The sequence below is a fragment of the Balaenoptera musculus genome, chromosome 20 (genome assembly GCF_009873245.2).
Source record: "Balaenoptera musculus isolate JJ_BM4_2016_0621 chromosome 20, mBalMus1.pri.v3, whole genome shotgun sequence".
Taxonomy (NCBI): domain Eukaryota; kingdom Metazoa; phylum Chordata; class Mammalia; order Artiodactyla; family Balaenopteridae; genus Balaenoptera; species Balaenoptera musculus.
The window spans coordinates 7,022,761-7,091,293 of record NC_045804.1 but is presented as its reverse complement, the minus strand read 5'-3'; the positions used below and the strand labels follow the sequence as shown (position 1 = coordinate 7,091,293).

The 68,533-nt window shown below is 50.2% G+C and overlaps 4 protein-coding genes and 2 long non-coding RNA genes across 11 annotated transcripts; 2 read left to right on the top strand and 4 right to left on the bottom strand.

The window, feature by feature from the left end:
* The first annotated feature begins 9,329 nt into the window (after window positions 1-9,329).
* Window positions 9,330-21,520, top strand: JPT1 (Jupiter microtubule associated homolog 1). Its single transcript, XM_036836101.1, has 5 exons — window positions 9,330-9,518; window positions 15,568-15,710; window positions 16,383-16,480; window positions 17,405-17,423; window positions 20,487-21,520. Exons 1-5 carry the CDS (start codon window positions 9,463-9,465, stop codon window positions 20,633-20,635), a joined length of 465 nt encoding a protein of 154 aa, XP_036691996.1. The 5' UTR covers window positions 9,330-9,462; the 3' UTR covers window positions 20,636-21,520.
* LOC118886416 lies at window positions 20,767-23,224 on the bottom strand. The gene is made up of 2 exons (XR_005017731.1): window positions 23,089-23,224; window positions 20,767-22,019 (listed from the first exon to the last, which is right to left on the bottom strand). It is a non-coding gene; the product is annotated as an uncharacterized LOC118886416 (long non-coding RNA).
* NT5C (5', 3'-nucleotidase, cytosolic) lies at window positions 23,114-25,650 on the top strand. The gene is made up of 5 exons (XM_036836092.1): window positions 23,114-23,887; window positions 24,244-24,344; window positions 24,425-24,485; window positions 24,709-24,823; window positions 24,943-25,650. Exons 1-5 carry the CDS (start codon window positions 23,690-23,692, stop codon window positions 25,122-25,124), a joined length of 657 nt encoding a protein of 218 aa, XP_036691987.1. The 5' UTR covers window positions 23,114-23,689; the 3' UTR covers window positions 25,125-25,650.
* ARMC7 (armadillo repeat containing 7) lies at window positions 23,894-55,460 on the bottom strand. 6 transcript variants are annotated; one of them, XR_005017730.1, is made up of 6 exons: window positions 54,043-54,156; window positions 39,293-39,624; window positions 38,777-39,041; window positions 38,535-38,678; window positions 26,702-27,342; window positions 23,894-24,203 (listed from the first exon to the last, which is right to left on the bottom strand). XR_005017730.1 is itself a non-coding variant. In XM_036836097.1 (5 exons), the coding sequence occupies exons 3-5, from the start codon at window positions 38,865-38,867 to the stop codon at window positions 26,981-26,983; spliced, it is 597 nt and encodes a 198-aa protein (XP_036691992.1). In that variant the 5' UTR covers window positions 38,868-39,041; window positions 39,293-39,624; window positions 54,043-54,156; the 3' UTR covers window positions 25,768-26,980. The 6 variants fall into 6 exon arrangements, 4 of the variants coding, with proteins under 4 accessions (XP_036691992.1, XP_036691994.1, XP_036691995.1 ...); XR_005017729.1 differs by having other exon boundaries at window positions 23,895-24,200; XM_036836097.1 differs by lacking the exon at window positions 23,894-24,203 and having other exon boundaries at window positions 25,768-27,342.
* Window positions 39,635-54,174, bottom strand: SLC16A5 (solute carrier family 16 member 5). The gene is made up of 5 exons (XM_036836085.1): window positions 54,043-54,174; window positions 50,951-51,209; window positions 48,138-48,281; window positions 44,794-45,603; window positions 39,635-43,552 (listed from the first exon to the last, which is right to left on the bottom strand). The coding sequence occupies exons 2-5, from the start codon at window positions 51,147-51,149 to the stop codon at window positions 43,305-43,307; spliced, it is 1,401 nt and encodes a 466-aa protein (XP_036691980.1). The 5' UTR covers window positions 51,150-51,209; window positions 54,043-54,174; the 3' UTR covers window positions 39,635-43,304.
* Window positions 55,461-62,807: 7,347 nt separating the features above from the next.
* LOC118886417 lies at window positions 62,808-66,195 on the bottom strand. Its single transcript, XR_005017732.1, has 3 exons — window positions 66,054-66,195; window positions 63,453-63,535; window positions 62,808-62,889 (listed from the first exon to the last, which is right to left on the bottom strand). It is a non-coding gene; the product is annotated as an uncharacterized LOC118886417 (long non-coding RNA).
* Window positions 66,196-68,533: the final 2,338 nt, after the last annotated feature.

Below are 68,533 nucleotides of genomic sequence, written 5' to 3'. Positions count from 1 at the left end.
GCTCTGCGGCATGTGGGATCTTCCCAGACCAGGGCTCGAACCCGTGTCCCCTGCATTGGCAGGCAGATTCTCAACCACTGCGCCACCAGGGAAGCCCTAACCCCTGTTTTAAAAATGACAAGGCTGAGGTCTAGAGGGTTATTCATCACATAGTTAGATGGCTATGAAACTGGAACTTAGAGGTTAGGTTTTCTGTTGCCTGTTAATTGAATTTTCCAGTAATGGTTTTCAAGAGACTGAATTCCCACCCTTACTGCCTAACAATGTGGCCTTTTTGGATCAAGTCCCCATGAACTATCATGCCTTGTCATTCACTTAGTTCACTCTACGTCTGTTGCAATATAGTCTTTTTTACATTCCCCATTTCTGTAGTGAATAAGCTTCCCCAGAGACAGCAGGAATTACCTAGGTTTTTGGCTCTGTATATGTGAGTTAATCTTAAATCAACTGAAGTTTTATTTTCCTGTATGTGTAGTGCTGCCAACCTATTTTTACAATTTATATTGTGAAATAGTGTGAGAAGCCTGCCCCCAAGAATTCTTAGAGATCAGGTAAGTACATTTCTCTTGCTCTAGGTACTATTAAGTAGTGGAATTTTGTTGTCCCCAAAATTAAAGTTAGGATTGAAATTCAAGCCAGAGAATCTTATTAAGAAAGGATTCTTGAACTGGGTTCTTGTTTAACCAGAGGGAACTAATGTCATGTCTGAGCTTTCGCCATGTTGGGGGAACTTTTAAATTCTTTTATACTAGAAAAACTTTCGGTAGAATTTTAAAAGCCATAGGGAAATGTGTGGAAAAGGCACTGTTTCATAATATAGTATGTTGTAGCTTATTGATATTTGGGTCAGTGTATAATTAAGATTTACCTTATTCTTAAGTGAACTTTTGATTGTTGCCCTTGCCTATTTCACATAAATTACCACCAAAAAGGCAAATATTTTATGGGAAAGCTTACGGAGAACTTTTTAAAAAACACTTTGAAAATAAGCGGATCGTTGAAAATGCTGGAAGTAATTGTAGCATTTTAATTTTTTTGGCTTGAGAGGGGAGGTTCAAATGATGGGAGTTACACTGCTCTTTTGGTTAACTGTTAGGACAATTTAGCTAAACTCTTTCAGTTTGTGCTTAAATATCCGACATGTTTGTATCTTAAAAGTAGCAAATAGTACCTAAGTGAACCCAATCTGTATAGGGAGATAAATTTTATTCTCAAGCACCTCTCATATTTATCCAAGCTGCTAGAGGCCAAAACAAAAGGTATTAGCAGCTTTCCAGAAATAGGAGTGTCAGGTTATTTGGCTCATTGTTTTCCTTGTTTATGTTCTCATAGAAATTAATTGGATGATCAGGTTACATTCTATCTAAAGGGGATGATGTTGAATGGAACATGGGAAGAAGTAAACATAGTTTGAGGAGAAATTGGAGACTTGAGTCAAAGTGTGTAATTATGTACGAAATTGACACCAGGAGGTCAGTAAGATGATGGAATCCCAGGATTTGAGGGCAGCTTGTTGGAAAGTTTTTCCAAGGTCTTTGTGGGGGCCATAGGGTATTGGAGAGGGCCAGCTGTGCCACTGAGGGTTATTTTTGAGTTAGGGTGCTGCTGCTTTTAAGTATGACTAATAGTGATTCTGGATCATGGTTTTGCATTAGAATCCCCCTGGTGAGCTTTTTAAAGATACCAGTGCCTGGGCCTTAACCCCAGAAATGTATTTTCAGAGCAATATGGAATTGAGAAGCAGCTCTGCGAGGCATTCTCACAACTCTTAAGAGTTAAGCACGTTATGGTGAAGATTAAATGAGATAATATATGTTCTAGCTGCCACATACTGAACTTTTTTTTTTTTTTTAAACCTTTTTTTTTAGAGATTGGAGTTTATTTATTTATTTATGGCTGTGTTGGGTCTTCATTTCTGTGCGAGGGCTTTCTCTAGTTGCGGCGAGCGGGGGCCACTCTTCATCGCGGTGCGCGGGCTTCTCACTATCGCGGCCTCTCTTGCTGCGGAGCACAGGCTCCAAACGCGCAGGCTCAGTAGTTGTGGCTCACGGGCCTAGTTGCCCCGCGGTATGTGGGATCTTCCCAGACCAGGGCTCGAACCCGTGTCCCCTGCATTGGCAGGCAGATTCTCAACCACTGCGCCACCAGGGAAGCCCTGAACTCTTTAAATTTATTTAATTTTAAATAAAACTTATTTTCAGCATGAAGTAAGGTCTCTGCCGTAGGATGCTGAGGCTTCAACTGAATACCATAATCCCTACCAATTGGCCTGCATTTTCTATTCATTTTAAAAACTGAATACAATCTTCGTCTCAGGTTTTTTTTAACTTTTTGGTTTGTTTGTTTTATATTTTTTTGGCCACACTGCACAGCATGTGGGATCTTAGTTCCCTGACCAAGGATCAAACCCATGCTCCTTGCATTAGAAGTGCAGAGTCTTAACCACTGGACCACCAGGGAAGTCCCTCATTAGGTTTTTTTTTTTTTTTTTTTTTTTAATTTTTTATTTATTATTTATTTATTATTTTTATTTTTGGCTGTGTTGGGTCTTCGTTTCTGTGTGAGGGCTTTCTCCAGTTGCGGCGAGTGGGGGCCACTCTTCATCGCGGTGCGCGGGCCTCTCACTATCGCGGCCTCTCTTGTTGCGGAGCACAGGCTCCAGACGCTCAGGCTCAGTAGTTGTGGCTCACGGGCCCAGCCGCTCCGCGGCATGTGGGATCCTCCCAGACCAGGGCTCGAACCCACGTCCCCTGCATCGGCAGGCAGACTCTCAACCACTGCGCCACCAGGGAAGCCCTCATTAGGTTTTTATTAATTAATTAAATTTATTTTTGGCAGCGTTGGATCTTCGTTGCGGCACGCGGGCTTTCTCTAGTTGCGGCGAGCGGGGGCTACTCTTCGTGGCGGTGTGCGGGCTTCTTATTGCGGCGGCTTCTCTTGTTGCAGAGCACGGGCTTTAGGCGCATGGGCTTCGGTAGTTGTAGCGCGTGGGCTTCAGTAGTTGTGGCTTGCAGGCTCTAGAGTGCAGGCTCAGTAGTTGTGGCGCACGGGCTTAATTGCTCGGCGGCATGTGGGATCTTCCTGGACCAGGGCTTGAACCCATGTCCCCTGCATTGGCAGGTGGATTCTTAACCACTGAACCACCAGGGAAGTCCCTAGGTTTTTAAATAAATGCTTAATACTAAATTGTGCTCTAACGAATCTTTTTAAGGAAAAACAAAAAGGAAAGGTCTTTTTTTCCTTTTTAAGGAAAAACAATCCTCAGGATTTTAATGATTCTCCAATACTTTAAGAAGCAAAGGACCCATCCACAAGATGCTTCAACATTTTGATTATCTAGGTGATGATTTGAGGGTTAGTACTGGATGTAGTAAGAAATATATGTGTTTTATAATGAGACTTTGGTGTGTGTAGTGGTTAACTAATGAAAAGAGTGCCTCAGAGTGGAACATAATTAGAACAGAGTATATAAACAGGTTAGGAATTTAATCTATTATTTGGAATGTGGAGTGTTATTTCCCTGTAAGCAGTGACATGTGACTATGTATGAGATCATTTTAGGATTTCCTACACCCTTAGGGCCTTTGTGAAACAGTTTAAAGTCCAAGAATTTTCATGTAATATTTGTTTTCTTTGCACTTGATACTGTAAGACGGATTATGTGGCTAATTTTGCAACAAGTTACAGAATTTGGAATACTAAGAATTTTCCCATTCTTTTCTGGGCATACCCTTTAAAGTTATTTGATGTTTGTAATTTTAAAGATCTTTTTTTTTTAAAAAAAATATTTATTTAAGGTCTTAGTTGCAGCACACAGGATCTTTTTTTTTTTTAATGGGAATTATTTATTTATTTATTTATTTATTTTTCGCTGTGTTGGGTCTTCGTTTCTGTGCGAGGGCTTTCTCTAGTTGCGGCAAGTGGGGGCCACTCTTCATCGCGGTGCGCGGGCCTCTCACTATCGCGGCGTCTCTTCTTGCGGAGCACAGGCTCCAGACGCGCAGGCTCAGTAATTGTGGCTCACAGGCCTAGTTGCTCCGCGGCATGTGGGATCTTCCCAGACAAGGGCTCGAACCCGTGTCCCCTGCATTAGCAGGCGGATTCTCAACCACTGCGCCACCAGGGAAGCCCACACAGGATCTTCATTGCGGCATGCAGGCTCTTTTTTTTAGTTGCGGCACGTGGACTCCTTAGTTGCGGCATGCATGTGGGATCTAGTTCCCTGACCAGGGATCGAACCCCGGCCCCCTGCATTGGGAGCACAGAGTGTTACCCACTGGACCACTAGGGAAGTCCTGATGTTTGTAATTTTAGTAACTATTTTTGCAAAAGAGGCTAAATTCATCTTAGGAGAACAGGACAGTTTTGTTAGATGGTTTTTTTTTGTTTTTTGTTTTAACTTGTTTATTAGAGAAGTAGCTTGGAATTGAGGAAAGAAGACAAATTTAAATCACATAATCTCATTCAGGTCTTAGTCTGAGAGGAGGAGGAAATAATGGGGAAATATGAATCGTGCTCTCCCTCTCTGCAGTTCAGAGTGACTAGAGGGGCATATCAGACCTTAGTACAGTGTATGTGCCACTTTGTTTATCTTAACTTTGGATAAAGAGAAGGCAAGAATATGACAAAGCCATTTTCCATATTTGAGACATCTAGGTTGGTTCATTTGATTTATTTAATGGCAAATGAATTTTTAGAGAAAACAAACTCCTTGCATTGTTTTTCTCTTGGTGGCATTGATCTGCCTTTTTTTTTTTTTTTTTTTTGGTGAGGATGCAGCTAAGAAAAGAATGGACAGATGCATACTAAATTTGGCTCTAGGAGTGATGGATGCAGAATGTATGTGTGAGTGATGTACTTACGGGGCACCCTGCAATACTGGGGTTGAGAAGTGAAACTTGTTAGAAATACTTGTTGTTGGGCCATTCATTAATTAAGTCACTTACCCAAGTTCAGAAGCACGTGACCAGTATTTTCTTTTAATAATAAGGAATACAAAACATTAAGAGTCTGTATTAAGCTGTGGTTGAACATAAGTAACTGCTATACATGTAGGTCAAAAATAGTCAGATATCTGCCATGTCATATGGGTCAACCTAATATGTGTGTATTGGATCACAGCGAAAGACACTGTTCTAAGAGGTTGGTTCAAACCTGATTGCAGACTCTAGGTAGAGCAAATTCCAATAAGGATGCCATGTAGATTGCCCATTTTCCTCTGGCATTTTGGAATAAATAGGGGCAGGTTGAAATTATGGGGGACTCAGAACACTTTGCCTGGCAGTGGAAAGCTGGTAACATTCAAGACAAACACATGCTTGAGAATGAAGAGATGATATGTTAGTGCATTTTTTTGTGTTTGGTTAAAATTTATTTATTATCCTTAGTAGGCACAAATAGTGAAGAACAACTAGCACATTGTTCTATTTTAAGTTATACATTGCATTCTTGAATAAAACTGTCCACACACTCAGCAACAAATGTAAAAACCAACAGGATTCCTGTCTATATTAAAGCAAAAATTATTAGGGCCTTCATCATTTTCTGACATCTTTTAAATAAAGATTTTTTTGCCACCTGCTTCAGAACAATAGATTGTGTTCTAAGGAAATTCTGAGAATATTGGGTTTACAAAAACCTATTGGGGGACTTCCCTGGTGGTGTAGTGGTTAAGAATCCGCCTGCCAATGCAGGGGACACGGGTTCGATCCCTGCCTGGTCTGGGTAGATCCCACATGCTGAAGAACTACTGAGCCCACACACCACAACTGCTGAAGCCCGCACACTCTAGGGCCCATGTGCCACAGCTGCTGAGCCCTCATGCTGCAACTACTGAAGCCCGCGCCCTTAGAGCCCATGTTCCGCAACAAGAGAAGCCACTTCAATGAGAAGCCCACGCACCGCTACGAAGAGTAATCCCCGCTGGCCGCAACTAGAGAAAGCCCATGCGCAGCAACGAAGACCCAACGCAGCCAAAAAAAACCCAATAAACCTATTGGACTTCTCCGGTGGTCCAGTGGTTAAGACTCTGTGCTTCTACTGCAGGGGCCACAGGTTCGATCCCTGGTTGGGAAAGTTCCCGCCCCCAAAAAAAAACCTATTGGGAAAGGCTATTACTACTAGGCTTTCTGAATTGAATTACAAATGGAAGAATAGTACTTTGGATATAGTAGGGAGGTGGCAGCGGCAGCGTGGGACTAAGGGAAGTTAAAGAGCACTTAACTGCTTAAAGACAAAGTTAAGGAAGTGGAAGCAACTGCTCATTCTCTTCCTGTTAACTATATTTAAAAAGCAGGTGAAAATGGACATGCATATAGAGCAGTGGTTTTAAAATTTCACGGAACCCTGAGGTTGTGCAAAAAGAGGAGGACTGAGTGGAGAGTGGCAAAGGACAGGGGGAAGCAGAGAGGGCCAGGATTCAATCACAGCTGCTCTGTTAATCTGTTTTATATATTTGGATTCTGCTTTATAAAAGTTTAAAAAACACTGCTGTGGACTTCCCTGGTGGCGCAGTGGTTAAGAATCTGCCTGCCAGTGCAGGGGACACGGGTTCGATCCCTGGTCTGGGAAGATCCCACATGCCGTGGAGCAACTAAGCCTGTGCACCACAACTACTGAGCCTGCATGCCACAACTGCTGAAGCCTGCGCGCCTAGATCCCGTGCTCCACAGCAAGAGAAGCCACTGCAATGAGAAGCCCGCGCACTGCATCGAGGAGTAGCCCCTGCTCTCCGCAAAGCCCGTGAGCAGCAACGAAGACCCAACACAGCCATAAATAAATAAATAAAACCACTGCTGTAGGTCATGAAATAGCTGTTAGACCATTCCTTGTTATAAGATTTCATCTGTCTTCTGTTTCTTTAGATTTTTAGGTTAACCTGGGAATTTGAAGCAAATTGCTTATTGATACAGACCCTAGTGTGTATTTTAAAAATCATAATGATGGGCCTTCATGATTTTATAAGCAGATGTTCACATTGCCCCATCCTTTTGCATCTTTTGATCCTGATCTGTGTTGCTCTTTTGGGAAAAATATAATTTTATTAATATCCCATTTTCAACTTAGTTGGTCATCTGGAGCAAAGGTTATAGCAGAGCTACATATCATATCTTTTACCCCAAATCTCCATCTTGCAGTAGAAAGTGGAGTACAGTGATTTGGTCAAAACTATTAAGTACATGAACAAGTAAATAGGAGGGCTAGTTATTCTGGAAATTTCTGGCAGTATTTACTTTAAAATACAAAGAATATTCCAAACAGGCCTGCCTAAGATGGCCTTAATCAGATGTCTGTTTTATATAAATTTACTGTTCTTCATAAATAAGATTAAATTAAAAAGCGTTCTGGAACTGATTCCTTACCTTTGAAGCAAAGATTCTCAGCCCAAACTATATGTGACAGTTGGCTGTTTAACTTATTATAGACATCCATGACTGGACCCTATATGCAGAAATTCCAATTCAGTAGATCTCTGGAGCCTTGCATTCATTTGTACTTCTTAAAAGGTCATAGGTTAAAAAAAAAAAAAGCTCATAGATTATTCTGATGTGCAGCCAGGTGTGGTACCTCTAATAGAAAGCTTTCATTTACAGAGTAAAACATTCTTGCAATTATCTCGTTCCCAAGCTAGCAGAATAGGTGCTGTTAACCCCATTTTACAGATGAGGAAACTGGGCTCAAGGATATAAATGACCTAGAAGTGTCTTAAATGGGAAAGAGCAGAACCAGAACCTAGGCTTTTTGGTTTCCAGAGGAAATAAGGCAAGTCAGTACAAACTCAAAAGTTTAGGCCAAAATGGACCCTAAGAGTCAAGTCTAAACCCCTCATTTAACTTAACAAAAAACAGTTGCAGATTGTTAAAAAAAAAAAAAAAAAAGTATGTGGCTACTTTCCAAGTCTGATAATAAAAATGTCTGTCACTTTGGTGACTTAGGACAGGTACTTTACATCCATTACCTCATCCAGTCCTCACAACTCTATGGAGTCTAGATACTAGTCTATCCTTATTTTACAAATGGAACTAGTGCTCAGGAAAAGGTAAGAGTCAAGATTCAAACCTGGATTTCTCCTTTGAGACCCTGAGCTAGCAACCACCATATTCCACTACCTCCTAATTATATGACTTTTCAGGAGGAGATGCATGCTCACTAGCTAGGTTGGCCTGAAGAGTTTTTTTGTTTTTGTTTTAAGGTTTTGGAAATTTAAGCTCAGCCTTTAGGAAAGGGAAGATTTTAATCCAAACAAGTAGTGTGCTTCATGCTTTTGTGGTAAGCACATAAAGACATGATCCAGGCCTTCTAGAAGAGAAGAGCTTGTCTCTGGCTTTTCCTGAAAGCCCAGGAGAGTGGTTGGTTGACCAACACAAACTGCCTGGAAGGAGGAGGCCACACAAAGAGGAGTGTAGTTCACTTGTTATGGAAATACTGAAAAAGAGATCTGCCTTGAGGAAACAGCATGACAGGGAAGGCCTTCCCTCTTGTTTGCCCAAGACTTTGCTATTACGGTCTTTTAAACAGTCATTCCTGAGCCCTCCAAGTGTGTCTGCATTTGTTGCAGGGATAGATTTACCCGGACAGGTGGAAGAGTCATGACTTAATGGTTATAAACAGCTGCAGAGGCCTGGGCTACTCCCGTGGTCTTAGTAGCAAGGGATGTGGCCATTCCCCGCTGCCGGGCATTAACCAGCCTCAAGAACAGGCCCTCAAATCGGAACGACTGTAATTTTGGTCTAGTGCATGCACCACACGTTACATCTAAATAGTAACATTAAAATGTAAAGGATTTCCAGTCCTTTTAGAAGGGATCATCTTTGTGTGCTTTCTGTTGCTGATTCATAGTGCTACTGCTTTGGGACCGTCAGGTTTCCAAACAGGACACATAGTAGGTATTCAATAAACGTCAATTTGTAGCAGTAATTTTCATCCCTTGAGGAGCATGCCCTTGCTACCCTCCATGAGTAAGGCAAATAAATGAATGGTAAAGATAAACGTGCCCTCGGCTTGCGGATTCCAACTCGCCCAGAGCGAGCTTTTCCTTCTATCAAGGTAACTTTTTTAAGTGACAGCGAGCACAACTTGTACCGAGCGCGGGGCAGGTTTGTCCTTTGTCCAATCATCTCCGAGATTTGAGGGTGGGGGAGGGGAAACTTCCCTAGACCTTCCCTGACCAGGAAGAGGGTGGGTTTAGGCTGAGCAGGGGCCGCCTCAGCCCGTCGTGAAGCCGCAGGATGCTTGGCACTCCAGGAAGCCAATAGGAGTGAAGAGGCCCGTTTGAATTGGCCAATGCCGCCGGGGAGGGGGCGGGGTTTGTGAGCCCTATAAAGGCTGCGGTCCGGCTAGCAAACAGCGGTGGAGGCTCTTGCAGCGGTCGCCGGCTCTGGGGTGCGGGGGTACTCTACGCTCCTCAGACCTGACCCTTTCAGCACTCCGCTCCCGCGCCAGCCTACCTCGCTCCTCGGCGCCATGACCACCACCACCACCTTCAAGGGCGTCGACCCCAACAGCAGGAATAGCTCCCGGTGAGGCTCGGGGGCTCGGGGACGGGAGGGCCGCTGCCCAGGGCGCCAGGCGGGTCTGTCGGCCGGTCGTTAGCGGTAACGTGCCCGGGGCGCTGCTCTCGCGCTTGGTCGGGCGGTGGGGCTCGGCCACCGGCTCCGCCTTTGTGCCGCCGGCGAACCTGAGGCGCCGGCCCCGCCCGATTCCTGCTCCTCTTCCATTCATTCCTCCCCCGGAGCTAGGGGCTGGGGAGGGCCGTGGCCGCTCGCGCTCGCAGCGCGGCGGGTTTTCGTTAGTCGGGATGTGCCGAGAGGGTTCGCTTTCTCCCTTTTGCGGCGTGGCTGGCTCGGCCGGCTCGGCCCCAGGGCGGTGGTCTTGGGCCCCGGGTGCCCGGGCAGCCCGCGGGGCACCTTGATCCGGCCCCATTGTCCCACCCCCGCCCACGCGCTCGTGCTTCTGGCCCGGGGCAGGTGGTGGCCCCGCGCCCGGCGTGGCGGTCAGATCCTGCAGCCGCAGCGATCGGTCCGGCGGGCTCCTACCCACTCGGGTCCGCCCGGCAGGTGGCATTTGTGTTCGGGCGGGGCTGGTCGTCGCGACCCTCACCCCTGTTCAGGACCCAGCCGTCAGCCCTCCGCGCAGTGCCTCCCCTCTGCTAACAAAGGAAAGACCCCCGCTCCTTCCCCTCCCGCGCCCACCTCCGAACGGGAGGGGGAGCGAGTCGTTCCGAGTGGGTTTTCTGCGCCCAGACCTTCGGACCTCGGTGTTTGCAACCCACCTCTTTCGCTTCCCCCTTTGACGTATGCAAAATGAGTTCACCTCTGGCCGAGATTCCCATGCCGGAGGAGGTTTCCTGTTCTTGGGCGGGGCCGGAGACATCCATTGTCTCTTACGTACTATCTCCACCTGCGTAGCCGGGGCCTTTCTGGCCACTCATGCCACTGCATTTGGGGAAGGGGGCCCTGGGCACGGTGTTTGGACTGGGGGGGGTCCCTTTTCCAAGCCCTTGCCTAACTTGGTGGAAGGGTTTGGATGCGGTGGTAGATGTCTACATTGTCTCGGCTAAGTGCATGCACGCTGTTCTTTAAGGTGGGATACAGGCATCTCAGGGATCCTGCTCAAGGCGTGGAGGAAGCTTGGATTCCACTTTTTCTGAGCATCTCTTCTTCATTGATCATGACCTGAAGTCATGTGTGGCCAGCCTTGGGGTCCTGGGCAAGTGGCACAAAGGGAGCCATTTTGTGGGGCTAAGAAGACAGCCGTGAAATAGCAGTGTCTCACAAGGGTTGGAGTCTTTGGGGACAAAAAGCAGGCCTCAGCAATGAGTCTTAGGAGGGAGTGTTGGAAATGACCTTCCTTTTCAACTCATTCCTTTCCCTTTCAAAATGTAGAAAAGAATGGGAAAGATTTAAAAAACTAAACTAGTGTGTTACTGGGAGGAAGGGGAACTTGAGTAGGATAGACCTACGAAAACACTGGTCACTCCCTCTTCTGTTGTCATCCTTCCAGTGAGATCATTTTTTTTCAGAGGACACTGGAACAAATTGAACCTTGGTTTTTCATTTTGTGCCATGAGGCCAACTTTATGCTGGTCATACTGTAGTGATTGGAATGTGAAAATTTACACATTATATTAAAAAATCTGAGGTTTTATCCTTTGGGGTTGAGTGCAGTTTAGTGCTTCATAAAGAATTTAAGTAACCAGGTCAAATGAATCCTCACACTAGCTTTTTGATTTGTATCTTTGAAATGTGAGACATAAATGACTTTTGGGTCTGCAAAATAAATGTTTTAATTCGCCTGTTGTCATCAATTTCCCTCCAATATTGTAATCTCAAGACTGTAGCATTGTCCTTTTATTTACTTCCTACCTTTCCTTCTTGTAGAATCTCACCTAATTCTCTTAAACTTCTTTTCTCCAGTAACATTTTCCTGGCTCCATAAACACATTATAAATTTAGTTTGATAAACTGAGGGAATGACCTGCAAAGATCATAGAGGAACTCTGGGACTTAAAGAGAGAAGAAAGAAAAAGTAATTATTTGAAAATTGCTATCTGCAGTACATGGACACATTTTTGTTGAGCCTCAGATGTGTAATCCTGATCTAGTCATATGCATAGTTCAGAAAAAACAGCAGGATCTTAAAAAATAAAATTGAAATAATTTCTGTCTTATGATCCAAATCCTTTGTTTGGGGATGTCTCGCTGTTACAAATGGGCTCTCCAACACTGACGTCATCGGAGTAGGTAGTACCTGCTATTGCAAGAGGAACACAGACCTTTAAAAAGTTGGGCCGGTCAGAGCTTTGACTTTCTTTTTAAGTTGGTGATTGGGTTCTAGTGTCTTTTTTTTTTTAAGGCCCCCCCAAAATTTTCCTGGCCCATTAGGGTTCTGAAGATTTTCATCTGGCTGAAATAATTCATGAGAATTTAATTATGATAGTAAGGAAAATCATTCTAATCTCTAGGGAATGAAGGGGATGACAGTGAAGCAAGTTAATGTTGTTTTTTGTTTTGGGATCTTAGTTCCCCAAACCGTGCCTCGTCCTGTGGAAGCGTGGAGCCCTAACCACTGGACCACCAGGTTATTCCCTGAAGCAAGTTAATTTTGATTATAGTATTTCAAGTGTCTGTTGATTTGAGGTACAAATGATAAAAACCTAGTCACTTCCAACTTTAACATAAGAGAATGACTATTAAGAATTTATAACATACCTTTATGATTTAAACAATTTAGTTAGCAAACCTAAAATTATCTAAGAGGTATGCCTGAACACATTTATCTTAATTCATATAATGAATTTAATCTAAGTGGATATTTAATATTTGAGACTTAGAAACAGTGGGGTTTTTAATGTTTTACATGTTATAAAAGCGGGTCTTCCCCGCCCCCACGGGGAAAATAATGAAATTTTAATTTAGTATAAATTGAGTACTGAATTTTACTATGGACACAGACACGAATATTAGATTTAGGGGAGGATGCTAGAGGACATATATAAGAAATAGCTTCAGTCTAAGGCTAGAAAACAAGAAAAGCAATCAAAGCACCAACCACATAGGTATGTAGTTTAAAGAGAAAAATGGCATTAGAGTGGTTCCCCTATTTCAGCACTTTGAGCACGTCTTATGTGCCTGTCAGGGGGAGAGGATTTGGGGTTTGGCCCCATCTCTGTCATTTAACTAATGCTGGGCAATTTATTTAGAACTTCTCAGGGCCTGACTTCGTTCTCTTAAAAAATGAGGCTATTTGCTGTACTAGACAGAGGAGAGCCAAGCCCAGCTGGCACCTGATTTTTACATTGATAAATGGTTGAAAAAGGCGAGAAGAAGAATCTTTCATGACTTGTGAAAAGGACATGAAAATCAAATTTCAGTGTCCAGAAATAAAGTTTTATTGGAACATAGCTGCACTCATTCGTTTCTGTGTTGTCTGTGGCTGCCTTTGTGCTACGTGATGGAGCTAAATAGTTGCAAAAGACCAAATGACCCACAAGCCAAAAATATTTACTATTTGGCCCTTTACAGAAAGAGCTGGTGACAAGGAGGGTGTCTAACATGCTTTCCTCTCAGTGTCCTACTTGTCATTCTTCAAGGTCATGGAGGGCTTCATGGAGGAGGTGGAGGTTTAAGAAATGGGCTGGATTTTGAAATAGTCGCCGAGCAAAGGGTGGAGAGTGCTCTGGGCAGTAGGAAATATGGGAGTAAATACTCCAAAGTGGAGATAAGCCAGAACAGTTCACAGAACAGTGAAGAAAGTGGCCTGACTGGGTTGGAGAAGATGGTAAGAACTAGATATGGTTGAGAGGCGAAGTTTATCCCGATTTCCTTGTGTTCTGCTTAGGTGTAACCAAGCCTACGTCTGAAAGTATTCTTGTACATATGTCTAATTATCTACTTAGGATAACTTCTGGAAGTAGAAACGCTGGTTCATATAAGATGCAAACTTAAACATTTGATACGTTTTATCAAAATGTTCTTTAGAAAGTTTGTGCAAATTTATATTCTCACACTTTAATTCATGCTGAAAATTGGCATTTTTTTCATCTTTACCAGCCTAATAATAAGCAAAAAATATATCCTTTTGTTTTAAATTTCATTTATTTGCTTGTGAATTTGAATTTTCAATGTTTAGACGTGATCCATATTTTTTAATTGTCTGTTTACCTTTTGTCCATTTTTCTCTCGATTTTTAAAATTATTTTTAAAAGCATTTATATTACCCTTTGTCAAATGTGTATTTTTGCCAAGTTTAATCTGTCCATTTTTCATGGTTTCTGGCTTTCATCTTGTGCTTAGAAGGAAAGCCCTTTTCTTCAAGACTAGGACTATATTCGTACATGTTTTCTTCCAATATTTTTGTCTTAGGCTTTAAATTGAAATATTTGACCTAGCTGGAATTTATTTTGGTAAATGAAGTGAGTTAAGAATATATATTTTGTTTCTTTAATCAAAATGACTAACCAGTTAACCCAACACAGTTCTCCCTACCAAACTAACTAAAATACTGCAGTGGTGGTCTTTTTTTCCCCCCCCCCGCACCGTGTGGCTTGCAGGATCTTAGGTCCCCAATCAGGGATCGAACCCATGCCCCCTGCAGTGGAAGTGCGGTTCCCCAGTGGTGGTCTTTTTGAGAGAGAACTTTGTCTTGACAGAGTCCTGAGGAGAAACTGACAAAACCCCCATTGTAGTAGAAGTTGATAACAGAAATCTCAGTAATTGATAAACCATATTTAAGAATCAGTAGATTTGAACAACTCAGTTAACAGGCTTTATCTGGTAGACAGATAGAATATTGGCAGATACACATTCTTTTCAAGCACATATAGAAGATTTACAAAACTGACCACATATCAAGCCATAAAGCACATCTTATCAAATTTCAAAGGAACATGTCACATAGACTTTGTTGTCTGTGTTGTAATGAAAAGCTGGAAATCAGTGAACTAGAAAGACCTTATGTTTGCAAACTTGCAGAGCTGAGTTTACAAATGACAATCGTATTTATTTGGAAACTTGGATGAAATGGACACCTTCCTAGAAAAATGTTTCTTACTCAAAATGGTTTAATAGAAAAACAGACCACTCTGATCACCAATAAAGGAAGTGAATCTGTAGTTAGAAAATCTTTCCATGAAACCATCTCCATTTTCTATGTTTTGAGTGGTGACAGGACAAATTCAATTGAGTTCTTCCACAGAGGGGATGAACTGGTCAACCTGTGTCAAGAAGATTTGGAAATGTGAATGTGCTGTATTTCCTTGTCAAACAAAAAAGCTGTAGATGGTATCTAAAGGTGCATGGATACACAGCATGCCGTGGAGCCCTAAACTTAATTTCTCATTGACTTTCTCCTTGTGGCTGATCAGTCATGATGATTAGTGAGAATAGCGAGGTACAAGTGTATAAACAGGGCTTGTGAGTCATGCTGAGACGGGAGAGACTATTACCAGCTTTCCTTGGGCTTCTAAATTGGTCAACTTTTATATGTATATTCTTCCATTTTAAAATTTTCGTTGAAGACAAAAATGGAACCTTTTTTTTTTGGCTACGCTATGGGGCATATGGGATCTTAGTTCCCTGACCAGGGATTGAACCCGAGTCCCCTGCATTGGAAGGTGGGTTCTTTACCACTGGACCACCGGGGAAGTCCCCCGAACAGTTTTTTTTTTTTAATAAATAACAAGATGTGCTTCTAAACTTCTTTGCAAATGTGTCCAGCTGAGCCTAGTAGACAACATGCATTAGGTTTCTGCCTTTTCCTGACATGGGATGCCGACCAGCCTGCCATGGGTGCTTTCAGGCCATTTGGGCTGCCTTGTGTGATGCGCAACCTCGCCACAGATACTACAGAGCGGGGTTTCGTACCTTAACATCCAACGCTGAATTTATACCACGATGAAATCAGTTCCTAATTTTCCCATTAGCAGCTCTCTTTTGTGTGTGTGGGGGGGGGGGGTGGGGGGGGGCGGTAGGTGGAAAGAGTGGTTGAGAGAAGTGAAAGGTGTTTGAAAACGTGTGCCAAGAAATGTTTTGATCTGATCTGAAATCGTTGTTTTGCCATCATTCCTAGGGTTCTGCGGCCTCCAGGTGGTGGATCCAATTTTTCATTAGGTTTTGATGAACCAGCAGAACAACCTGTGAGGCGGAACAAAATGGCCTCTAGCATCTTTGGGACACCTGAGGAAAATCCCCCTTCCTGGGCCAAGTCGGCAGGTACTGCCAGTATCCGTGATCCCTGGTCAAAGGGACGGACCCAGCAGAACCACCACAGCTGGTTTTGTGCTGATGAGTAAAATCTAGCTTAATCATGAGAGACAACAATTAAAGCTTGTTATGGGAGGAGAGACGGGGGCTAAGAAATGGGAAATGCTGGGAGTCTATGTAACGGATCAGAACACGGACAACCGTCAGACTGGGTTATTTAGCCCCGCAGTAGAATTTTTTTTTTTAATTAATTAATTAATTAATTTATTTTTGGCTGTGTTGGGTCTTCGTTTCTGTGCGAGGGCTTTCTCTAGTTGTGGCAAGCGGGGGCCACTCTTCATTGCGGTGCGCGGGCCTCTACTATCGCGGCCTCTCTTGTTGCGGAGCACAGGCTCCAGACGCGCAGGCTTAGTAGTTGTGGCTCACGGGCCTAGTTGCTCCGCGGCATGTGGGATCTTCCCAGACCAGGGCTCAAACCCGTGTCCCCTGCATTGGCAGGCAGATTCTCAACCACTGCGCCACCAGGGAAGCACCCCCCCCCCCCCACCTCCGCTGTAGAATTTTTAAGCCATCACTCCCTAACACTGTTAGCTCATGTTGTAGTATGAGACTAACTAATTAAATAGTGTTTTGCTTTAGGTCTTTCCATTGTATTCCTTAAGAAAGTATATTTTGATTCAGGTGCCAAGTCTTGTGGTGGCCGGGAAGATTCTGAGTCATCTGGACCCCAGAGAAGGAACTCTTCTGAAGCAAACCCTGGAGACTTCTTAGATCTGAAGGTCAGTGTGACAATATGGGGGGAAGGACAGGCTTTGAGGTTTATACAGTTTAGAAATTAATTCTAATTAATTTCTGGTGGTGCCCTGCGCCACCCCCATTGTACTGAGACCTGCCACTGGAGTTTTACGTAGAGGTAATTAGGAAAGGGACTAACCGTACTGGTGATGGAAGATTGACAGTCAGTCAGAAAGGTGAGTTCATGGGATCTTGGTCTGTTCGTATGTCTCTGCTACCATTAGGATTAGTCTCTGTCCTTCAGTACTGATTTTTGAAACTGGATCACTCGTACTTCCCGTGTACCTCACACATAGTAGCCTATCTGAGCTCAAGGACTGTTTTAGTTGTTGGCAAATGTTGCCCAGTTGTTTTGAGCTGAACTCCAGGAGGCTGTAGACCATGGCGTTACCATTCTTTGTCTGCAGGCCCGTGAGCCCCAGGTGTGCGTGTGGAAAGCCTGGTAGGATGTCCCCCTGAGTAGGGACCTCAGAGCAGATGGAGGCATCAGCCATCTGGGTGTGGGGAGACCTGCAGAAAGGCTTTGGAATTGATGGAGGCCCTTCAAAAGCTAGATTAGGAGCAGGGAGGGGGGAGTGGAAGGATAGGTTTACCAGTTTCCTGTTCTGATAAAAGATCCTCTGAAATGCTAATTGATAGTAGGTCATCAGCGTAAATGTTAAGGTTTTTTGGTGTTTTGGGCATGTTACTGGCACTGGGACAATTTGTCCAGCGGCATTTCTGTGTAGCATTGTCCCAGGTTGAATAAAGGTTGTTTACTGTAACGGCAGCGTGACCCTGAACTTGACTACATCAAAACAAAACTTCACATTTGGCTTCAAATAGACAGTAGCTTCTCTGAACTCTGATTGTCTTCTTTGTGTGTGGCAAAATTAAAATCTGAAGTAAACTGTTTTTTTCTTTTCCAGGGAGAAGGTGATGTTCATGGTGAGTACTTCTGAAAAAGTATCACAATTTCTGGTTCTGTAAATGTTAGAATAGACTGGAATTTGTATTCAAGTCGTGTTGTGGGGAAGGAGACTGGGGAGTGAACCTGGCTTTGCCCCGACTGCCAGCACCCTCTGGGTGGAGAGGAAAGCAAAATGAAACTGGCAAAGCTAGCAAGCGTGGCCACATTTGGTATCGGCCAGCAGTGAGAGCGATGCTAGAAACGTACTAGAAAGGAAAACCACTGGAAAATCCTTTAAGAACAGACGGAGGTTAATCAGGTTGGTATTTGTTACACTCAACGAGAGCTTTCTAGTAAAAGTCTCTAGCATTTCAAGTCAGCCCTCAGCATTTAATTTAGAAAATGTGTTTGATTTTATACTGAGGTGCTTACTCAGCACGACACTGGTAACCCTGTGATCTCGTGAATGATGACTTAGCGGGCCGGTGAAGTTTTCATTTAGCACCCATATCACCAATTACATGTGATGTAAATGAGGTGTAATCATTTATTTAATTATTTAAAACCTTTAAAGTACTCATTGGCACTTCTTCAACAAGTGCCAGAGAATTGCCGGTGCGTGTGACGAGAGGTTTACGCATGTCGGCCAGTAGCAATCAGGTTAAAGTTGACTCAGTGACATGCAGCCGTCACAGGGCGCTCTGATCTAGGAGGATGAAGCCGCTTCCTCAAGGCCTTTTTCTGCCATTACGTTTTGCGAGTCAGTCTTCCAGGGAAACAGAAATGCTTAACAAGAATCACACTCCTCTTCTGTCCTCTCATTGTTTCTTGTTGGGCGTGATGGGAGGAGCATCTTCTGAACCACTGTGAGCGGTACCTGGGTTTTCCCTCCACGGACAGGTGAGGTTCTCACTGGACTGAAGGTGTATTAGTTATTGCTCCTGTCCAACTTGTTCCATTTAAAAAGATTGTTCTAGAGGCAAAGAAAATCTAGGCTTTTTGATTCTGCTGCTTTTCGTATTCTGAAATACTTCCAATGTCACACCTTGTTTAGCAAGAATCAGCTGATCTTTCACTAATTTTGGCCAATGGATGTAATTAGAAATTTGAGGAGCCCAGAGAAGTGAGAGCCCTGAAGATAGGAAAAGATAAGTCATTTGCTAATAATTAATTGTCTCCCTCACCCCCGGCTCAGTGTTATAGATCCTTCAGGTGAATAGCACATGCAGTTGTATAGTGTACGTCCTTCCTTCTTTTTTAAATGATCATCAATTTTGCCACCTGATTATTCTGTGTTCCTGACTGCTGCTACTTTCAGCTCATTTGTCATAAAATGACAAGGGCATAATCGTTCGGGACAGGTCTGGTGAGGAAAGGTCGACCCCAGTTCTGTTGGCAGTTTCACTGCAAAGCCAAGCGGTTCTGCTCAGCTGAAATAAAACATATTTTGTTTGGATATATTGCCATCATCTTTTGGGTAATTAAACACAGGAGTGGCTACAGGGAGGACTTTGGAAATCTTGAAGAAAGAGGGAGAAGGTCCAGGAAGTTTATCTATTTTTTTAAAGTTTATTCATTTATTTATTTATTTTTGGCTGTGTTGGGTCTTCGTTGCTGCGCATGAGCTTTCTCCTGTTGCGGTGCGCGGGCTTCTCAGTGCGGTGGCTTCTCTTGTTGCAGAGCACGGGCTCTAGGTGCGCGGGCTTCAGTAGCTGTGGTACATGGGCTTAGTTGCTCCGTAGCGTGTGGGATCTTCCCGGACCAGGGCTCGAACCTGTGTCCCCTGCATTGGCAGATGGATTCTTAACCACTGCGCCGCTGGGGAAGTCCCTAGCGTTTTTTCTTTTGCAGTCACTCTTGACTTTGAGTCAATGGAAACTACCTGGTTAAGGATATATGCTTGTTGGGAATTTCACAAATCAGTCAGGGAATCAATCAAGCAATATCTAGGATATTGGATAATAATACACTAATTCTTAAGACTTTAATGTGGAAAGTGCCGGGTTAACATGATGGGAGTGACTGGGTTAATATATTACAAATCAGTAGCGGGGAGGTAGATTCTTTAATAAATGTCTGTACAGCTGGATAGTGTATGGTTTAAAAAAAAAATCAACCTCACCCATTAATCATGAAAATGTTAACATATAACAGGAATTTAAAAATATTTTTCACCCATCAGTTTGGCAAATATTAAGGTGAGATGGTTAGCAAGTGGTGGAAATGGAAAGATGTAGGGAGAGCATACTCTGACACGGGCAATGGGGTAGAACTTGTACAGCCACTGGGGAAGGTGGTGTGTAATCTGTTCAAGTTGAAGATGACAGCTCGCGTCCCCGTGGGCACACGTTCCAGAGTGTGCGCGTTACAGTTTCGGAATGGTTGGATTGGTTTCCATTTTTTGCTGTCGGTAGAGGCTTAATCATATATACTCTGTATATAATATAAAGCAATTAATTAAGCAAGGTGAATCATGACCATGTGTGTAAGTGGGGGTAAATGTCCAAAAGTTAAAAAAAAAATTGATATTATTTATGTTAAATACAACAAAAACACTTCTATGTAATTTGCTGGAAATAAAATACACAAAATGTACATGAAACAAATGGACTAGAGGACCGCACACAGCTAGTAGCAGGGCCTCTGTGTGTAGGGAGAGGAGACCCACGTGGAGGTGGGGTGGTGGTCAGGGACCTAGAGCTTGTAGTTGCGGCATGTGTGTGGGATCTAGTTCCCTGACCAGAGAGTGTGACGGGCCCCCTGCATTGGGGACGCGGAGTCTTAACCACTGGACCACCTGGAAAGACGGACCTAGAGCTTATCTCTAATGTTCTCGTTTAAAATATTTATGTCTTCATATATTTCTGTAATTTAGAAAAGAACGTACACAGAAAAAGATCTGGGGGCAAATATGGCAAAACATTAACAGTGGTGAATTCTGGATAGTGGCTGCCAGATGGTTGGTAATTGTTGGTTTCTTCTTTATAGCTCTAGGTATGGTCTGAACCATCCTCAAAAAAAAACCCCAAAAGCCAAAAAACGTAGACTCTTCATCTTCACTGGGAATAGTTATTAGCCTTAATTTCATTCTGTTTTCCTAGAAAACGTAGACACAGACTTGCAGGCCAGCCTGGGGCAGAGCGAGGAGAAGCCTGTGCCCGCTGCCCCTGTGCCCAGCCCAGTGGCACCGGCGCCCGTGCCATCCCGGAGAAACCCCCCTGGTGGCAAGTCCAGCCTCGTCCTGGGTTAGCTCCGTCTGCCCTGAACTCTGTCGTTTCGTTTCTTTGTTTTTTCCATGCTTGTGAACTGCACAACTTGAGCCTGACTGTACATGTTTTGGATTTGTTTCATTAAAAAAGAAGCACTTTATGTACTGCTGTCTTTTTTTTTTTTTGGAAGAACAGGTTCTCTGTCTGTCCTGATTCCTCTGGGTCTATAGGCCTTGGCATGAGTGTTTTCTAGTAGTAGATTGGAGGGAAAGCTTTGTGACACTTAGTACCGTGTTTTTAAGAACAGATAACTTGGTTTCAAATGTGTTAAAGGATCTTTTGTACTGAGGTTTTTAAAACCCTTTTCTTGTCAGCTTTACTAGGGTTTACCAAGCCTGGATCGGACAGACCAGTAAACAGTCCACAGGCGCTGTCCCTTCAGGCCCCCAAACAAGGTTGTCTTGATGCTGAACCTACCTGGTGTTGCCCTAACTTGTCAGTGCCCTTTGCGAAAAGCATCTTCCTGTGCCATATGGAGCGACAGAGGCCTGTGCCCCATGCCTTGCTGCCTGCAAAGCAAAAAAACAACTGCCTTTTATTTCTGAACCTTAAGAAATATTTAAGCCAGATACTAACTTGACTGGCTGAGCAAAGCCCGCTGCCCCCACGCAGAGGAAGGCTTCGCTGTACACTCAGACTGACCAATTCCAGGTGGTGAAGCAGGGGTGGGGACCACATGGAAGTGGGACTTCCTGGTGAAGGGATCCCCCCCCGCCCCCCCGGGGGCAGTGCTCTTCTTAGATAACTTGAAGCTGTGTGCATGATGCTGGTGCTTGACCATGAAAGAAAGTCTCATCCTTAAAACCTGTGTTGTACTTCACAATCCTGGACTGTTGCTTAAAGTAAACAATGTACAAATTTTGAAACACTGTGTCCTGTGTCATCTTTTTGAGATTGTTTCAGGAGCTCCACCTGCTTAGTTGCTTTTTTCTTTGTTACTATCAACCTTGTTGCCCAAAGATTTGATGAGCCATTAAAGTTAAAACACACTAAGGAAGGCCCAGAGAGAAGTGGGCTTCTCTCTAAAGAAAGCAGGTTTAAAGTCAGAGAGCATGAGTTCAGAATGCCAAAATGAAAATTAATGGCTATCTGGTAACAAAATACAGGAATAATATGGATAATTGGTATCCAAAATAATTATGAGCCAATACACTTTACACTCTTCTACCACCTACCCTCCTGTGCTGGGTGATAACATTCAAAATTTCAAGTCCTCTCATGCCTGTAGGGTGCTTCTCAATGGTGGGTGGTCAGAGAAGAAGGCCCCAAAGAAAGGAAGGGTCCACGTAGATAGAAGGGGACAGGGTCATCTGAGTCCTCTCAAGTGATACAGGAGACAGAAGATGGGAGAAAGCTCACTGGGTTCTAGGCAGAAAGTTCCAGATCAACATGCTATATTAAATGTCCAAATTGGGCACTGTAAATGGGCTTTCTAGGTCTAGCTGTGCTACTGACCAGCTGTGTTCCTTGGGCTTGTTATTTGGGAGCTCAGTTTCCTAACTTAAAAGTAAGACTTTTGAATGAGGTCACCTCTAAAAACCTTCCCATGACTGAAATGACTCAAACCTAGTGTGTAACCACCAGCTATTCTGACTTACTGGGCATCTCTTTGGGAAGAATAAGGGCGACCATAGGTTGTGGAGGTGTTAAGTGTTTCTCCCTTACTGTGTAAAGTATTTGCAAAATGGAGAATCAACAGCTGTGCTATGCAGTCTTTCCAGGTTCACTAAAACAGGTTAGCCCTACCAATCACCTGAGTTACGGTTTCTGTCATGACTTGAGAGAGAGGGAACCTGCACCCTTCTCTCTCAGTAATGGTGGAGCTCCTGGGCAAGAGAGGTCCCTGATTTGTGTCACAACTTGTAACTTGGCTTTAGTTTTTTATTCTGTGAAGGTAAGTGCCTAGCCTAAAGGTGTTCTACCAGTCATTTTGGTACTACTACAGATCTTAGAAAATTCTATGTAAACATGTTTGCTAAGGGTGTTGAATTCTCCACTTAGAAAGCTTAGGGTTTAGAAGATGAAGTTGAATGATCTTAAAATGATGACGATGGCAGAAGAATCAGCATTTTGTTGACAGTGTGGACTTTTTACACAGTTATGTGTCTTAAGTGGGTTGGTGTTTATTGCTAATGTCCATTCTACCTCTTTAGCATTTTAAAATTAGATCGCCAGGCTCCCCTTCCTAATGCTCTGTTCCATTGGGTTTAGAAGTATTGGGGTGCTGAGGTGGGGAACTACAGGAAGATGGGTCACTTACTCAAATCTGAATCTAGTTTGTAGGTAAATATATTTACATGTAGTCAGGAAATTGCGTGAAATCTACAAAAAGGAGAGCCAACAAAACTTAGCAATGCTCAGCATTTTCTAGAGGAGGATGGAACTGCCGATTCTAGAGACTTGTCAGTGCCACAAAACGGACAGCCCCGATTACCTGAGCCTGGTGGAAAATCGCCTCTTCCAGGTGGAACTGGACGTTTAAAGCAGGTGCTCCCATGTTTCAAGCCAACTCTGGTTTATGAATTCGTCTCTGAGGAGCTCTGCTCACACGAACCAGCTGTCTTCAGCAGATTCATTCACTTCAGACCGTTACTGGAGTCCCCGTGATTCGGGCCTTGGGTTGGTGCTGCCTTGACGGGGCGGAAGCTCTGCTCCGGGTCCCCACAAGCAAGGTGAGCAGGTATGGAGTCTCAGGTTTAAGGAGCTTGACTCCTTGTTAGACGACGCTTCCCAGTATTTAGGATAGTCCCTCTGTCGGGCCCCTGGAAGTTCTGCCCCGAGTAACGTTCGGGGTGAGCGAGGACGTCTGCTACAGCGTGGAGGGCGGCTGATGTGCACGTAGGTGCGTCCTCACACCAGAAAAGCAGCCCAAGCCATCGCCACGCCGGCCCCCCGCGAAACGGGGGAAGGCCTCGCGCTTCCGCGGGGCGGGGCTCCCCGGCGCCCATGCAAATCAGCCGCGGTCGGGCCCGCCCACCCCACGGCTCCGGAAGCTGCAGTCGCCTCGCCCAGCTCCGCGCGGCGGCTCCCGGGCGATGGCGATGAGGTTGGCTGCGCGGCGCGGGCGGCCCGTGCGGGTGCTGGTGGACATGGACGGCGTTCTGGCGGATTTCGAGGCCGGCCTCCTGCGGGGCTTCCGCCGAAGCTTCCCCGGGGAGCCGCACGTGCCGCTGCAGGAGCGCCGCGGCTTCCTCGCGTGCGAGCAGTACCGAGCCCTGCGCCCGGACCTGGCGGTAGGGAGTGTGTGGCGGGGGGCGGGGGGGATGGGAGGGGTGCAGCGCGGGGCCGCCCTGGAGCGGGGAGCCCCGACCCCGCAGGACACCCGGGAGCGGGGAGACCTCCCCTTGGGTCAGGACTGTCTCTGCTCCATGTCCAGTGACACCTTCCTGTTTAACAAAGCTCTCACTTCAATATCCACAGTTCACCTCGGGACTACAGTCTCGGGGAGTACTTACCCCTGGACAAAGTCCTCTACCTGAGACTGATTTGAGGGCCAAAGTCCACCAGGAACCTCACTTTGAGAGTCCTCGCTGGGGCTGGAGACGTCTGCTGGGGTCAGAGCCAGGACAGGAACACTGTTATCTTTCAGGACAAAGTGGCCAGTGTGTATGAAGCCCCAGGCTTTTTCCTAGACTTGGAGCCCATCCCTGGAGCCTTGGAAGCAATGCGGGAGATGAATGACATGCAGGAGTAAGGAAGGGCGGAGAGGGAGGGGGGTGGGGAGCAGGGGCTGGCACCACCCTGTCTAACCGCGCCCCCCCCCCCTGCAGCACCGAGGTCTTCATCTGCACCAGCCCTCTGATGAAGTATGACAACTGTGTACACGAGAAGGTGCGGCTGCCCCAGCACTTCACCCGAAGACTTAGGTTCCTAAGTCCTGATCTTTTCAAGAAAGCAGCAAAACAGAGAAAGTCGGGGGGGGGGGTGCGGGTAGAGGGGAGCCATATCTCTCATGAGCTGCTGTAGACAGACCCTCCCTCACACCTCCTTGCTCACTAGCCCTGAATTCAGGGGCACATCAGGCCCTACTGACCCACCTATGCCCACCTCACAGTACCGCTGGGTGGAGAAGCACCTGGGGCCCCGGTTTGTGGAGCGCATTATCTTGACGAGGGACAAGACGGTGGTCTTGGGGGACCTGCTCATTGATGACAAGGACACCATTCAAGGTGGGAGCCCTTTTCCCTAGCAACCTCCAGGCATCTAGCCTACTGGGATTAGGGAGAGGAAGTAAAAATAACCAGATTACAGAGTGTATCCCTGGCCTTTCTCCCATGTCCTGTCCCAGGCCAAGAGGAGACCCCAAGCTGGGAGCACATCTTGTTCACCTGCTGCCACAACCAGCACCTGGCCCTGCCTCCCCCACGGAGACGGCTGCTCTCCTGGAGGGACAACTGGAAGGAAATTATAGACAGCAAGCGGGGAGCCCTGCAGCGGGACCGAACCGGCCTGGGGCTGCCCCAGGAATAAGGCGAGGGGCCATGGCTGTGGACAGTAGCTGAAAGAAGGGAAGGCAGACCAGCAGGGAACCCGGGCAGAACTGAGCGACAGGGCAGCATCATGGCAATGACCCCTCAGCACTGTGCCAGCCACCTGAACCCTCCTGGCAGAGCTGGCATGGAAACATGGTGGGAAAATCAGGAACGTTTTTAATAAAACACTTTGGCTCACTGCTCTCTTAAGGCCTTTTATTTGGGGGAAGCAAAGGGACAGGAGCCCCACGGGGGCAGCTGGGACAGAGGCCGATGAGGAGGCCTTCGCCTCCCTCCCTCTCATCTCCTTAGTCCATTAGTTCCATAGTCTGCCCACCTCCACGTCCACCTGGAAACCATTCCTCTCGAATCTGCCTTTCCTTGGCCATGTAAGAGACCATCCTTGGGCTTCCCTGGTGGCGCAGTGGTTAAGAATCTGCCTGCCAGTGCAGGGGACACGGGTTCGATCCCTGGTCCGGGAAGATCCCACATGCCGCAGAGCAACTAAGCCCGTGCGCCACAACTACTGAGCCTGTGCTCTAGAGCCCGCAAGCCCATGTGCCACAACTACGGAAGCCTGTGCGCCCTAGAGCCCGTGCTCTGCAACAAGAGAAGCCACTGCAATGAGAAGCCTGCGCACCGCAATGAAGAGTAGCCCCGGCTCGCTGCAACCAGAGAAAGCCCGTGCGCAGCAACAAAGACCCAACGCAGCCAAAAATAAATAAACTTTAAAAAAAGAAAAAAAAAGAGGTCATCCTTAAGGGAGGCCAGGACCTTCCACTGCTCCTGAACCCCACCTTTCCAAGGGGGCCCACACCCCTTTCCCCGTGCTGAGCAGCTGACACTAGACTCTGAGCCATTCGCTTGCTGTCAGTATCTGGTCCCATCTCCCTCGAGCACCTCTTACTTGCATCCCTGAAGCCAGCCTGAGACAGACTTCCAGGGACAGGGACCCACCCCCTCACTAACCCTGATGGCAGAGAAGGCAGGCCAGGGCTTCCAGGCAGGGACCATGGGGTGGTGAAGGGAAAAGACAACAGCCTGAAGAGTTTGTGCCTGTATTCTAATGTGCCATCACCCTCATGGCCTCCGCCTTAATGCCTGACGGCCACGTTAACAGTCACTGGGCTGCGACACTCAAGATCAGGGACCACATCCTCGTCTTTGAAGCCCTAACGTGGTGCCTGGCTGACAGGCCTGTGTGGATAAACAGTTAATCCTGGGCCACAGAGTTCTCCAGGCCAGCATCCACCATGCCCAACACCCAGCCTGGAGAGCTTGCAGGACAGGTACCCAGCCTCCACAGCAGTGGACACAACACTCCTCCAGCTTCCCAGGGCCCTGAAATACTTTTAACAACACGGCTTCTCATTTCTATTTCTCAGAATTACTCCCGACACTTCTGTTAAGGGATGATGCCTATTTCCTCAAGCTCAGGCAATTCTCCTAAGCCCCAGGCCCAGCTGTTCCTCAGGAGAAACACCATCTGCAGAGCCTCTGAGTCTAGGGACCTGTTGCTTCTCACACGAGGGTGACAGCTTGGTGGCGGGGTGGGCCAGGAGGCAGGACCTTCACCTCTAGCTGGCTGAGAGCGGCAGCCTGTCACAACGGCACCCTTCGATTTCCTTCTCCATGTGTCTCCAAGTCCGGCTTCCTCCCTCATCTCCTGGTGCCTTTCATCACAGTGTAAACACCTGTCACACTGAGAAAACTCGCCTTTAAAGTGGCTGGAAAAGCACCATTTGGGGAGAACGTGCACAGTGGGAGCTTCGCTGCTCCCACTTCCTGAGTCCCCACCGGGATTTTGGTCTTGTCTCTGGCAGTGCGGGTGCCGCGGCCTGAGGGCTCCTTGGATCAGGGCTGCTGTGGGGCCTCGGTCCTTGGCAGTGGGATCCCCAGGGCAGAGTGAGCCCGCCAGCTGCGGGCTTCGGCCAGCTGGCTGGGGGAACAGAAGTCTTCCAGGAAGATCTGGGCCAGGTTCCGGAGCCTCGCGTTGGCTGAGAGGGAGAAGCGCAGCATGCACTGGACCACAGGCATAGCAGTCAGCTCAGGGTGGGAGCCGGAGCCCGGCGAGCTCAGGTACATGATCGTGGTGACGGCGGACAGCACGGTCTCCTCGTTGGGACTGGACAGGCAGTTGATGATGAGTGGGACACCCCCAGTCTGCAGGATGTGCTCCTTGTTGGCCCTGTCTGAGCACAGGTTGCAGAGGCCTCCTGGGGAAGAGCAAAGTGAGTCTGGATGCCTCAGCCCTGGGCCTCCTCCCATCTTTCCTCTGCCCACTGAGTCCCAGGGACGGTCCAGGCCTGAGAAGGTGGCCCAGGGACAAGGGATCCGAAGTCTATTCTGATCTTCAGCCCTCCCTTTCAAGATTCCAGAAAGGCCTGCCTGCCCTCCACTGCCCAACCTTCTGGAAGTGGGCACCGATCCCTTACCCTCTTGGTTCAGCCAGCTCAATGATTGATAGGCTTTCCTTTTTTTTTTTTTTTTTTTTTTAAGTAGAAAACATAAACAAAACCCACAGTGTATCATCACTTTAGAAGAATTAAGAAATATAGGTAAGGTGATGGTTTCTCAGGTGTATACATATGTCAAAACTTATCAAGTTGTACTCTTTAAGTATGTAAAGTTTATTATGTGTCAATTATACCTCAATAAAGCTGTCAAAAATATTAGAAGTCAAAATATAAACCATCTTAATCCTACCACCCATTTAACATATGCTTTTCATCCCACAATTTTTAAATATGTGACTAGATATAAATATTTAATAACAATGTGATACTCTTATTGTTTTGTAAGCCAGCTGTTTTCATTTAACCATGTCCTGTGAACATCTCTCCATGCCAATAAATCTACAATCATGGCATCATTTAATAGCTGTGCAGTCCTACATTTTACGGAAACAGCATAATTGAGAGTTTAAAGCATTTCAGCATCATTCCCACATCACTATTAGTAGGAATCCGGGGGACAAAAGAAAAGGACAGAGTGAGAGACCCGTGGTTCTGGATCTAAGAACCACTGCTCAGGTAAGATGCCCAGACCCCTCATTCTCTCCCGTCAGGCCTAAAGCACTCGATGTGGGAAGCTGATTTTCGTGGGTCCTGAGTGAGCTTCCTGCCATCAGGGCACCCTCACCCTTAGGTTCCTACTCCAAGTAGAGAACGAACTTCTAGCTCATTTGCATAACATGGCCGACCAGTCCTGAGTGTCCAATCAGGAGTGAGTTACAGGCCACCCACTTCCCCGGCATCTCTAGAAACAAGCAAAGAGGGGACCTCCCCCCACCGCCCGGCAAAACCCAACGAGGACCTCTTTCCCAGCAAGAGGGGACCGGTGCAGGGAAGTAGGGCAGGCCTGGCAAAGATCTCCGCCTACTCCAGGTAGGTACAGCCACCGCCTCCCTAGCATACCTGGGTAGGGAAACATTTTACCCATTCAGCCTCCAAGGACTTCTTCCCACTGCACTTGGAATAAAATCCAAACTCCCTTCTGGGATCTTTGCGTGGTGCCACCCTCTTGCTAGTAACCAGCACGTCACTGCTCCCTGGCCAGTGTGGGTTCCCTGGAGTACCCCATTAGCCACTCCCTGCCACATCCAGACACTTCCCTCATCACCCTGTTTCATTTTCTTCATATGCTTAGAACTTTGAGAAATCTTCGTGGAATTTTCTTGCTCACTGACCGCTGAGCCCCACTAGAAGGTACTGTGCCATGAGGTCAAGACCTAGGCTATCTTGGGATTTCCCTGGTGGTCCAGTGGTTAAGACTCCACATTCCCAATGCAGGGGGCCTGGGTTCGATGCCTGGTCAGGGAACTAGATCCCACATGCATGCTGCAACTAAGAGCCCGCACACCGTAACTAAAGATCCTGCACGCGAAAACGAAGAGCCCCCGTGCCGCAACTAAGACTCGCGGCAGCTAGCTAGATAGATAGCTAGCTAGCTAGCTAGCTAGATAGATAGATAAATAAATAAATAAATACATACATACATACATACATACATACATACATACATACATACATACATACCTAGGCTTATTCCCAAGACTTCCTGGGTTTCTGGCACGGGGGCGCTCCACCAATATTTGTTGGAAGGATTTTAAAGCAGTGAGCAGGGGAAAAGGGTTGCACTGCAGAGGGTTGGGAGGCTGGATGGGATGGCTCCCTGAGACCCTGCCCACCTTGGACATCTGCAGTTCTGAGGGATGGAAGAGGCTGAGTGGTGTTCCTGAACCAAGGAAGATGGGCAGCAGGAGACGGACTCAAGGCACTGATGGAGAGGTCCCTCCCAATGTCTACCTCAGCACCCATTCACCCCAGTGGAGCCCTTAGCACAACCTGGGGTCATCCTGCTGACTACCTTCTTTACTTGCTGTCTGCCTCCATCACTGGGCACCAGAGGGTAGTGATTTACCTCTGTATTTCCAGAGCCCGCAACTGAGGATTCTCTCTGGACACATGCTGGGAACATGACTGAACCCCACGAACAGTTACCACCACCCTCATTTAAGGGACAGAAGCTGAGGCTGTTGAGTAACTTGACCAAAGTCCCAGAAGATGGGGAGACCTTTGCTACTCCCATGGGAAAGGGTGTCCCTTCAGAAACCACAAGGACAACTAATCCTACCATGGGCAGATGCCAGTCTCAGCCAGGAGCAGGGACAAGTAGAAATGCTGTGGCACAACTACTGAGCCCGCGTGCCACAACTACTGAAGCCCGCGTGCCTAGAGCCCGTGCTCCGCAACAAGAGAAGCCACCGTGGGCTTCCCTGGTGGCGCAGTGGTTGAGAATCTGCCTGCCAATGCAGGGGACACAGGTTCAAGCCCTGGTCTGGGAAGATCCCACATGCCACGGAGCGGCTAGGCCCGTGAGCCACAACTGCTGAGCCTGTGCTCCACAACGAGAGGCCGCGACAGTGAGAAGCCCGTGCTCCGCGATGAAGAGTGGCCCCTGCTCGCTGCAACTAAAGAAAGCCCTTGCACAGAAACGAAGACCCAACGCAGCCAAAAATAAATAAATAAATAAATAAAAGATGTTACCTCTTCCATGAGGAGGCTTCCTTAAGAGCCTTCCATGACCACCCTAATCAGTCCCTCTCCCCAAGAGGCCCTCCCTTCACCACCTTCACTTCTTTTCTTCATACCAAAGAAGAAAAAAAAAAAAAAAGTAAAAAAGCAAAAGAAGAAAATATTCATAGATTCTGACAGAGGACTCATATCCAGAATATATAAAGCATTCCTACATATCAAAAGATGAACAACACAATAAAAAAAAATGAGCAAAAGACTTCGATAAACTCTGCACAAAAGGGTCAATATATGAAAATGTGCTCAACATTCCTTATCAGAGGAATGAAAATTAAAACCACAATAAAAGGCCACTACACACCTATCATAATGGCTAAAACAAAAAAAGACTGATGATACTAAGTGTTGGCGGGGAGGGAGCACTACTGGAACTCGCATATGCTGGTGGTGAGGAGTGTAACACGTCGTGATTATGGTGGAAAACTATTCGGCAGCTTCTAACACAGTAAACATACATCTACCCTACGACTCAGCAATTCCACTCCTACCCAAATCTATCTGAGAAAAATGAGCACATATGTATAAAAGGAATCTATCCGAGAGAAATGAGTACCTATGTATACAAGAAAACTTGTACAAAAATTATCATAACAGCTTTATTCATAAAGGTTCCAAACTAGAAACAGCTCAAATCTCCATCAGCGGGTGAATGGATGAACAAATTGCAGCCTATTCATACAAAGACATGAACTACTGATACTGTAACAATTTGGATGAATCTCAGAAACATTATGCTGAGTGAAAGCAACCAGACACTATATCCTGTATGATTCCTTTTACATGAAGGTCAAGAACAGGCAAAACTGATCCTTGGGGATAAAGGTTAGAATAATGGTTACCTCAGGGTGGAAGACACTAACTGGCAGAGGGTACGAGGGACCTTTTTGGGGAGATGAAAACATTCTGTATCTTGATTTAAGTGCTGGTTATATTGAGGTACATATACCTTAATGAATTTAGAAATTCATCCGACTGACACTTAAGCTATGTGCATTTCACTGTATGCTGATCCTGCTGCAATTTAAAAACTGGTTTCCAGACAAAAAGGAGAACAAGTTCTGACCGGCGGATGAACATATTTTGGACAGACCTGGCAAGATAGAGAGAAAGAGAACAAGAGGCAAAGGCAGGGCCCTTCTAGATGTGGGGAGCCACAGAAACCCCCGGGAGAGGCACAGGAGAAAACCTTAGTGCAGTCCAGGATGAGAAAGCGGGCGGCTCAGAGAGGGCAGGTAGGGGATCTCAGGTCACAAAGCAAGTAGGGCACTGGTGCTGGAAGGGACAGGAGGGTCAAATTATTGTCCTGGGGATTAAATGAGGTCATGCTGACAAGTGCTTAGCCAGCACCTGGCGCCTCAGAGGGCTGGGCGAGTCCTTGGAGACAGTGGCTCAAGACCGTTACATCTGAGGACCCGCCCGCCCCAGGGTACTGGCCTGGCCGCGGTCAATCCCAGGTCAAAATCTTCACTGGGGGCTATTTGTTCTTGGGTTTTACTTTAGTATCTTGAAAATGGTTCTCTCTGAAATTTCAGGACAGACATTCAAGGGACAGAACAGAATAGAGAAAGCTACTCTTAAATGTAAGAAGATAGGAGACAAATATACATATATGTATATGCTCACATTTGCTGGTTCCATGTGAGGGGTGAACAGGGTGGAAGGGACAGGAATGGTAGTGAGACCACACTGGTAATACAGTTTTGACTTAAACAGATATGTTTTGTATAAGTTAAAAAAAACAAATTAAATTTTAAAAAATCATGGCTTTTCGCACTTCTGACCTATATTTCAGTTCTAAAATTTTATCCTACAGGTACACTCCCACAAGTGAGAAATGACATACAAATAAGGGTACCCACTGTCACACTGCTCATGAGAGCAACATGGAAACAACCTAAATGGCCACCCTCAGGGGCCGGCTAAATGTTAGTCCCTTCATGCAGTGGACGTCATGCAGCATTTACAAAGCATCAGGCAGCTCTTTATGGGCTGATACTGCAGGTGTGCCAAGACATGGTGCTAAGTTAAAAAAAAAAAAAAAAAAAAAGGCAGACTATAGATACAGTATACTACAACATGTGTAGGATATGCAAAAAGGTATACATAGTATACAAACAAATATACACATACTTGTTTATCAATCCCTAAAATATCTCTGGGAGGATACACAAGAAACTAGTAACAGTGGATGCCTCCAGAAAAGGCTACAGACTAAGTTACTGTTTATTACCTACCCTTTTGAATTCTGTACCATGTGAATCAATTATGTATTCACATAAATTAATAAAATACACACGTACTCCCTGCTTGTGCCTAGAACTGAGAGGAAGGGGGACTGGTCTCTGCCAGTCGGGGAGGGAGGGCGGAGGGGCCTGGAGCCAGCCTTCCCAGCTGGTGTGGAAGGGAGCAGTGGGGTGAGGACCTTGAATTCACCTCTCTCCTGTAACAAGTGGATGGCTGAGGAATTTCTTTTTAAGCAGAAAGACGTGTGACCCCAGGACACTAAATGACCAGTGAGAGAAGGAGGTACACGGGAACCCGAGAGTACGGAGGATGGAGCGAGGGCTCTGTGGTGGGCAGATCTAGCTAGAATCCCAGGAATGCCCCAGGGGACTCAGGTGAGCAGAGCAAGCAACTCCATCTCTCTAAGCCTAGGTTTCTTTATCAGTAAAACGGGAAGAGAGAATTAAATAATGTAAGACCCCTCCCTGGCACACAGTAGATATGGACCAAGCATGCACCTGTTTATAGCCCCGGAGGCTGGCACAGGGCATATCTTCAACCCACACACAGAGAAAGGGCTGGCACATACAGGTAGGGTTTAACAGTGAGAAAGCAAGTGCCCATGGAACCAGCACTGAGGTCAAAGACTGAAACAGTCATCAGTCCAGAAGCCTCTGCACGTTCTTTCCTGATTCAGTTCTCTCCCCCTCTCAGAGGTGAACCTCTTCCTGACTTGTAACAATGCAATAAAATAATTTTAAATTAATAAGCAGGACCTTTTAAATTTGTAATAAAAAAAATTTTACTACACACACACCCCTAAATACTATAATTCAGTTCTGCCTCTTTTTGGACTTTACAGAAATGGAATCACACTGTACATACTATTATGTGTCTAGCATCATTTGCTTAACATTATGTTTGCAAGATAATTGCAAGGAGCTGTAGATTGTTCATTTACCTTGCTAAGCAGTATGAATATCCACAATATTGATAATTCATTCCACTGTTGACTGTTTCCAGTTTAGGACTGTTACAGACAATACTGCTGGTGACATTTTTGCATATGTGTCTGGACGTGCATGTACCTAACCCTATGATTGTAACTGCTGGGTCACGCGGCATGCCTATCTTCAGTTTTACTAAATCCTATTTTCCAAAGAGAGGCGGCTCAGGATTCATCTACCAGCCTTTTTCAGTACACCACCACCATCTGGTGGCAGCTACCGGTATTGCAGGAAATAGAACACAGGAAAGCGATTTAACCTGAATCGTGGGAGGCCACCTACTTGCATTCTGTTGTAGTAACAAAACTGCTGAGTATTCCGTGATATACTAGGATTCAGCCAGTTTTCATGGAAGCAGAGAATTATCTCCTGGTTCCTTTACATCTACACCATCTAGAATGGTGCAGGTGTGCACACACAGCATATAAGACACCAGAGAATCAACCAATGGTGCTTCAGTCCAGCACTCCCAAATTAATGCCAAAGCCTGCCAGAGTTTTTATTTGGGGCATGAGCTCTGAATTCTCTCGCTCATTCAAGTATTTACTGAGATCCTGGCTTTTTATCTGGTTCCTGATAATTCACCCACTTCCTATCCCCCATCCCAAACGAGGGTGGCTCTGGCCCGACCAGTGCCTGTCTCCCAGTGGTACTTCCTCCTACTACTGCCCGGACACCCACTGTGAGGTTAAAGATCAACTTTCATACCTTTTCCTATCATTCAATGATGTTTTTCCAGAAGGACCAAATCCCTGGAACAGATGGGTGATAAGACACTATCCCATCCTACCTCACCTCTCTGGGAGACTCGGGAACCGTTTATCCTCAAAGGGGTCTGGATACCTAGGGGACCTTGCAGCTGCAGGCACTTTATCTCATTTAATTCTCTCAACAACTCTGTGAGGCAGGTACTGATCCTGCCCCACCTGACCGATGATGGGAGAAGGGAAATCACGTGCCCAGAGTTAAGTCGGGGAGTGAGGACTTGAACCCAGGCCTGCCTGACCCCAAAGCCCCACTCTTACCAAACTCCCTATATTCCTTGCCAACAAACCAACATTGGTTTTGGTTCTGCCGAACCATGGCCACGGGCAATCTAACCCAGCAGTTATTCCAGAACCAAACGCGCTCAGGGCTGCAGCACCAAGTCATGGCCAGGACTCTGCACACATTCCCCGGCCCCATCCTCGTCCCAGGCCAAAAGGCCCGAGCATTCAAGACATAACAAAGATAAGCAAGGCACTCTGATCTCATGGAGATCACCATCTCAGACCTGCCACCAGAGATAAAAGATTCAAAGCTACAAAGCCCAGCACAAAATAAGCACTGACAGTGTTTCCCATTTAGCACCACAGACATTATCAGAAAAGGAGACAGCAAGAGTAACAAAATAGGCTTCTAAGCACCACTGGGACTTTCCTTTTAAGTTATGCACAATAAATACAAGAGAATTTTAGCCTCCAGAGGATCCCATGGAGGGATTCAATGCTAAGAAAGCTGTTGCTCTTGGGATTGGGGACGTTGGGAAGAAGAAGAAAAAGAGAAGGAAACAGTGGCTGTGAAAAGTAAAACTGGTGATGATACCAACAATTCTAGACAAAGTATTGACACCGTCACGTAGACGCAGACACGCGCACACGCTCTGCTCCCCACAACAGTCCTGCGAGGCAGACAAGGCTCCGGCGAGGAAATGAGGCTCAGAGAAGGGACAGGACTCATCCACAAAGACTGGCTACGAAGCGGAGAAGTGGGGACCGTGGACTCCAGGTCCAGGGCTTGGTCACCCACTCTGGGAAGCTGGCCAGGAGGGCAAGAACCCAGGGCCAGCTCTGGTCTCTGGCAAAGCTCCCAGTTCAGTGGGCCAGGAACTCAAGAGTGTTCCTGCCTTGGGAAAGTTGCTTCCTGATCCTGTAAAAACTTGCCTTGGGTGACTGCTCTTTTCAGCAAAGTTTTCTCCAGAGTCAAGAGCTTGAGTTGAAGGAGCTGTATCACTCTCAGGTGGAGGTCTAGCCACGGGCTTCTGCAGGGGTCACTGTCACCACTCAGGTGGCAGAAGCTGTGAGCAGAGTTCCAAAGGGGGAGGAGATGGAGGACTAACACTGGAGAAAATCTTAAAGTGACCAATTTTTCACGATATTTATTCAGCATAATAATCTTCCAGGGCTTCCCCGGTGGCGCAGTGGTTGAGAGTCTGCCTGCCAATGCAGGGGACACGGGTTCGAGCCCTGGTCTGGGAAGATCCCACATGCCGCGGAGCAACTAGGCCCGTGAGCCACAACTACTGAGCCTGCGCGTCTGGAGCCTGTGCTCCGCAACAAGAGAGGCCGCGATAGTGAGAGGCCCGCGCACCGCGATGAAGAGTGGCCCCCACTTGCCCCAACTAGAGAAAGTCCTCGCACAGAAACGAAGACCCAACACAGCCAAAAATAAATAATAAAAAAAAAAAAAAAAAAAAAAATCTTCCAGAGGGGCAGAGACATGAGCTATTCCCACTCTTAGACCTGGGCAACCGGGGCTCCTGCCCCCAGCCCAGGTTCTGAGGGCCTCACTCTGGCCCTCTCCATAGGCTGAAGAGTCCAGGGAGCCTGCCCAAAGCCCATCCCCCTTCCCCCATACCCAGAGCTCCAGTTCCTAAACCTGCTCCCCCAGCTGCATGGGCCTCTTTCCTGCATCCTGACTCCCAGGGGTGAACCCCACTGTTTGTGTGTACACGCCTAAGTCCAATGAGGGGCCACCAGGCAAGTGTCTGTGGGGCTGTGAATGAAGCTGGGATGTCCACACATGTGTGAGGCCTGTCGTAGTAAGAGGAGTCCCAGATACCACAAATTAGAGGCAGACCTGGATGGTCTTTCAAAAATTTAAATCACATTTGCCCAGGATGTATTCAGGAAAAAAAAAAAAAAGTGTGTTACTTGAGTCTAGAAAAGTTTTCAATCTAATTTCTAAGTTACAGGAAATAAAGCAGTTACAGGAACAAACGAAATGACACCATAAAGAGGCAACCAGACAATTCAGAAGGTGAGACATTCTGCAGAACTGGTCTGGATCCTTCAACAATTAGTGTTAGGAAAAAAGAAAAAAAGAGTCTATTAATGATTAAAAGAGATATAAGATAATTGATGTTGTGATTTCCTTCCAAAGAGCACCATATGGAAAGGGGGGAGGGGGAGGATAAAGAGTAACTTCAGGGACTTCCCTGGCGGTCCAGTGGTTAAGACTCCACGCTTCCAATGCAGGGGGCACGGGTTCAATCCCTGGTCAGGGAACTAAGATCCCACATGCCACAAGGTGTGGCCAATAAATAAATAAATAAATAAAGAGTGACTTTATAGTGGAGAAACCTGACAAACACTACTTCATCCAGGTGATCAAGGTTAATATCAACAGTGATAAGTCATGCTGATAGCATATACCCTTGATATGATGTAAATGAAAATGGCCTTTTACCATTTACCTCTGTGGTCATCCTCCCCAAAACCCATATCCCAGTCTAATCATGAGAAAAATATCAGACAAATCCCAACTGAGGGAGAACGTACAAAATACCTGACCAGTACTCCTCAAAACTGCCAAGGTCATCCAAAAAAAAGGGAAAGTCTAAGAAACTGGCACAGCCCAGAGGAGCCTAAGGAGACATGACAACTAAATGTAACACAGTATCTTGGATGGAATCCTGGAGCAGTAAAAGGATTATTAGGGAAAAACTAAACAAATCTGAATAAAGTATGGACCTGAGTTAATAATAATGCATCAATATTGGTTTATTAATTGTAACAAATGTACCATACTAATGTAAGATGTTAACAATAAGGAAACTAGGTGTGGCATATATGGGAACTCTGTATTATCTTTGCAATTTTTCTAAAACTGTTCTAAAATACAAAGTTTATTTAAAAAGAGAGAGATTGAGATCTAAGGAACATAAGAACCAGATTAAGTGCACGAATCCTGGACTGGATCCTGGTTTATACAAAACAACAACAACAAAATGTCCTTTTGGGAACTATTAGAGAAGTTTGCCTAACTGGGTATTTGGTGATAATGGAATTATTAAGTTCATTCTCTATGTAGATAAGATTCCTTTCACTATGTAGAGAAATGTTCTTTTTTAAAGATGCATGCTGAAAAAACAATGTTGGTTTGCCTTCAGAATAAACTCCAAACTCTTTCCCAATGCCGACACCTGAATCCCTGTAAACTCTGGTGCCGTGAGCTCTCTATAACCTCATTTAGTACCACTCTCTGCTTCATTCACCACAATGGTGCCACATCAGCGTTCCTTCTGGCTCCTCCTGCTCTAGAGTCTTTGCCCACGCTGTGCCTTCCCATGATGGCCAAACCAGAAGTAGCCCCTCCCTCCCCTTGCTCTCTCTCATCACCCTGTTTATTTTCTTCAGAGCCTCAGCTTTCTTGTTTGTCAACCAGCTGTCTCCCACTACTAGAATGTAAATTCCTTGAGGGCAAAGACCCTTTGCCCAACTTGTTCGCCATCTCTCCAACATCTAGAACAGCACCTTGCTCGCACAATATACGCCCAATAAATATCTGTCCAGTGACTAATTCAGTAGGTCTTAGACCATAACAACTACAGGAGTCACAAGCCATTCCAAGTCACTGCTACTTCTCTTGATGGTAAAACTTTTTTTGGCTGTGCCCCACGGCATGTGGGATCTTAGTTCCCCAACCAGGGATTGAACCCGTGCCCCCTGCAGTGGAAACACGGAGTCTTAACCACTGGACCGCCAGGGAAGTCCCGATGGTAAAACATTAAGTCAAAGATGTTTAAAAAGGGCACTCAACTTTTTTCCCTCCAATGGGGCTTCAATCCATTCCCTCATTTTTTATCTCACCTCTAAGCGGGAGGGAAGCTAGACAGGCAGAGGGGGTCCTGGGAGTTCCAAACCTGATTCAAGCGAGCTGTGACCTGGACGACGTGTGAACCGCGGAGGCGGCACAGACTTCGCGAAAGTCTGCCTTCGCAGCTGAGGGACTGCCTAAGAGATTCCTTTCCCAACAACTCACTTCTAACTCATTATCTCATTACAGCCCATCAGGCATCTAGGAGAGCGGCCCCATCCTTACCAATAGCAAACTCCACCAGGGTCTCATTCTCCTCCGACAGTGAATCGAGGAATAAATCCAGGACCTGCAGCTGCCGCAGATACTGGTAGTTACTGGGGTCATAGGCGAAGTTGGCGAGGTTGGCCAGTACTTGCTCCTTGGCGTCTGCAGTGGAAAAGCGGCACTGGAGCCAGGTCCGGGGCGGCGATCGCGGCCGGATCCCTCCCTGCGCGGTACCCTGCTCCCCACCCTGCCGCTCTCACCTTGGCTCTCGGTCTCCTGGAATTCCGTGACCAGCGCCTGCAGGTATCCCAGCCGGCCGACGTGGGGGTCTACCTTCGGCTTCTGGGCCATGGTCGGGAGGCGGAGGAACCCCGGGGGACGGGCAGGGGAGTGTGGAAGGTGAGGCTGGAAAGCGGGCGAGAACCTCACCTGGGCCTCGCCGGGTCCGGAGAGGGGCAGACCGGGGCGGCAAATACGTTCCTTTCCTGGCTTCAGGTTCTGCAGTAATTTGCAGCTGAAATTGGGCTGGGGAAATGGGGTGGGGACTCAGTACCTCGTAAGAGTTGGGAGTGAACATCCAAATTGGGGCGCGGCAGAGAAGAACGCAGTCGCGCGCCGTATGAGGAAGGAGCAGCGCCCAGCTGGGCTTAATTTTCGGCTCGGTTCCGGACTTCCGGGGGAAGCCGCGCTTAGCCCCGCCCCAGGGGGCGGAAGGGGCGGGCCTAGGAGGGTGAGGGGCGGTGCCGTCATTCCCTGGGCTTGCTTCGGGTTCTTACGCCGGGCGCTTCAAGCCTCTTGTGTCAGGCAGGTGGCGATCCGCATCGTGATGGAAGCGGTCATGGAAGGTTGCGGATGCGTTGAGGAGCTCCTCTAGGGCCCTTAGGAGCTCAGAGGTGCCGGAGCGCCTATGTGGGGGGCTGTCGGGGCAGAAGCACCTCCAGGTGCCCCTGCACTTGACGAAGGGGTGCAGTTACCCCCACACACCAAGGGCCCCCAGGAATGCAAGTGTCGGCTCCCTGTGTCCCCCACGTGGGTCCTTTTGAAACGGAGCAGGACCCTATGGTCCTTGCCCCCCATGTCCTCAGCCTGCCTTTTGTCTGTGGAAAAACTTTAGCCAAAGAATAAGTTTAATCAGAGAAGTGAAAAAATGCAGAAATAGAGGAAAACAAAGGAGACCAAATAATAATTTAGTCCTTAAGCATAGTCACGGACGTTTAGTTCCTCCTTAAGGGCTATAGATAACATTCTGAGCCGTATCCTGTGAGCTGTTTTGCAGCTACTGAAGCCCCCACCAGGTGGAAGAGGATGACCACATGATGATCAAATTGAAGCCATGACATAAGCTGCTCCACTTCACACAATTCCGAGAACTGGCCTCAAAGAAATGGGAACAAACCCTGGAACTAAAGATTAACCGTACTTAAAACGACCAAGATGACTGCCAGAACTGACTATGCTGTTCTGCTCCCTCCCTCCGCCTATATAACCCTGAAACTCCCTTTTAAAAGCCCCTGTGCCCTGAACAGCAATCGGGAGTTCTCGGACAGGACTCCACCCTCTCCCTGGTTGCCAGCCTCTGAAGCAACCTTTCCTTTCCTACCAACCCTTGTCTCTCAAGAATTGGCTTTCGAGCGGCTAGCAGCCGGACCTGGGTTCGGTAACACTTTGACACTACCTTCTGGTCTGCTTTTCCCAAAAGCCAGGCGACGACTTCCCTGGCAGTCCAGTGGTTGACTCCGCGCTCCCAATGGAGGGGGCATGGGTTCTATCCCTGGTCGGGGAACTAAGATCCCGCATGCCGCGTGGCACGGCCAAAATGAAAATAAAAGGTGGGCGAGCCTGGTACCCTCTGCTTCCCAATCCCGAGCTGAGTCTGCCACCTCTGGCTGGAAGGCATTTTATCAGCCAGGTGGACGGGGAGCACCAGGGCAGCACCATCGGGCCCTAGAAGGAGCCCAGTTGTACCGCTTTGGCGGTTTTCTGATGCTGAAGCCCTTCTGCCCACTTCTTTCTCGGGGCTTCTCAGGAAGGGGGCGTGTGACCCAGACCTCATAGGCACAGGGGACGGAGCACCAGGGAGGAAGGTGGTCCTCCCAGACTCCAGTCGTGCTTGAAAATGTGGGGATGAAAGGGGCTTGGGCTGCGAGCTTCTTGAGGGCAAGGGCCGTGCTCCTTTTGCCCTGGGCCTGGCATGCGGGCAGAGTGGCTGCCACACTCCAGCCTACCACAGCCCCGTTGAAAGCAGCCTCAACCTCCGTGGTGGCTCAGGTCCCTGTGATCAGCCCCTGCCCTATGCACACACCCCTGGGGCAGGAGTTATGACCATAGTCTGGGTGCTTGAGTACCCTGGCTGCTTCTTGCAGGGCAGTGGCCCCAGGCCCCTCACCAGGCCCTCCACATTCTGAGGGGAGCTGATTCGACTTGGGGAAGTATATCTCAGCACAAGGTGGCCAGGGGGGCTTCTCTGCTTCTGTCTGGACAGAGCAGTAAAGGCCTGGGGACCAGGAGCTCAGAGCTTGGGGACAGGATGGAAGTGAGTTCCTGGTCAGGAACTGATCTAGACCTCTCTAGGGGAATCCCAGGATCAGCTAAGTGTGGGTTCTGGAATCAGATGGGCCACCCCAGCCTCCCTCATTTGTCCCCTCCTAAGGCTTCAGAGGTCCTCATCTTTGGGAAGAATTCTTAGTCCTTGGTTTTGTGCTGAGGGCAGCGACCAGGTCTTAACTCCTCTCTGCCCAGTTCCTGACACACAGTAGATGCTCAGTATGCCCAGAGATTATCGCCACTCTTGCCCAGGGGGCAGAGGAGGTCAAAGTTCCCTATGCTAAATGTTTACTAATATCTTTTTTCCTTGAAAGAAATCAGTTTTCAGGAAGCGGGCCTAAAAGGGGATACACGTTTCAAAGCCTTGTGGCTACTAGCACCGAAAAGTATTCATCTACCCACCAGCCCCAACTCTCCTTTTCCGCTCAGTTAAGATGGAGAAGGTGGCAGGACCTGGTAAAATGTGTCCGGCTGTGGATTCCCCCTTCAGTGCACAAGCTGTGGATGGTGACCAAGTACAGGACAGGATGGGGGGGGGGGGTCAGGGAGGCAATGGGGGGTCTTCAGGATCAGACTTTTCAAACTGGAAGAGACTTCAACTTATCTAGGCCAATCTCCTCCTTTTTCAAGGCCCAGAGATGGTGGACAATTTGTCCAGAGTCACACAGCAAATTGTGGCAGAGTCAAACGTGAATTCAGGTCTCTATTCCAGCCCAGAGCCCTTTGCTTCACTTCCGTACTACCTCTTTTTGCCAGAAGGGGGCCCTCAAGAGTCCTGGAAAAGACAACATCCCCAAGGATGCTGACTCACGCCAGTTGGACTTGTGCAGGAGGAAGGCTGGAGTCGGGTCATAAAAAGAAAATCAATTCTCCTGATAAGGGTTTCTTGTTGAAACCTGGTTGAGCTTGAATCAACAAACAAGGTCCTTGGTGGGAGTAGCCCTGAAGGGGGATGGGGGAAAACTTACTCCAGGCCTCTTTTCTAGCTTCGTTAGTTCACAGGGTTTATAACCCGCTGCAGAAAATGTTTTTGTGTGTAATTCAAACAAACTCTGTTTTTCCTTTCACTCAGTTGGTACACTGTTGGGACGAGCCTGGGCTGATGACAGCCAGCCCCCAGGTGATGACCTCAGGGAAGGCACCAGCAAAAAGAGTATGTGGCAGCCGGTCTGGGGGAGAAGCTCTGACTTCCAGGCCAGACGCACAGGCCAGTGGGGAGCAGGGGTGGCCTGGCAGCTGGCCCAGCCAGCCACTTATCCCAGGGTTGACACCTCTGACACAGCAGGGAGAAAAGGATGACAGGAGAGGGCAGTGAAAGGGCTTCTGCTGCAAAAGCAGCTCCATTTTCACAGAGGTCCTGGGGCCCTGCCTAGCAATCCTTCCTCCCCTGGTCTGATGTGTGGCTCCCCCGTGCCCGCCCCCCCCCGCCCCCAGCACTAATCTTCCCAGCCAAGATACAGGATGGGGCAGAGGAGGGAGGAGACCCTAGAGCAGGCCCTGCTGAGTGTGCAGGGGGCCCTCAGATTTCACTGATTCTAGGACCCAAGCCAGGGGCTCCCCTCCAGTTCTCTGCACTGTCGCCAGGACGGGTGCTCCACCTGACATTTAATCTGTCCAAATCCTGCATCCAGGCCGACCCCTCAGCCTGGCCCTCCACCACTGCAACACATTCTCTCACAAAGCCCTTCGTCCCAAGATTCCAGGTAGCATGAGGCCCAGCAACCTGTGCTGGGGGGCAGCCCTGCGGGCAAGGGCTGGGCCACCTGGGAAGAAGGGGGGCAGGAGGGACTCGGAGGAGGGTTGAGCTCTTCGGAACTGTCTAGAGGGTGAAAGACAAAGAGATCACATGGGAGGCGCCCAGGCTGGACTTGAGGGTCCAGTGTGTTGAGCTGTAGCAGCAGCGTAGGCAGACAGCTGAGCCAAGCCAGCCGTGACAGACCTGAGCTGGGCTCAGACCCACCTTCCTGGGCCCCAGGTACTCTGGTGCCCCAGCAAAAAAGTCAGGAGGATCCGCTCCTGGATTCTGCTGGTTAGGAGGAACCCCGAGCCTCTGGAGGCCAGCCTCTAAGGTCCCAACTCCTGGCTGAGTCCCGACGTGCAGAACCCAGATGGCCTTTGGTTCAGGCTTTCTGGGCAGCCCTTCACCCCAGCCTCTGGCGAAGTATCTGGACATTCCTGGGCTGAGGCAGGACTCACTGACTTCAGGGCTCAGATGCCAGTCACACATGTGAGTGATCCCAGGGCTCAGACGCTGGTCACATACATGATCTCCATGCGCAGCTGCTTCTTGGGACCGTCTGTGTCCTCCATAGTGAGGCCCTGCTCTGGGGCAGCCTCTGTTACAGCTCCTTCCATCTCAGCCGGTGGGCCCTGCCTCTCCATCTTCCCCAGGGCCCAGAAACTGCCACCCATGAAGAGGGCGGCTGAGATGAGGAAGAAACTTGACATGTAGAAGACATAGCTGAAGTTGCTGGTGGTGTCTAGGAGGAGTCCTAGGGGACAGAGAGCAAGTTAGGCCACTGCCCTTGGCTACCAGGCCTCCCGCCCGCGCCCCCTCAGCCCCCAACCCCTGCTAAATTGTGTGCTCTGTGAGAGCAGGGATTTTGTTGTTGTCTCTGCTGCATCCCCAGCACTAGGAACCGTGGCTGGCACCTAGTAGGAACTCATTAGGTATTTGTTGAATGAAAGGAAAGGAAACACTAAACCAGCCCCAGTCTGGGCAGGAAGAGTCCTTGGGTGGGTCAGATGAGCACTTAAGGGCATGTTTCCTTTACCCTTGGCGGCAGGAAGCCAAGGACTCAAGGGCCAGTGGCGTCTGGGATATCTGCTCAGCCATACCCCAGGCCCGTCATGCCTCCTCCTGGATTGCTCTCCCCGCTTGTCGGCTTGGAGAACGCCCTTGGAAGCTGGGACTTCCGATGCCACACTTGGGAGGAGTCCCCACTGTCTGACTGTAATAACTGTGCTGTCTGTTGACTGCCCCTCAGCACCACGGGCTTCACACACCTTCCCTTCTACTCTGAATGTCACACGCTCAGCCGCCCAGCAAGTCCAGTCCTGTGGGTCTCTGCTTCCATATCTGTTTGTTTCCTTCCCGGCACAAATCACCATTACGATCACAAAGGGGCCTCTTTGCTCTAATCCCCGACTCCTCCACCAGAAGGTAAGCCCTGAGCGGTGGGGACTAGATCTCTGTACTCAGCCCTGCCCACCCCGTGACTGGCGCAGGTGTAGGGATGGGTATGGTAGGTGTTCTCGTCTGCATTTCTCGTCTGCACAGATGACACTGTGGCTCAGAGGAGGAAAATGACTTGCCCGGGCCCCACAGGCACAGGATGTTAATAACAGCAGACATGTGCGTAGCACTTACCGTGTGCCAGGCTCTCTACTGAGCGCTTTGCTATATGACACTTGTGATCCCCACAACAAGCCTATGAGGTAGATTCTATTGTCATCCCCACTTTACTGATAAGAAACCAGAGGTACAGAGGGGAAGACAAAGGACTGAGATAAGTCTGGTATGAAAATCCTTATTTTTCACTGTTCCTACCCCGAGTGCCAGCTGGGGAACAGGCTACAGCCAGTCCCCTGAGGTGCTTGAGAAAATCACAGATTCCAAGTCTCTAACCCTGAGATGCTGGAGGGGCCCCACATCTCCAGACTGTTCCTATTTGCACCCCTCCCCATGCCCTGCCCAGGCCACACCTGGCTGCCCTCCCTCCCAGGGCCTCACCAGCCAGTGGCGGGGAGATGAGGATGGAGACGCTCTCCAGGACGGTGAAGAGGCCCAGGGCGCTGGAGAACCGGTCCATGGGGACAACGTCCATGAGGACCTGGAAGAGGAGAGCACCAACGCCGCTCATGGACACGCTGTACACCAGGCAGTAGCCCACCAGCACCCGGAAGTCGGCCGACGCCGCGCACACCAGGTTGGTGAGCCCGTTGAGCAGGGCTGCCAGGCTGAACAGGTACTTGCGGTGACTGGCAAAGTCCCGCCGGCCTGCCACCAGCCCAGCCATGGGCCGCAGGAAGATGTTGCTAAAGCCAATGATGGAGATGAGCAGGGCCGCCCTGTGTTCATCCACCCCGTGCCAAATGGCATACGGCACCAGGAAGACGTGGGGCAGTGGGAAACCCATGATCATCCAGACGACTCCCAGTGTGTACACGCGGTAGCCCACGTTGTGCCGCAGGACGTCGAAGGCCAGGTGGCGCTGGACGGCCCGACCGTATGCTGCCAGGCAGCCTCGCGCGGGTCTCTTGGAAGGTGGAGGGAGGCCTTCTCTGGTCTCAGGGGTCGCAGTGGCAGGCACGGGCCTCAGGATGGCCCCACAGACACAGCAGTGGAGAAGAACCCCGCCGAAGATGAGGAAGCTGCCTCTCCAGCCCAGGTCCTCCAGGAGATAGCGGGAGAGCAGTGGCCAGAGCATGATGCCCAGGGAGACGCCCGCCGAGGCCAGCGCGTTGGCCAGCACCCGCCAGCGGGTGAAGTAGAATCCCAGCACAGTTATGCTCGACTGAAAGCTGAAGCACATGCCCAGGCCTGCGGAAGGAGAGGGGGGACCAGCTCCAGGGCGCACGCAGCGCACGGACCCTGGGGTCACGTCCCAGGTCTGTTCTCCTTCCGTTCCAGCGCAGACCCACTTCCAGGTCCCCGGGGATTTAAGATGGACTCAGACTACCTCACCACCTCCCTAGAAGTATCCCACCCCTCAGATCTGCCCTCTCAAGGCTGCCAGGGGCACACGTGTTCCCGCTGGCACAGCACCAGGGGGATTTTCAAAAACCTAAATCAGGTTAAGTCTCTCTGCTGCTTAACACTTTCCAAAGATTTCCCATCACACCTAGAAAAAAAGCCAAAGTATTTACTATGCCCTGGAAGGCTCTGCACGGTCTGGTCCCTGGCCACCTCTTGAGTGCCATCTCAGGCCACTCTCCCTGTCACTCGCCATGATCAAGTCCCATCAGTCTCTTTCTCTTCCTCTGGACAGTAAGCTGCCCACCTACTCGGACATTTGCAGTTGCCATTCCTTCTGCCTGGAATATGCTTCCCTCAGACTTTCCTCTTCTGACTCAGCTTGGATGCCACCTCCCTACCTACTCCGTGCACAGCTGAACATGCTGGAGAGAAAGTTCACAACCACGCTGTGACCACTGGCCTCAGGCGGGCCCTCGGGCCACCCATGGTGCCACTGTAGTTCCCTCGACCATTTACTCTCCCCGCTCTTAGATGACCACCAGGCCTTCTTCCTCTGAGCACCCCGACACCTCCCTCCCTCACTGCCAGCTGACCACCTACCCTCCCATCTGTGACAATGGACAGTCCGTGCTCCCAGTCAAGGGCAGCCCTCCACTTCTGCCCTGAATCCTGTCTACTTGAAGGCACATCCCTCCAGCAATTTCCCTCTCCTGCGGCATCCATTATCCCCTCTTTACTAGATCATTCTCCTTCATTGTTATTTCTCCCGTTACAACAAAACTCTTGACATCAGTCTCTTCTGGGTACTGGCCCATTTCTCTGCTCCCCTTATATCAAAATTTCTTGGAAATACTGTTTATCTCCACTGTCTCCAGTTTCCCTCCTCTTCTTTCTCTCTTTTTTTTTTTTTTGGCCGTGCCACATGGCTTGTGGGATCCCAATTCCCCGACCAGGGATCGAACCTGGGCCACGGCAGTGAAAGCCCAGAATCCTAACTACTAGGCCACCTGGGAACGCCCCTATTGTTCTCTTTTGAACCTATTTCAATCAATCAGGCTTTCATCCTTACCTCTGCTCCAGGATTCCTCTTATCAAAGCCTCCAACCTCCACTTTGCAAAGCCAAAGATGGAGTCTGATCCCCACTCGGTCTGATCCATCAGTGGCTTGACGGTCGATCACTCCCTCCTGCTTGCGCACTTTCCTCACTTCCTTTCTCAAGAAACCCCACTCTCCTGGTGCTCCTTCTACCTCTCTGTCACTTCTTCCTGCCCAGGCCGCTAACCACTGGAGTGTCTGTGCCCTGGGCCTCAGGCCTCAGTCCTTTACATCCGTCCTCCCTTGTTCCCTTAGTGACAGCAGGGCGATACCTCATCTCGAGACTTGAGTACCAGCCATCTCAGGATTCCCCAGCTGCCCACTCCAGCTCAGGCCTGTTCCCTGAACTCCAGACTGGACGTGTCCAAACCTGAGCTTCCCACCCTCTCGAGAACCTGCTGCTCCCCTAGTTTCCCACTGTAGTCAGTGGCTACTCCATTCTTCCATTCTCCCCTTGGTATCACCCTCCTTGGCTCCTTCTCTGCACCTCACATGCGGTCCTGAACACGACCACTTCCCATCACCCCAATCATACCACCCTGGTTGAAGGTACCACCACCTCCTGGCTGGGTGATGGCCACGCCCCTACCTGTTCTCTGCTCCCAGCCCAGCCCCCTATGGTGTATTCTCAACACCGCAGCCAGAGCAGCGCTCAGTGCTTCACAAACAGCGGCTGGATGACGTCCCTCTGCCCGAACCCCTCACATGGCTTCCCATCTCACTACACAACCTTTTAGGAACTAAACCTGTGTCTGGTCTCCCCACCCCCCCCACGCCTTTGACCCTTCATTCACGCCCCTCTACCCCATCGGCCTCCGCGCTGCTCCTTGAGCACTTCTGGGCCTTTGCTCCTGCTGTTCCTGCTGCCTGGAAGGCTCTTCCCCAGACAGCCTGCTGGCAGACTCCCTCACCTCCTTCTGCCCAAACGCCACCCTCTCTGCAAGGCCTTCCCCGACCGCCCTGCTGAAATCAGCAACCTCCTGCAACCCTGCTTTACCTTCCGCGTTGGCTGTTGTAGTTATTCTACCTCTTTACTTGTTTAATCTCTACCCACCCCTAGCCGAGCCAGGACACTATCACATCAGCTGTCCTGTCTTCTCAGGTGCTTGTCATGATCGGATATGATCTTTCTTACTCCTCTGTTCGTCGTTCCTCTCCCTCACGTGACTGTAAGCAGCCCCAGAAGATCTGGTGCTTTGCCTGCCCTGTTCGCTGTGCCTGGCCCTTTTCAGTCTTGCACCCAGTAGCTGCCCAGCAGTTCTCGACATGGAATGGCAGTCACCTGTGATGCAGCCCGCCGTGAGGTAGAGCTGGCCGAGGGTGCAGCTGAAGGAGCCGGCCACCACGCCCAGGCCGGCCAGCGCGCCGCCCAGCATCACCGTCGCTCTGCAGCCGAAGCGCCCCACCAGGATGCTGCACAAGGGCCCTGCGGGGGGGGGGGCAGCCGGCAGGGGCAGCGGAATGACAAGGTCAGAGGGAGGGGACAGTGGGTTTGGGAGGGGCTTCCAGCAGGAACTAGCAGGTGGCTTAACGGGCACAAGCCCCGGAACATACAGACCTGGGTTCCGAGCCCCGCCCTGCCACAGACCGGCTTCGGGCCAAGCAACGCCAATCCCTCTCTGTGCTGCAGTTTCCTCCCCCAGAGACTGAGGGGTCAGACTGGGTGATGTCTGGCCAGCTGTGAGGTGAGGTGCTGCAAATATTCCGTTTGACCCTGACAAGGATCCCCGGAGGTACAGACTGAGGCCGTTCACTGCACTGACCTGAGGCCGCTTCCGTCCAGGTGAAATGGGATTGGCTTGTGACCTGGGTGGACGCCCCTCACGGGGGTCTGTCTTGGTGGGCGAGGGTCCCAGGGCAGCTAAATCATGGTGAGCGCCTCCAGCCCCTGCTCCCCCTCCCCCATCCTCAAGAAGACTGGCCACAGCCCTCCCACCATCCTTCAACCTGTCCAGGGTGGGCAGCCTGGGGCCCTGGGCCACCCTTCACCCACTGGCTCTGGCCTCTGGGGCACTCTGGAGAAAAGCAGGTGGGGTACCCTCTCCCCCCAACCCCCTCCAGCCACCACCAAAGTCTTGCACCCAGATGTTTAGCTCCTGGTAGAGAGGGGCCTGTCCTCCCTCACCCACCCCCAGCCTGAGCTGCTTTCTCACCAGTGCAGACCCAGGGTAGAAGTGAGCCAGTCCTGGCCGGCTGCTCTCAACACCTCGCAGGGCCCCATTCACCAAGTACCCTGCCCCCGAGTACACACAGCAGAGTTTCTCCAGAGTTGCTCTCCCAGAGAGCAGCCAAAGGGACAAGGAAAGTGTGTGTGTGCACTCGGTGTGTGTCTGTGTGTTTGGCATGGAGAGAGGATGTGTGGGTGTGAGCCAGTACGAGTATGGGAGCGAACATGGGAAGTGAGCGGCCCGTCCTCAGAGGTAATCAAGGAGAGGCACCATAGAGGGAGAGGAAAGGCTTTGAAGTGGACGTGACTGCTGACTCACACATCTCTCCCACCCCACACTCTGGCCTGACTTTGGAAAGGTGACACTGGGGAAAGCCCTGCGTCATCGAGTTGGGGGTGAGGGGCTGGGATGTGTGCCAGCTCAGCCGAGACAGCCGAGGGCGCGGGGTGGGGCGCTGGGAAGCAAGGTGTTTCTGCTTCCGCCCTGAACTCACTCTGCAACACCGGCAAGGCCTTGTACTTTGTGCTTGCTTTCCTCACCTCTAAAACGTGTGGGAGTGAGAGGTACTTAGGATCAAGGACACTTTCAAGTTTAAAATTTCCATAATACTCTGAATGAGCGTGGGCTAAAGGTGTGTGTGTGTGTGTGTGTGTGTGTGTGTGTGTGTGTGTGTGTGTGTGTGTGTGTGTGTGTGTGTGTGTGTGTGTGACACAGACAGGAGTCCCGGGCCCACTGAGATGCTGGCACACCTGCTAGGCATGAGTCTAAAGCTGGTGGGGGAGTGAGGTCCCCAGCGAACGCCTGGTTCCCAGCCCCTGGCCCAGACCCCTCTCTGGCTGCAGGGAAGGAACTGTCTGAGATTCCCACTTCTGCCCAAACTTGCTGACGAAAAGGTTATGCGGTCTGGGCCAGGCCTGGCCTTGCTCCTTGCCAGGCAGCATGTTCAGGGGTCATTGCAGTGAGGGTGGCTTCTATCCCAGTCTGACCTCCCTCCCCATTCGAGGGAAGGACCTGGAATAACAAGCAGGCTGCTGGTGCCAGGTGGAGGGCAGGGCAGGAGGTAAGCAGGGAGATGGATCAGAGGAGACAGGCAAACACACCCGTGGGGAGAGCCCGGCGGCCTGTGAGGTCTGGCTCTAGCTGACCAGGCCCCTCTGAGGGAACTGCCTGTGGAGCTCTCCCTGGAGATCTTCCAGGAGCCCAAGGCTATTGTGGAGAACCCTCCAGCGCAGCCCCTGCCCTTCCCTTTCCCTGGGGTCAGGGTGAGGTGCTCACATCCCTGGAGGAGCCCTCCCTCCGTCTCCCCAGCCCTTTCAACACTCACTCTGCTTCCTGGTGAAAGATGGGCTCTTACCCTGCCCCCATCCTGCTCCTGGTGTCTTCCTTGAGCCCCCCTTCCCATCCTGAAGCCCTGATGAGGGTCTCCAAAATACTAATAATTCACAGCTGCTTCCATTGCCCTAGCTCTCAGACCTGGCCGGGACCCCATGTGATCTTCTCTCCAATCCTATGTGGGAGGTGGGCAGGATGGGATGCTGGGTGTCACTCCCATATTGCAGAGGAAAAAACTGAGGTTCCGAGAGATCACCCAGCGGGACCCCAAGCCACTCCTCCTCCAGTCTGTGCTTGAGTGCCCGGCACGCCTTCAGTCTGGCTCCATCCTCCCACAGTCATCAAGGGGACCGGCTTCACATCTTAGGGGCCTCTCCCCCCTCTGCCCCTCCCCAGCCCAGTCCAGCCCCGCCCCGCCGGATTCCAGGCAGGGGAACTGGCCCTGTTGAAATCACAGGAGATCTTAGGGATACACAGCACAAGGCAAAACCTGTGGCCTCAGAGAGAGGGACCCAGGAGGCCAGGGGGGTTGTGGCTTCCTCCCCCACCCGGGCTCTTTTTCATCCCTCCCTCCATCCCTCCCCTGGCTGCTCACCCCCTGCATGGAGCATGGCTGTCAGGATGGAGGGGAACCAGGAGGTCTCGCTGTTGCTGGCCTGGAACTCACGCTGCAGTTCAGTGAAGAAGATGCCGATGCACGTGGGGAAGCCCAGGGTGAGGCCCTGGGTCACCACACAGGCCAGGAGCACCATCCAGGCCCAGTAGCCCTCCGAACACTCCGGGGCCTGGGGCATCCTCGGCTACGAGTGCTGCTGCCACAGCCTCACGGCCACTGCTCCTACTGCCCGGGCCACCTGGGGAAGGGACAGAATGGAGCTGCCAGCCCTCCCTTGGCCCACCTGCCACCTTCCCTGGGCGCTTGAAACCGTCCCTTCCTCTTGCCCCAGCACCAGGTATCACAGAGGGGCACCGCCCCCTGGGAGATGGCCAGAGGCCCATGCGCTGGCCTTGGCATCTCCTTTCTCCTACTTCTCAGGGCAAGCCTGGAGGGAGGGACAGAAGGGGCAAGCAGGTGAGCCATAAGTGGGACAAAGCAGGTGGGTGGAATTCGTTCTGGCTGTTACATCGCTTAGTGGTCAGCAGGTGGGACTTCCCAGCCAGCCTTGGCCCGCCCGCACACACCACGTGGCAAGCACTCGACAATCGCTTACAGAATGGAGCAGGCGTCTGAGCCAGCCTAGCCCCGATGGCACACAGGCACACACGGATACCTTCCGAACATTCATAACCAGGCTTCCTGCTCACAAACACGGGCTTTCACAATGCCACATCAACAGCCAGGTTCACTGTCAGTGCTGCTGTGATGGCTGAGGTGAGCAAGACAGGGCTGGGGCCCCCCAGGAGTGTACACAGAACAGCTAAACGAGGGCTTACATAGATGCACACGCAGAGGGCTTCCCTGGAGGCGCAGTGGTTAAGAATCCGCCTGCCAATGCAAGGGACACGGGTTCGAGCCCTGGTCCAGGAAGGTCCCACATGCCGTGGAGCAACTAAGCCCGTAAGCCACAACTACTGAGCCTGCGCTCTAGAGCCTGCAAGCCACAACTACTGAGCCCGTGTGCCACAACTACTGAGCCCATGTGCCACAACTACTGAAGCCCATGCGCCTAGAGCCCGTGCCCGTGCTCCACAAGAGAAGCCACCGCAGTGAGAAGCCCTCTCACCGCAACGAAGAGTAGCCCCCGCTCGCCACAACTAGAGAAAGCCTGTGCGCAGCAACGAAGACCCAACGCAGCCAAAAAAAAAAAAAAAAAAGATACACACGCAGACACACCCAGACACACACCACACAGACAGGCAGAGAGAAACACATGGAACCACCCAGGCACACAGATTTATATGCAGACACACACTTACATAGACACATACAGAAAAGTCTAGAGACACACAGACACACACAGTCACACATACAGACGCGCACAGACATATACAGAGACACACACAGACATACACTTACGCAGATACACACTTAAAGAGACAAACTCAGACAAGCCTAGAGACATACAATCAAATGCACACAGACAGACACATGCTACACAGACGTAAGGACACACACAAACTCCCAGGGTCGCACGCTCTGCAGACAGATACACACACCCTCACATCTTTGACTCAGTCCTACCTTGGTTCCTCGCCACCACCCAGGCCACTACCCCCATCACAGAAGCTGCCTTAACCAGGCCTCAAAGCCCCAGCCCCCTCCCCAGATGTCGAGCCCTTTTCCAGTACCCTCCATCCTGGCTCTCCAAAGAGCCAAAGGATCCCAGGAGCTCCTGTTCCCACAGCCTTTTAGCCCCAGGCCCCGAAGATCCATGGAAACTCAGGAAACTATCAGAAATATGAAACCCCCTTCCTGCCAAGCCCAGCACCCCACCCCTCCCCCCCCACCCCGGGGCCCAGGAGCTTTAACACAGCACCTAAGCCGGACCCACCCTAACTGCCTCCTTCACGGGCTCCAATCCCTTCTCCAGCCACAAGGCCTCTTCCCTCCCCAGAGGACCCCCAGGGGCCCTGCCAAGGGGAGCAGCCCGTTCATCCCTAGCCCCGAAGTGTGGGGTGTGTGTGTGGGGGGGGGGAACCTCGAGTCCCGTGTGTGGGCTGGGAGCACCTCCTGCCCTCCTAGCTCCTGCACGTGACACGAGCCCCAGAGATCCCCCAGCTCCGATTCTCCTGGCTCAGCCCCATGCTCCGGGCAAACCTCAGACAGGCTCCTCCAGCAAACTGGCTCTCGCCCCTTCCAGGATTTCTGTTCCCTTGGCAAATGAAAAGGCCACTGGTGCCACCTGATCCTCTCTGTGAATGTCAAGTCCCCCACCCTGCTCTACTGCTCGCCCCCCTCCCCACGCATCCCGGCCCCTCGGTCCTCCCAGACCTGCCACCTTCCTCCTCCTCCCAGAAGGGACACCAGCCTTCCCTCCACCATCCTCACTTCCTCCTGCTCCCCCCGCATGGCACCCCACCCCTGGCACTCCCCAGCCCCTCCCCACTCTGGTCCCCTCTCCTTCCGCCCTTGTCCGGCCCCTCTATGGAGAGGTCTCTTTTGTGCCCTTAGTCCAGGACTCTGACCTTCCCTCTGCACTTACCTTCCCTCTGAACCTTTCAGTGGAGCTAGTTTCTCCTCCCTCCAGGCCCCCCAGACAATCAGAGCCCAGGAAACCCTAAGCACCTTTGTTCTCTCTTTGCCCTGGCCTCCCTCTGGGAGCTGTCTTGAAGACTTTGGCCTTCCACAAGGAGGCTATCCCCTCCCATACACCCCCGATTCCCGGGTCGCACACATAGCTTTTCTGTCCCCCAGCCCCTCCTGCAGCAAGCTGGTTCCCCCTCCGGAACTCGGCTGCCGAGATTCCAAAATCCTCAGCCAGAGAGAAGTCCCGTTGGTCCTCCAAGATTCAGCCCCAGCAGCACCTCCAGGAAGCTACCCTGATTCCTACCCCAGGCTAGGCTAGGCCCTTTCCTGTATTTCTCTCCGTAATAGTAGTTCTCACACCACGTTGGAGTGGGTCCTTCCCTTGTTTATCACTGTCGCTCCCCTCCTCCTCCCCACCTTCCATACCACGAGCAGGACCTGTTCACAGCCCCGCACCCAGCCTCCACCTGAGCACAAAATGTAACATTAATGTGACCCACCTGTGTTCCCCGGGGGGCAGGCAAGCCCAGGAACAAGGGTGACCTGGTTTCCCGGCAGGTAGGTCCATTCCAGAAGACTCGAGCAGAGCGGAGCAGAGCAGAGATGGGGGCTCTGGTCCCACCTCTGCCCCAGCAGAGAAGTGGTCTTCCCTTGGTACTGGGAACCAGGAGTCACAATCACTGCCTGGTGCGTGGCTGGGGCAAAGGAGGGAGACGCGGCTGGAGGCGCTTCACTCTCCCTTCCCGGGACTGGAGGCGAGCAGCTTTCCACAGGAGCTGCCGACCTCAGCCCTCAGGCTTCCCCCACCCTGAGTGACACCATCTTTGTGCCCAGGTGGCCTGAAGCTGGGTTTGTGGGCAGGGCAGAAGTTCACATGACACCTCTTGCCCTTCTCCCGTCACACACCGTCCCCGGGCTGATTTTTAGGGCTTCTCATCTGACGACAGAGGCCTAGCTAGGCCCTCAGAATCCATTCCCAGCCCCTCTGAGCTTGCAGGTACGGGCAAAAGGGTGAGCGGACGCTCTCACACAGGGCTTTGGGGTTAGGGGCCGGGTGTGCGGAGAGGAGGGGCCGCCCCTCTCCCTCTGCTCCCTCCCCGTGGTGGGAGAGCTGGCGAGAGGAAAACAAGGAATCACCAGCTTCACCAGCAGCGGAAGGACGGGTAGACCCTGCAGACCCCCTCTCTCCCCAGGCTCCACATCAGGCAGGATCCCGGGCCTGAAGCCCAGGACACGGGACAGGCAGCAGTGCGGGTTCCTGCTGGACAGGAGAGCAGCAAGAACCAGCCCGAGCCTGGGGTTGACAAGCCCGCACATCCCTGCACCTGGCAGGGGCCGGGGAAGGAAGGAGGCGGTTCCAGAGGTGGGCCGGCTGGGGCCAGCCACCCTCCTCCCTTCTGTGCCTCCAAAGGTGCCCCCGCCGTCCGGGCGGGGTCAGGCTGACCACAGCCTGGAAGGGGGATGGGATAGGCAGCAGGAACTTCCTGACCTCTTGTCACCCTGGCTCAGTCCCTGCTGTCGGGATCTAGTTTCCTTCCACTCGGCTTCCCACCCTCCCCGAGATGGAGCTCCTCTGGGTGGGGCTTCTGGGACGTCCAGGCGGCGTCCCCGTGGAGATTTCAGCCCAGGCCTTGGCTGGTGCCTGTCCCCTCACCCCTCAGGCCATCGCAGGCTGGGGCGGCCCAGGACCCGGACAAGAGGCTTTTCTGGATCCTCTCCCCACACAGGCGGGAAGGGGCCCCGGAGGCCCACGGCGGGGCGGGCCCGCGACGGCGCTCACAGGGACCCCGGCGGGGGAGCACACCTTGGGGACTGTGGGGGGAGCCCGCTCACCGGCTCGCCCGGGCCCGGCGGAGGGGCGGCTCCACTCCAGCGGAGCGCGGCTTCCTGCGGCCCGGCCCGCTCGCGGTGGAGACGGCAGGACGCCGGGCGGCGGCGGGGACCGGAGGGGCGGGCCGCAGGGCGCCGGTGGGCGGGACCACCTCCGCGTCTCCAGGGAGCCGGGCGGGGAGGCCTCTGGGCGAGGCGGGGGGGCGTGCCCGGGGCCCGCAGCCGCTTCTGTCAACCTCGCCCCCTCCTCTGAGTGGCCTCGACCCCGGCTCGGCGGGTTCATTTGCATGTCGTTAGCATGTCATTTGCGTAGCCCGCCTTCTCACTTTGCGGCTTCTCGATTTTCCCGCTCTGGGTTCTAGGGGCGCCAGGAGTGGAAGGGAGAAAGCGTGTGATGAGAGACTCCACCTCCCAGCGGCAGCGGGGTGGGAGGCCAGGGTGCAGGATTCTTTCTTTGGGGGCTTTAGCTGCCCAGGAGTCCTTCCAATGAAAACCTAGAGCTTTGAGGGCCACATCCAGGGGAGCCCAGGCAGGCAGCTGTGCGGAGCAGACAAGAGGGTGGACCCCTCAACCCTGGGGGCAGGTCAGACGGCGCCCACCACCTCCGCGTGCGCCTCTCCCCCACCTAGCCAGCCCTTGATATGCATTGTTTAAAATGTATTCAATTAGTACAAAGTTACAGTAACCAGGACAGGCATAAGGGTAGGCATATAGATCGGTGGACTAGAATTGAGAATAAACCCTTATATTTACAGTCAGTTGATTTTCCGTTAAGTATGCTGAGACGATCCAGGGTGGGAAGAATAGTGTTTTCAGCGAACAGTGCTAGGTAGCTGCATGTAAAAGAAAGTGGTTGTGGTTGGACTTCCACCTCACACCATTTAAAGAAAAAAAAAAAAAAAAAAAGGATTACAGATAGAAATGTAAAAACTAAAACTGTGAACTTTTTTTAAAAGATTTTTTGATGTGGACAATTTTTAAAGTTCTTATCGAATTTGTTACAATACTGCTTCAGTTTTATGTTTTGGTTTTTTGGCCGGGAGGCAGGTAGGATCTTAGCTCCCCCACCGGGATTGAACCTGCACCCTCTGAATTGGAAAGCAAAGTCTTAGCCACTGGACCACCAGGGAAATCACTGAATTCTGTTGAAGAAAGCACAGGAGTAACTCTTCATGACCTTGGAATTAGGCAATGGATTCTTAGACACTACACCAAAAGCACAAGTGACAAAGGAAAAAACATAAATTGGATGTCATCAAAATTAAAAACTTTGGGGGAATTCCCTGGCGGTCCAGTGGTTAGGATTCCACGCTTTCACTGCCAAGGGCCTGGGGTCAATCCCTGGTCGGGGAAATAAGATCCTGCAAGCCACGTGGCATGGCCCCCCAAAAAAGAAAAAAAAAACCTAAAAACTTTTGTGCACTAAAGGACACCATCAGGAAAGTGAACAAATAACCCTCAGAATGGGAGAAAATATTTGCAAATCATATATCTGATAAGGGACTTGTATTGAGAATATATAAAGAACTCTCACAACTCAACAGTAAAAAGACAAATTAACCCCATTAAAAATGGGCAAAGGATATGAATAGATATTTCTCCAAAGAAGATATGCAAATGGCCAACAAGCACATGACAAGATATTCAACATCATTATTCATCGGGGAAATGCAAATCAAACCCACAATGAGGTACCGCTTCCCACCCACTGGGATGGCTTACCTTCTGGATGAATGAGGTAGGAGATAACCCTATCAAGTTGTGAGTCCATCTTAAACATAAGTCATTGTTGTGCCTGTGATTCATGTTCTTGCCAACAGTCACTGCACTGGGTTGCCTCTTACTGGGGGCATATTCAACTTCGCCTGAGGTTCCCTGGATACAAACTTTGGGAGGAGGGGATCAAGGTTTATCCCATGGTCCCATAGGGATGGTCCCAGGCCTTGAGAGGTCCAGTGTGGGGGACAACAGGGATCATACTCCAGGGTCTGCACCATCTCGTCACCCTTTATCTCAGCCTGGCCCAGTACTGAGCGGCAGTAAGATAGGAGGGAAGGGGGCAGGGCACAACCATTAAAAGAATGACCCAGCTGAGGATACAAAAAAACTAGTTAGAACCAACTAGGCCCAAGGACTTCTCACAGACCTGGAGCCTCATTATACACTTACTGTAATACATTAGCAGGCTAAATGACACACATACCAGTACCATGACAGTTCCGAGGCTGACCATAAAAGGCCGAAAGTGGGCGGTGGCCCAATTCCTGGAAATCCCCACCCCTTCCCCAAAATAGCTGGAATCATCTTCCCACTTGTTAGCCCATGAAATTACCCAGCCTATAAAAACTAACAGCCCCATGCCCCAGGGCCCCTCTCACCTTCTGAGAGGGACCGCTTTCTGCCTATGGAATGTGTATTTTTCTAAATAAATTCGCTTCCACTTTACTGTGGCTCGCTCTTGAATTCTTTCCTGCACAAAGCCAAGGACCCTCCCTTGGCGGCCCGTCCCAGGAATTCGCCCGAGACCTGGGACTCGACTGTTCTCTCGTGCCCCCTTCTCCTGCAACAGCAGTACCTGCCCCAGGTACTCAGAACAGGCTGGATGCAGCCCTCCACCCCATCCCTGGGTACTCTGGCGGGACCCAGGGACTTAATGCCCAGGGTCTTCCTGGAGGCTCTTACCCTCTCTGAAAAAAATCAAACCAAGAGGTTTTCCAGGACCTCACTATTCCCTGGGGAGCCCCAGCCTAATCTTCGACCTCTACTCATCGAGATGAAATTGAGAGAGCTGTGGGGATACCCCCTCCGCCATCCTGGACTCTGGGTACTTCTCCAGAATGAAGCTCCCACCGGGTTGGGGCATAGTCACTGTGGCTGCAGAGCTCAGAGCCAGGGTCTGTGGTTCCCACAGGCAGTCCCCACAGCCTTCCCCAGCCTTCCTCTGTGACTCTGTGCCCTAAGTGTTGGTCTGAGTGCACAGCCTGGTCACCAGGCCCAGTTTTGTTAGGGCCCATGACAGCTGTCATGAGGGGTGGGTGACAAGGGACTCAGCGTTGGAAAGGTCCTCATCCACAGAGAAAGCAAACTGAGGCATCTGCTCAAAGAGAGAGGGAGGCACCTACTCAAAGTCGTAAATCTTTAAGAATTAATAGTAAGTAATTAGTAGTTAACAACACAATTGCCATACATCACTAAGAATAACAACCACTACATTCATTGCTCACCTGCCAGACCCCCTGAGATCTTTACACCTGCGTGGTTGTTCCCTTTCCCTGAAACACTCTGTCCTGATGAGCCTTTTTTGTTTTTAACCTGGTTGGCCCTTGGTTGGCCTGCAAGTGTCAGCTTAGAATCTCCTTCCTCCAGGATGGCCTCCCAGACCTCCCATGTGGAGGCATTAATCCTGCTGAGTGTTGGGCATCTCCCCCACTAAGCTCCCTGAGGCTTAGGAGCGTTCTTGCCCAGTTGGTCAACACTACCCCAGCACTTAGCACAGTGTGCAGCACAGGATAATAATAACGATAATAAGAAGGGTCAACATGTATGGATGGAGTCTCTCACTGCTGTCCAGATGACGCCTCATTGGCTGAATGAAGGAATGGAGTGTTGCCCGTCCAAGTCGCTCCCCCATTCCAGGATCTTATCACCCCAAGCCCAGGACCTGGCGTCCTTTAAAAATATTTTAATCACTGGAAAGCTCCAGGATGTGGTCCTGGTTCCTCTGCCCCTCTCTCCAGGTCTTGGCCTCTGGCAGTGACCCTGTGGTGTCCCTGGCATGGACAGAGTGCCGACTGTTGGGATTATGGGGACAGTCTGTCCAGGCTTTTCTGGATGCTGTTGGCTCTGGGCCCCTGGGTGCCCTCCTGTTCGAGGGCCCCTTTCCTTCTCCACCAGCTCTATCCTTTTTCTACCCTCTGCCTGTCACACCCCTCTGCCGGTCACACCCCTTTGCCTGTTTGTCCTACTCTGCCAGGGCATGCGGCAGCTTGTCAGCTGGCCCCAGAGGCCTAGGCCATGCCACCCAGCTGGCTATTTCCCCAAAAGACCCCCTGAACTCAGATCTGAGGTGCACAGTCTCTCCCAGGGCTGGCCATGGCTGCTTGCCTAATGTTGGGGTACATAGTACCCCAGCCCCCTCCACTCCAGCCCCCACCTCCTGGGGGAGCAGAGATGCCCTGACGGCTCCCATCGAGGGGCAGCAGATCGCCCAATGCTGGGGCCAGCCTAGGGAGCAGGACAAGAGAAACCACAGGGTGATCTCCTGCCCCCTGATTTGGGATCATCTCTGTGCTGAGCATTGCCCTGATTTCGGGTGTGTGGGGAGGGGCAGTGGTCATTGGGCAGGCAGGCACTGCTAGAACCATCACCTGGGCACAGCCCTTGCTCTGAGACCCCCGTTGCTTTGGGCCACCCCTCGCTCTGAGTCCCCTCTTCCTTCTCCCTCTTTCTCCTTTTGCCTGTCTTACCCAGATTCTCTCCTCCGTGCCACCCTCCTCTCTGGAGCTCCAAGCACTTCTCCTTGAGATTTTCTCACTGTCACCGGAACTGAGCCTGTCCCCACACTGCTCACACCATCTTCCCTTTAGACCAGGCCCCTCCTCTGTTCTCTGACTCGATCCCATCCAGGGCCTCCCTCCCTCCCCTTGGCCTTCATCTTCATATCCAGCTGATCGCAATTCTACAGACTCTTCCCTTTGCGATTTTGCTCAGCTGTCTTCTCTCTTCCTGATGCTGGGGCCCCTTCAGGCCCACACTCAGCCTTGATAGATCTCTCTCCTCAGCCTCCCTGCCTGAAATACCAGATCCATCTTGCAAAAGGCCCCCCCCCCCCCCACTTTTCAGGGCTGCATTGGAAGGCCTTCCGGCTCTGAGTTCACAGATCACTCTGCCAACACCCTGGCAGGCCTCCGCTCTGCACACTTGTTTCCCAATACGCCCAGCCCACGTGCCTGGCAGCTCACCCTTGGGGTTCGTCTCCTCACCCATCCCTACCTCATGTGAATTTCTGCTCTTACACCATTTCCTCCTGAGTCCTCACTTCACCTCCAGCACACTTCCTCTCACTCCCACTCAGCCTGGCCCTGGTGCCCAGGCCACACATGGTTCTCCCCACCTGGGCTGCCCTGATACCCTCAAAACTGTCCATGTAAAAACAAACTGGGGGGGACTTCCCTGGTGGCACAGTGGTTAAGACTCCGTGCTCGCAATGCAGGGGGCCCGGGTTCGATCCCTGGTCAGGGAATTAGATCCCACATGCATGCCGCAACTAAGAGTCCACATGGCATTTAAACAAGCTCGAGTCTCTCCTAAAATGAAACAAGAACAAAAATCTACCCTCCCTCCCCTCACATCCCCCTCGGGTTCCCGCCCCCCCACCTCCACATCCTGACCTGGTGGGAGCAGCACCTCCTCTCACTGGGTCCACACCTCCCCTCCCCCTCCGCCCTCTAAGGAAAACTTCTGCCCCTCTGGTCATTCCCATGTTACACATCCAATGAGCATGTCTAGTCTTGATCTGCCTGAAGCATCGGACCACATTGATCCCTCCCTCCTGGAAATTTGCTCTTTCCTTGGCTTGCAGAACATCATTCTCTCCTGGGTTTCCTCCCATGTTTCTGGCCACTTGTGCTGTTTGCTCTTGACCTTCAAATGGCCGAGTCCCACAGGCTCTGACCTTTACTCTCTCCTCTATCTCACTCCCCATCTGTAGCTCCAACCACCACCTTTATACTGATCACTCCACATGTTCCATGTCCAGCCCATATATCCAAACTGGCACCTTCACGTGTGTGCCTCAACAACCCTAAAGCCCAACATCAGCCAGAACCTGCCATCAACGCTGGCCTCCACTGCCCCTGGTGTGGCCACAGGGCCCTCAAAGCCTGGCCCTTGCCCACCCTTCCAGCCCCAAGTAGCTCTCCCTCACTTGATGCCCTCCAGCCACCTGAGCTTTCTCTGCTTGTCATGTTCCCCCAGCTGAGGGGTCTTTGCCTCTGCTGCTCCCCCCTGCTTGGAGCCCCGTCCTGACCCTCTGTGCCTGGCTAACCACTGTCACTTCAGATGGAAGCTCAAGCGTCACTTCCTTCGGGAAGCCCTCCTTGGTTTCCCTGCTGGGGCTGGAGCTACCGGTTATTCCTTCTCCTCACACGTCTACTGCTCCGCTTGGCCCTGTCCACCACCGTGTGTTTATATTGATTTAAATCAGGAGTTACACACTTTTTCAAGGCCAACAGGTAAATATTTTAGGCTTTGCAAGCCAGAGAGTCTCTGTCGAAACTACTCAACTTTGCCATCGTGGGCAAAAGCAGCCACAGACAATATGAAAACAAATGAGCATGGCTGTGTTCCAATAAAGCTTTATTTATGGACACTGAAATTTGAATGTCACCTATCTATCTATCTTTTTTTTTTTTTAATTTGCCCATGCTGCATGGCTTGCAGGATCTTAGTTCCCCAACCAGGGATCAAACCGGGGCCCCGGCAGTGAAAGCACCGAGTCCTAACCACTGGACCGCCAGGGAATTCCCTGAATGTAATTTAATTCTCAGGTGTCACCAAATCTAATTCTTCTTTTGATTTTTTTCCCCATTAAAAAAATGTAACAACCTTTATTAGCTTACAAGCTGTACAGAAACAGGCGATGGGCCATAGTGTACTGACTCCGGATTTAAACAATTCCGTGATTAATCTCTCTCTTGCCATCACTAGATCATAGGCTCCGTGAGGGTAGGGACTGAGTCTGTCTCAGCGCATCCCTTTGTCCCCACTGTCTGACCTATGGGAAGAATATTCTTCCCTCTTTTTCTACCACCCCTCACCTCAGCTCAATAAATATCTGTTGAATGAGTAAAAATAGCCAGGTATGTAGATTGACTTGCTAAATCCTCTTTGAGGTGGGTACTATTTTTTTTTTCAAGTTGGGTGTTTATTATTTCAGTCCATTGCTTATGTATATTTGACATCAATTATTCTGTACATATCAAATATTGCATCATTTTACAAAGTGAACTCAACATGCTGCCTGTAAACCTGCTGTCTCTGGGATTCCCCCGTCCTTGAGAATGGTTCTGCCTTCCGCATAGAAGACTGGGGCCGCTGGGGCCCTTTCCCTCCCCTTGGCCCGCCCTCTCCAACCCCCCGTCCCCCACCCCCGCCAACACACACACTTAATCCAATGCTGCCTCCTGGCCCTTCATACCTGCAGCATCTCCGTCCGCCCCGCCCAGCCCAGAGCGGGCTTTTATCTCCCCCTGAGCGGCTGCATCAGCTTCCTGACCACTCCTCCCGCTCTGATGCTCCCCTCCCTCCCCAGGCCGGCGCTCTGTCCAGATCCGCTCAGCTACCTCCTGCTGAAACCCCGCAGTTTCTTCCCACTGATCCTGGATAAACCCTGAAGTCCAAAGAGGCTGTTTACAAGACCCTGAGCCGTCTGGCTCCACCCACCTCCTCAGATTCATTTTCGGCCATTCTCAGCCTCTCTCCCCAAGCTCCAGTCATGCTGGAATTCTCTTTGCTTCCTAAAATACAGAGGTGGGTACTATTGTTAATTTGCTTTTTTTCAGATGATGGATCTAAGGCACAGAGAGGTTAAGTAACTTGTTCAGGGTCACACAGCTGTAAGTGGCAGAGCCAGGATTTGAACCCGGGATGTCTGGCTTTGGAGTCCAGATGCTTAACCAGCACATCATGTTTGCTGAGGACTGCCATGGTGCAAGCTCAGTAATGATGTGGCAATAAAACCGGTCTCCACCCTCCACCAGCCACCACCCCGCTTCCACCTGGCGCACCCTCCCCATCTCAGGTCAACTTCTTTTCTTTAGGGACGCCTGGTGTGGGATGGCTCCTTGGTCATCTCTTCCCCTGAGGAGCCTTAATCTCAGTGTGTGGCTAGATACACTCACCACCATGACTGAATTTAGGGTCTGTCCCCTCTACCCCCCAAGCTGCGCCAGGGCAGAGACTGGGTCTATCTTGCTTCCCACCACCCCCTCCGCCCCTCTCCTCCCAGAAGCCCTGTGCCTGGCACACAGGAGCCACGCAAGACACATCTGTGGAGCATTGGAACAAACTGGGCAGAAACCTAATCATTGGTGTCATCTCCAATTGCTTGTAAAACACAAAAGGCACCAAGGCTCGTACTCTCCAGGCAGGAAGCATCTGTAGCTGTAAATGAAGAAGATTCAGCTTTCAGAAACACTTGGCAGGGAACCAGAAGCCTTTTAGTGGGTGCGCTTGGGCTTCTGACACTTTGACTGTGATGTTGGCAAGGCTGAGCAGCTAAGCAAACATTATTTAACTTATCATTTGAAGCATCGGCGTACATACACATTACTAACAACGGGGCGCTACAGGCGTTGGCGGCCTGACTGTTCTGAGCTTGCAGGACAGTTGGCACCCCTGACACCTCGCCCTGGTCCAGCTACTAAATTCCAGACATGTGACACCCCGTCTGGGGTGAGATGAGTGAAGCACTTGCCTGGAGCTCAAAATCTACTGGGACACCAGCAAAACTCAGTAATCCAGATAAATGATAACCTAATAATAATTTAAAGGTAACATTTCTAGAAAATCAGACCAATAAAGTATGGCCAATGGAGAGGTCACTTGGTTTCATGAGTACAATTTTGTTGGAATCAGGGCTGGGATTAGTGCGAGGGGTATGGAGCAGGTAGTACAAGCAATGGGTCAGGTCATAAACGATGGGTCTTTTTTTTCTTCTTCTTTTTGGCCACGCTGTGCGGCTTGCGGGATCTTAGTTCCCTGACCAGGGACTGAACCACGCCCCTGGCGGTGAAAGAGCGGAGTCCTACCCACTAGACAACCAGGGAATTCCCAAAAGATGGGTCTTTATTTACAATTTTGATATTCTGTCTACCATGGATTTCTGCATTAATTTTGATGTTGCCATATGTCGCCTTCAAATATCATTTATTTTGATTTCTGAGTTTTTTGGCACCTGCTCTTAAATGTCGTGCCCTTGGTGAGGGTCTCACTTGCTTCACCCTAGGCCTGGCTCTACCTGAAACGCCCCCCGTTCCCTAACCACCTGGCTTGAGAAGCCCTGGGAGCCGTATAATCTTCAGCAAATATGGGTGATATCTCGATCCATGCTTTTTTTAAAAATCTGTTATTTTATTTATTTATTTATTCATTCATTCATTTGGCCTTACTGCACAGCATGTGGGATCTTGGTTCCCTGACCAGGGATCAAACCTACGCCCTTTGCATTGGAAGTGCGGAGCCTTAACCACTGCACCGCCAGGGAAATCCCAATCCATCCCTTTCTATAGATCAGGAAACAGAGGCTGGAGAGGTCTGTGTCTCTCCCCTCACACACCTGCTGGAGGGTCCTCAGCCTCAAAGAACCTTCAGGCGGGACTTCCCTGGTGGCGCAGTGGTTAAGAATCCGCCTGCCAATGCAGGGGACATGGGTTCAAGCCCTGGCCTGGGAAGATCCCACATGCTGTGGAGCAACTAAGCCCGTGCGCCACAACTACTGAGCCGGCGTGCCACAACTGCTGAAGCCCGCACAACAAGAGAAGCCACCACAATGAGAAGCCCACGCACCACAACAAAGAGTAGCCCCCGCTCGCCGCAACTAGAGAAAGCCCGTCCGTGCACAGCAATGCAGACCCAACGCAGCCAAAAATAAATAAATTTATATACATATATATAAAAAAGAAGAACCTTCAGGCTAGAGGGGAGATCGAGATGGAAACTCGGGAGGAATAGGCAGGTCCTTTGCATCTATCTGGATGCAGTGGGTGCGTGGACCTGGCTTCAGGAGGGAGCAAACGGATGGCAAAGGGAGAAGGAAGCAGGTGAGCAGCCATGCCTAGGCCACTTGCACCCAGCCTGGCCTGACCCAGGAAAGGATCTGAGTGGCCTCCCACCCTCCAGGGGTTCCTTCAGTCCTTGGGTCAATGTCTATTAAGCACCTGCTATGTGGCAGGGATGTGTTAAGCAATGGAGACGGAGATGAAATACCCGGCCTGGCGCTGGTCTGATGGAGAACTCCCACGTGAAACAAGGCGGGTGCGAGGAGGGATGCACACAGAGGTGATGGCAGGAGAGGGGGAAGCCCACCTGGCTTAGGGAGAGGAGGGTTCAAGAGTGGCTTTCTGTGACGCAGCACGTCTTAGCTGAGACTTAAGGACTAAGGAGGACAAAATAATAAGTAATGAGGAGGAGTAAGGAAGGGGATGAGGGTGGAAGAGGTCTTCCAGCAGGGGCGATGGCAGGTGCAAAGGCCAGGAGGCAAGCGCTTTGGAGAGTAGGATGGAGTGGGGGCTGGTGATGAAGCCCATGAAAACTACTGAAGACTGATGTTTGGCAAGGAGCGGGGGTGGGGTGGGGTGGGGTGGGGTGGGATTGGGCTAGCAGGGAAGGCTGGAGAGTGTCCACCTCTCCCGAGCTGGTGGGACCTGGTCCAAGTTACCACCAGGTGCCTTCCTCACTGGAAGAGGGAGGAGTTGAGCATAAGCTCTCTTGGGTGAGATGCTCGCTCCTGACAGCCATCAGGTACCCACTGCATGCCAGGCAGGGCCTCTGCCAGAGGCTCCCGCAAACATCCTCTCCCTTCCACCTCCAGCCTGAGCACACCCTCTCCTGGGGGAGGGAAGGGTTAAGGCTCCTTCCCAAGGCTCCTGCCATCTAATCCTGCTTCCCGCTCTGTCCTCACCTGTGGGATGGGATGGTGAGACGACGGGAACCGTTGCTGCTGCCAGCCTCCTTCAGCTCCGTACTTTAACCCTTCCCCTCCTGAGTCAAACTTGCGGTAACATCCAGGAAGCAACATCTGTGGCTTTGGCTGGGTTGCCACTTGCCACCCACCTCTAGAGGGAATCAGGGAAGGAGTTAAAGACAAAACAAAGTTATAGGACAGATGTGTAGGATGTAATATTACGCAGCCAGTGAGTGAATAAGCCATTTTTGTATTTTGAAAGTAACTTTGGAAAATGCACGATATGAGTTGTAACTATCTTTTAGCTACCTACATCTTCAACATCTACATCTGTATCAGAAAAGAAGACTGCAAGGTGGAATTTCCTGGTGGTCCAGTGGTTAGGACTTGCACTGTCGGGTGCACAGGTCTGATCCCTGGTCTGGGAACTCAGATCCCACAAGCCATAAAGCGTGGCCAAAAAAAAAAAAAAAAAAGACTGCAAGGAAATTCTCCAGGAGAGGTTATCTCTGGGGGAAGGCAGTAGTGATCTCAGAGAGGCAGCAGTGAGTGGTGGCATGAAGCGAGATCTTAATTCCCTGCCCAGGAATTGAACCTGGGTAGCCTGGATGAAAACTAGGAATCCCAGCCACCACACCTGCCCTGCCCTAGGACCCTCCCCAACATGCGTGCACAACTCTTTTCCAAGATGGATTACAGCCCAGAGGCCTATGGGACCGCCTTAGCATCACATATTATGGGGTGGTGCTCCCTCCTCTTTGACCCCCAAGGAGCCTTTCTGCACATGTGCAATGTTTCCCTTGCCCCAAAGATGGGAAATATATGACCTCTTGATCTTTTAACAGGGTTTAGCCCCTCTCTGTCCCTGCCATAAAAGCGTCCAATGTCTGGTTATCTACCCTATTCCGGTTGTTTCTTTTTTTTTTTTTCCGGTTGTTTCTTATATCGAAGTGCAGATCTTGAAATATAGACAGGAGTCTGGTCATAAATATGTAGTCCTGGAGCCCGTTTGTCTCTTGCCTCAGGAAATGTAAACAGGGGGCTGGTAATGAATGTCTGGCCTGGAGCCCATCTTCTTCTCACCCCAAGAAGTGTGAACAGGAGGCCAGTTATAAATGTCTAGCTTGGGGCCCACCTATCTCCTGCCTCAGTAGGATCATGATAGGAATATTTTATTTTGTGTTTCTATATTGTGTACATTTTCTATAATGAATGTGTTATTGAAGAGGTGGTATAGCATAGTGACTGAAAAAGCAGACTGTCTGGGTTCAAATCCTGGCTCTCCAATTTATGTACCTTCAAGACCTTGGGACAAGCCACTTAGCCTCTCATCCTCAGTTTCCTCCTGCATACAATGGGGAGAATTAATACCTATTTATAGGGTTGTTAGGATTAAATGAGTTCATATTTGCCATGAACATTTCATTTGCCATGAACAGGGCCTGGCACGTAGTAGGCACTATGTGTTTGTTAAATAAAAGCAAAGTTACTTTTGGAATTCCCTTGGTGGTCCAGTGGTTAAGAATCTGCCTTCTAATGCAGGGGATAGAGGTTCGATCCATGGTTGGGGAACTAAGATCCCACATGTGGTGGGGCAACTAAGCTTGCATGCCACAACTAGAGAGAAGCAACGAAAGATTCTGCGGGCCACAACTAAGACCCGACATGGCCAAATATAAATATTAAAAAAAAAATACAGATTATTCTTTAAAAAAAAGCAAAATTACTTTTATAGAATATGCAAAAAGGTTAATTTAAAAATTATCCAAGTAATACAGGAACACAGTCTTCTTGTAAGGAATAACATGGGAATTTTTTAAGTGAAATAATCCTTGGGGACAGATTAGTTTACAGCCTGTCTGGATTCACATTAAAAAAAAAAAATTTTTTTTTTTTGCATTTATTTTTTGGCTGCGTTGGGTCTTCATTGCTGCACGCGGGATTTCTCTAGTTGCAGCGAGCGGGTGCTGCTCCTCGTTGCAGTGCGTGGGCTTCTCATTGCAGTGGCTTCTCTTTTTGCCGAGCTCAGGCTCTAGGCGCGTGGGCCTCAGTAGTTGCAGCACGTGGGCTTAGTAGTTGTGGCTCGCGGGCTCTAGAGTGCAGGCTCAGTAGTTGTGGCGCACGGGCTTAGTTGCTCCGCAGCATGTGGGATCTTCCCGGACCAGGGAATCGAACTCGTATCCCCTGCATTGGCAGGCTGGTTCTTAACCACTGCGCCACCAGGGAAGTCCCTAAAAAACACATTCGTTGAGCGCTAAGGCAGGAGCAGGAAGGCATGAGAAGTGTGTGGGTGGCATTCCAGGGACAGTCCCCTCCCTGCTCTCTGCACAGTGGGGGAAATGGCAAGGCCAGGATTCACCACTGTGGATTATCAGCACTGGCTGATCCTGCACCCCGAAGCTCCCGCTTTGATATTTTCCCCCAGGAGGCAAATGCTGAGCCAGGAACCCTGACATTTTGATTTGCTGGCCAGCCTC

What these genes read in the sequence shown, in the direction of transcription:
- JPT1 (XM_036836101.1), top strand. Translation starts at nt 9,463, where the DNA reads ATGACCACCACCACCACCTTCAAGGGCGTCGACCCCAACAGCAGGAAT. An exon ending in AACAGCAGGAATAGCTCCCG is followed by an intron (nt 9,519 to 15,567) that starts GTGAGGCTCGGG and finishes CATCATTCCTAG; the next exon opens with GGTTCTGCGGCCTCCAGGTG. An exon ending in TTCCTGGGCCAAGTCGGCAG is followed by an intron (nt 15,711 to 16,382) that starts GTACTGCCAGTA and finishes ATTTTGATTCAG; the next exon opens with GTGCCAAGTCTTGTGGTGGC.
- NT5C (XM_036836092.1), top strand. Translation starts at nt 23,690, where the DNA reads ATGGCGATGAGGTTGGCTGCGCGGCGCGGGCGGCCCGTGCGGGTGCTG. An exon ending in CCCTGCGCCCGGACCTGGCG is followed by an intron (nt 23,888 to 24,243) that starts GTAGGGAGTGTG and finishes GTTATCTTTCAG; the next exon opens with GACAAAGTGGCCAGTGTGTA. An exon ending in GAGATGAATGACATGCAGGA is followed by an intron (nt 24,345 to 24,424) that starts GTAAGGAAGGGC and finishes CCCCCCCTGCAG; the next exon opens with CACCGAGGTCTTCATCTGCA.
- ARMC7 (XM_036836100.1), bottom strand. Translation starts at nt 38,867, where the DNA reads ATGGCCCAGAAGCCGAAGGTAGACCCCCACGTCGGCCGGCTGGGATAC. An exon ending in CCAGGAGACCGAGAGCCAAG is followed by an intron (nt 38,679 to 38,776) that starts GTGAGAGCGGCA and finishes TTTCCACTGCAG; the next exon opens with ACGCCAAGGAGCAAGTACTG. An exon ending in CCTGGTGGAGTTTGCTATTG is followed by an intron (nt 27,343 to 38,534) that starts GTAAGGATGGGG and finishes GCTCTTCCCCAG; the next exon opens with GAGGCCTCTGCAACCTGTGC.
- SLC16A5 (XM_036836085.1), bottom strand. Translation starts at nt 51,149, where the DNA reads ATGCCCCAGGCCCCGGAGTGTTCGGAGGGCTACTGGGCCTGGATGGTG. An exon ending in CACGGCGGGCTGCATCACAG is followed by an intron (nt 45,604 to 48,137) that starts GTGACTGCCATT and finishes CTCCTTCCGCAG; the next exon opens with GCCTGGGCATGTGCTTCAGC. An exon ending in CATCTCCCCGCCACTGGCTG is followed by an intron (nt 43,553 to 44,793) that starts GTGAGGCCCTGG and finishes TCTGTCCCCTAG; the next exon opens with GACTCCTCCTAGACACCACC.